Below are 63,306 nucleotides of genomic sequence, written 5' to 3' on the forward strand. Positions count from 1 at the left end.
CAGACGGCCCGCACTTTATGCAGCAGCTCTGACATGTCGGGGTAGTTGCGAATGAACTTCTGCACCACCAAATTCAGCACATGCGCCAGGCAAGGGATGTGCGTCAAACCGGCTACCCAGAGCTGCAACGAGATTTTGCCCATTATCGCACACCACCAGGCCGGGCTTGAGGCTCACCGGCAGCAACAGCTCGTCGGTCTGTTGTTCTATAGCCCGCCACAACTCCTGTGCGGTGTGGGGCCTGTCCCCCAAACATATGAGTTTCAGAACGGCCTGCTGACGTTTACCCCGGGCTGTGCTGAAGTTGGTGGTGAAGGTGTGTGGCTGACTGGATGAGCAGGTGGAAGAAGAGGAGGAGGAAGCTGAGGAGGAGGAGGAGACAGGAGGCAAAGAATGTTGCCCTGCGATCCTTGGCGGCGGAAGGACGTGAGCCTAACAGCTCTCCGCCTGGGGCCCAGCCGCCACTACATTTACCCAGTGTGCAGTTAGGGAGATATAGTGTCCCTGGCCGTGCATCGTCTTCCACCCAGTCTTGATCCCTGACCTTCTGTTCAGTCTGCACACTGCAGAAAGACGCAGCAGTTGGCACCTGTGTTTCGTCATCATCAGAGACATGCTGAGGTGGTATTCCCATGTCCTCATCATCAGGAAACATAAGTGGTTTTGCGTTAGTGCATTCTATCTCTTCCACCCCTGGGGAAGGGCTAGGTGGATGCCCTTGGGAAACCCTGGCAGCAGAGTCTTCAAACAGCATAAGAGACTGCTGCATAACTTGAGGCTCAGACAGTTTCCCTGATATGCATGGGGGTGATGTGACAGACTGATGGGCTTGGTTTTCATGCGCCATCTGTGCGCTTTCTGCAGAAGACTGGGTGGGAGATAATGTGAACGTGCTGGATGCACTGTCGGCCACCCAATTGACTAATGCCTGTACCTGCTCAGGCCTTACCATCCTTAGAACGGCATTGGGCCCCACCAAATATCCCTGTAAATTCTGGCGGCTACTGGTACCTGAGGTAGTTGGTACACTAGGACGTGTGGCTGTGGCAGAACGGCCACGTCCTCTCCCAGCACCAGAGGGTTCACTAACACCACCACGACCATGTCCACGTCCGCGTCCCTTACTAGTTGTTTTTCTCATTGTTACCGTTCACCACAATAAGAAAAATATTATTCGGGCCAATGTATTGAATTAAAATTCAGGCCTTTTTTTACAGACACCTAACACTGTCTGGCTATCTATTTAGGTACCGTATTACACTAATACAGGCACACAAGTAATGACAGATTTGGTTGAATATAAATGTCAGGCCTATTTTTTACGCGCTGTGTGACAGATATACCTTTAATCACAGAATTAGACTTGTATCTGCACTGTAGCGTGTGTGTTAAGTTTTTCAGAATGACACTATCAGCACCTTGAATCTAAGATATCCTTTTTGGGATAGATTTAAAGTAGAAATTTATATGAAAGAAGTAGGAGTGGTGATTTGAGTTAAAACTTAACTTTTAATTATTTAGGGTAGAATATGTCCCTACATGTGATGCTTCGATACAAGGAGAGTGTATGATAGCACAAGGGATACAAAATATATACTTGGTGCACGGCGGCACTTTTACATTCACAGTAAATAAGTGCACGGCGGCACCCAGAGTAACCGGTGGTCTTACCCTTTCAGCCACGGACCTCTGGTCTTAGGTGATGTCCAGCGCAAGCAGGTATGCTGTGGAAAAAAGAGAGCGAATGGGGGGCCGGAGGGGATGAGATTGGGTTGAAAGGTGCCTAGACAGCCCTAAGATATAAGTAATATCACGGCCCTAGCGTCCCATTTACGGAGCACCCGTTCTGATAAGAACGACCCCGTCCGGAACCTGGCCCTTTCGCTACTTGGCCCTATTGTGCCCTAGTGTAGCTAGTCCCTACACGCATGTTTCGTTTTTCGGAACTCATCAGGGGAATTTAGGCACACACAGGGGGGCAATATGATATGGGGACGTAACGTGTTGATATCTTTAGTTAGTCAACACATACATCACTATAGTTATGATAATGACACAATTGATACTTCAAAGTGGCAGCCTACTATCGGGGCTCCACTCCTGTATCAGGGCTGGGTACTTGCCTAATGATGTAGAGACAAGATGGAAGGGGTCGCTTGATGATGGCCCGATCCCTCGTGTGGAGCTCAGCGGCGTGTCCAGAGGCTGTGATGAAGCCTGCTCCCAGGGAATCGCCCGCTCCTATTTGAACATCTTGTGGTCTCAGAACGAGGCCTGAAGCGCAGCGCGATGACGTCAGTGCTGTGGGAAGGCACTGTTCTGCCTCAGAAGGAGGCTTGGAGCGCAGCGCGGTGGCGTCAGCGGGGCAGCCGATGCAACCGCGCATGCGCATATTCACACCGAAGATAGTCAGCGTGATGTTTAGTATAATGACGTAATCCAATGGGGAGGCGTCTTAACATAGGGCTGAAGGTTGTGTCGTTAGCCCGGGACATATATTGACCCACAGCCATTGTTTACTTTGTTGCCTAGTAACCGGGACTTAGTGTGGCAAACATATTAATGACACCGTCTATAGCAAATGCGGTGTGTATTAATGTGACATTTCATGCAGTAGGATAAAAGTAGGAGTATTCTGGTCGGTACTGGACAAACACGGATGCATAGAGAGCAACCCATAATGCATAGGAACTTTTGTCTGAAAGAATGCACTTATGTGAAGTTAGAATCCAGTAGTGGATTTAAGTGGAGCGTCTCACAACAAAGTTTATTCTGTATGATAAATCTCATGTGTATTAAGTTCCATCTTTTCCTGACAGAGGCCCTCCCTACATCCAGATTTAAAGTAGGCCTGATATAGCAGAAACTACTAATTTTGAGAATGGCAAATTTGGGAATAGTTTTTCAACCCAGAACAAAAACTGTGCTTTTACGGTCACTAAATATAACTTGACCAGCTAAAACTGTAATGATTTGGAGGAATAGAAATGTCAGGCCTATTTTTTAGGCGCTGGGTGACAGGCTCAACTTGCCCCTGATGTAGTATATGGCCAAAAAATAACCACACTATTGATGGTTAAATGCACTTGGGTGACACAGGCTCAGCCTGCACCTGATGTAGTATATGGCCAAAAAATAACCACACTATTGATGGTTAAATGCACTTGATGAAAGCTTGACCCTGATGTAGGATATAGCAAAAAATAACCACACTATTGATGGTTAAATGCACTTGGGTGACACAGGCTCAGCCTGCACCTGATGTAGTATATGGCCAAAAAATAACCACACTATTGATGGTTAAATGCACTTGGGTGACACAGGCTCAGCCTGCACCTGATGTAGGATATAGCAAAAAATAACCACACTATTGATGGTTAAATGCACTTGGTGGTAGCTTGTGCTGACGCACCACAAGCCACAAAATGGCCGCAGATCACCCCATAAAAAAGTGATATAAAAACGCTCTGGGCAGCCTAAAAAAAGTAAGCAATTTAATATCAGCACTTCAATGATCCACAGCTGGAGATCGATCACTGAATTAAGTCTTTTGGAGGAGTTAATCTGCCTAATCTCGCAGCAGCAACCTCTCCCTACGCTTGTATCAGCAGAGTGACGTGCAGCGCTACGTGACCCAAGCTTATATAGAGGCTGGGTCACATGCGGCACTGGCCAATCACAGCCATGCCAATAGTAGGCAAGGCTGTGATGGCCTCTTGGGGCAAGTAGTATGACGCTTGTTGATTGGCTGCTTTGCAGCCTTTCAAAAAGCGCCAAGAAAGCGCCGAACACCGAACTCGAACTTTTACGAAAATGTTCAGTTCGGGTTCGCTCATCCCTAATAGGCATCCTTTATCAGGTATGGTTGAGACTGTGGAGCGCTTGCCTGCCCAGATTGCAGCAGCATTTGTCCTTCCCAGGGTATCTGCTGCTTTCATGCCCTGCTCCATGTCCCGGAGCAGGTCTCATAAGTGGCCTCCCCTCATAGTCCAGTCTCATTTGTTCTCAACATCCTGGGTCCTTCCTAGAAGAGGGCTAACACTGGCAGAGACACCTCATCTCTGGTTCTTTCCACCTCTCCAGGGGACACCTCTCACTCCAATTCTTAATCAGGGCAGAGTGACAAGCTGTCTTCTGCCATACAGGAGCTCATCTGAGCGGTTAAGGACACCTTTCCACCGAGGGAAGTCTACACCTCTCCAAGTGATTATTGTTCCCTACAACAGCAATTTCAAATCTGCAAAGGTTATCTGGTTTGCTGACACTACACTGTGTTTGTTTATGCGGCTATTGCAAGCTGAATTTTTCCTTTGCTGTATTTCACATATGCTGGATCCAACAAACTTTACTGGTTCTAGTGTGGATCAGGCAATCGTATTACCCACTCAGTTGGGTAACTGCTGTAGCTGACAAAACCTTTCTCGTTTTAGTGTGCATCACACAACCATATTACCTCCTTTGGGTGGAGTATTTGTGCCATTGCTACTGTAGGCTTCTAGCCTTCACTTGGGCCCAGGTCTCTCATCCTTCAACTTGTATTTCATAGATTCCTCCCTTGCTTTGAAGGTCATCCTTCATTCCAAGTGATGTAGGATGGTTTCCCCATCTTTTCCTGCTCCTAGGGTGCTTGATCTTTATCTGTCTGGCTTGTGGAGGAGGGACTGTTTGCGCTCTTCCTGTGGTGAAAATTTGCTATTCTATATCTCAGTATGTCCAGGCCACCAGTGCTTCTTGATTGTCCCTTTGCCCTGATGTCTGCACCTGGGCCCCCACAACGGTGTTTACCAAGGTCATGACAATTCTTTAGTCGGGGACAGTTCAGGGTTTTCTTTGCCTGGTTGTCTTTCCAGTAAGGTCCCCTCCCATCTATGCTCTACGGCAGCGGTCCCCAACCGCCGGGCCGCGGAAGATTGTTAGCTGGGCCGTGGCGATCAGGGCCGCCTTTATCGCGGTACTAATGAAGCGCTTCCATTATGAAAGCGCTTCATTAGTACAGGAGGACCAGGAAGCGGTGAAGGATCTGTACTCACCGCTTCCCGGTCCTCGGCTCGGCTATCGGCTGTGCACAGCGTGAGGTCACTCTGTGCGCCGCGATACACAGCAGGAAGAAGAGGATCGCGATGGTGACCAGGAGCAGCAGAGGTAAGTGTTTTTTTTTATTTGCGCTGACATATGGGGCTCATGGCTGACATGGGGGGCATAAGGGCTGGGGGCTAACATATGCCTGATGGCTGACACAAGGGCTGGGGGCTGACATAAGGGGCTGACATGGGGGGCTAAAATATGGCTGACATAAGGGGCTGGGGGCTAACATATGGCTGACATAAGGGGCTTATGGCTGACATAAGGGCTGGGGGCTGACATAAGGGCTGGGGGCTGACATATGGCTGATGGCTGACATGGGGGGCTGATAGATGGCTAAAGGTTGGGGGTTGATCTGAGGCATTGGGGGTCTGATCTGAGGTCTGATTAACATTGGGGGTCTGATTGCTGGTCTGACCTGAGGTGTAATAAAAAATAATATTTTTTTCTTATTGTTCTACTCTAAAACCTAGGTGCATCGTATAGGGCGAAAAATACGGTACAGTGCAGCAGAGACCCTAGTCAGTTTATATAGTCGTTATATACACTGCTCAAAAAAATAAAGGGAACACTTAAACAACACAATGTAACTCCAAGTCAATCACACTTCTGTGAAATCAAACTGTCCACTTAGGAAGCAACACTGAGTGACAATCAATTTCACATGATGTTGTGCAAATGGTATAGACAACAGGTGGAAATTATAGGCAATTAGCAAGACACCCCCAATAAAGGAGTGGTTCTGCAGGTGGTGACCACAGACCACTTCTCAGTTCCTATGCTTCCTGGCTGATGTTTTGGTCACTTTTGAATGCTGGCGGCGCTTTCACTCTAGTGGTAGCATGAGACGGAGTCTACAACCCACACAAGTGGCTCAGGTAGTGCAGCTTATCCAGGATGGCACATCAATGCGAGCTGTGGCAAGAATGTTTGCTGTGTCTATCAGCGTAGTGTCCAGAGCATGGAGGCGCTACCAGGAGACAGGCCAGTACATCAGGAGACGTGGAGGAGGCTGTAGGAGGGCAACAACCCAGCAGCAGGACCGCTACCGCCGCCTTTGTGCAAGGAGGAACAGGAGGAGCACTGCCAGAGCCTTGCAAAATGACCTCCAGCAGGCCATAAATGTGCATGTGTCTGCTCAAACGGTCAGAAACAGACTCCATGAGGGTGATATGAGGGCCCGACGTCCACAGGTGGGGTTGTGCTTACAGCCCAACACTGTGCAGGACGTTTGGCATTTGCCAGAGAACACCAAGATTGGCAAATTCGCCACTGGCGCCCTGTGCTCTTCACAGATGAAAGCAGGTTCACACTGAGCACATGTGACAGACGTGACAGAGTCTTGAGGCGCAGTGGAGAACGTTCTGCTGACTGCAACATCCTCCAGCATGACCGGTTTGGCATTGGGTCAGTAATGGTGTGGGGTGGCATTTCTTTGGAGGGCTGCACAGCCCTCCATGTGCTCGTCAGAGGTAGCCTGATTGCCATTAGGTACCGAGATGAGATCCTCAGACCCCTTGTGAGACCATATGCTGGTGCGGTTGGCCCTGGGTTCCTCCTAATGCAAGACAATGCTAGACCTCATGTGGCTGGAGTGTGTCAGCAGTTCCTGCAAGACGAAGGCATTGATGCTATGGACTGGCCCGCCCGTTCCCCAGACCTGAATCCAATTGAGCACATCTGGGACATTATGTCTCGCTCTATCCAACGTCACGTTGCACCACTGTCCAGGAGTTGGCAGATGCTTTAGTCCAGGTCTGGGAGGAGATCCCTCAGGAGACCGTCCGCCAGCTCATCAGGAGCATGCACAGGCATTGTAGAGAGGTCATACAGGCACGTGGAGGCCACACACACTACTGAGCCTCATTTTGACTTGTTTTAAGGACATTACATCAAAGTTGGATCAGCCTGTAGTGTTTTTCCACTTTAATTTTGTGTGACTCCAAATCCAGACCTCCATGGGTTGAAAAATTTGATTTCCATTTTTTTATTTTTGTGTGATTTTGTTGTCAGAAAGTATTTCAGAAGAATATTTAATTAATTCAGATCTAGGATGTGTTATTTTTGTGTTCCCTTTATTTTTTTGAGCAGTGTATTTTAATAAGCACCTTGTGTTTTGTTATGCGCGTCAGTCAGTCAGCGCCGACTAGCACCCCCTAAGCCCCGCCCCTACCCCTGTTCCTGGGAAAATGGTCTTGCATGTAACTGGTCCTTGGTGCAAAAAAGGTTGGGGACCACTGCTCTACGGGATTGCCTTTTTGTTTTGGTGGTTATTCCTCAGGGTCTTCCCTTTGTCTTTTCTTCAGTGTGGTTGTTCCTTTTGTTTAGAACCACTCTTGCCCTTTTCTCTAGCATTCTCTCTTCTGATGGTTTCTATTTCTAGAACTAGACGTAGAGTGTCCAGTTCTTCATCATCCGCAGCCTGCAGAGCTGACAGTCATTTTCACTCCTGGGAGTCATCTATGGCGGTTCATCAGTGGATAACTCTTGGTAGTCCACTTGCCGTTTCCGCAATGGGGGACCCTGGTTCCTGCAGACACCCTTTCCCCTAGTTCTTCTGTGGGCACCTTTTATGTACCTTTTCTCCCTTCTGTACATATGCCTCTTCCCCGGGTTTACAGGTGGTTTAGGCAGAAGGCATTTCCTTTGTGACCATGCATCTGCCTAGTCCTGCCTTCCCATGGCTCATATCTGTCCTTCTTAGTCTCTGTTTTTGTGTCCCGTTTGTTTTATTAATTTTTTTTTTGTCCCCTCCCCCTTGCATATGATATTTTTCTTGTCCTCAGGATCTCCTAGTGTTCTCCCACCATTCTTTGGCTGCTACCTGGTTCTCGAGCCATTCGGTCCTCTTCTTAGTTTTTCCTGTCAATCATATCCATTCTATGGCCTGTGCTGAGGCTTGTTTGGGTCGTACGGTTCTGCTAGAAGCTGTACACTAACCTATTTGAATGGCTTTCCTTCCACCCTCTGGCACTGCTTTTTGACAACCTCTGGTGATGTCCCCCAATTGTATTAACAAGAAATTTGGATTTTTGCACAGCATTCCTGAACTTAGACTTTTCTCCTCCTATTTAAACTTGAATGAGTTGTGAAAAGAGCCCACCTTCACCATTTCTGCTCTCTTTCATAGACAAATTACTTCCATTGCGCCCTTATTCTAGACAGTGTCTGACATTACTACACACTAAGTACTGTAGGCATAAAGCAGCTTCGTTTCTCCCTTTCATACCAGTGTAATTGTTTTGCAGTTTACACAAGTTTGGTACACATTGAAAGGGTGGATTCACATATGCGTTGTATTTTCTGTTAGAATTTAAGGACAGAATGCAAAACGGAAGCCTTTAGAGGCATTCCGTTTTGATCAGTCTTAATAGAGTTCTATAGGCACAAATAACGGTTCCATCTTGTTCCGTTATTTATAAGAAGGAAAAAAAAGTCCTGTGAACAGGGCCACAGGACCTTTCACTCAAGTAGTTTCCTAACTTGGACTTTGACAAAGTTCCTTCAAAGACTGGAAATTCCAAATACCCTGATCTATAAACCACTTGGCCATCTTCACCTAAGGGCTGATTCACAAAGCCGTGCTTGGTCCGGGAATTTGTATGGGAATATAGCCGTATCAGGCTGCACCTGTCAGTATACTACACTGTACTGCATAAGCAGTACAGTGTATTAGAGAAGCAATCAAAAGATAGACTGTTAAAAAAGTTTTATTGAATAAAAAAAAATTCTCCCAAGTAAAAATAAATAAACTTTTCAATGGAATAAATTGCAATAAAATCCCCACCACACATTTGGTATTGCGGTACCTGTAATGACCTGCCTGCACTACACAATTATCAGGTAATTTACCCTGTACAGTGAACATCTTTAAAAGAAAAACAAGCCAAAATTGCTGTTTGCTTATTCACCACAAAAAAAATTGAATAAAAAGAGATCAAAAAGTTACGTGGGGCGTGGCTTGTGAGTGCATGGAGTAAGACGCACGTTTCACTGCTCCTGCTAAGATCCTGCTCATTTACAGTGAAAGCGCACTCAAACTGCCTGAAACTACTTTACCTAAGGAGAGGAAGGTGTCCGGTGATTGCGGTGACAAAATCGGAGCCTGAAAATGCCGAGGAAATCGTCCAAACTGGCGAAACAAGACCGCATGGAGAAAATCCAAGATGGCGCCGGAAGTGGAGAGGGGTCGGCGCGGCAGGAGTTGGTGAGCCAGAGTGCGGCTGCTAAACTTAGTAAATATGCCAGATTGGACGGTGGAGTGGGCGATTCGGCCAGTGATAAAGGGACTGATATACCTACCTCCTCTGACCAGGAGGACGGATCCATGGACGGTGATGACCCGGTTTTCTCCGGTCAGCCGGTGCCCAATTCTGCGGTCCCTGAAATAGTTCCAGCAGACCTGCGGGCTGATTCTATAAGGGAGCCCACACTGAAAGATATAATGGTGGCAGTGGCAAGCTGCAACAGTACCCTCAAAGTGCTTGCAGTACAAGTTGGCAGCCTGAGATCAGATGTGTCCATAATCAGGCATGACCTGCATAAGATTTCTGAGCGCACTTCAGATCTGGAAAAGAGGGTGTCCTCACTGGAAGATGTTATTCAGCCCCTGCAAATGGCGTCAAAAATGAATGGGAAAGATATAGCTGCCTTATACGCCAAAGCGGATGATTTAGAGAACAGATCGCGGAGGAATAATTTGCGAATTGTTGGAATGCCAGAAAAAACAGAAGGGACCAATGCTACAGAGTTTGTGGAGAAATGGCTGCACCAGTTATTCCATGAGAAGGGCCTATCTTCCCTGTACGCGGTTGAGCGGGCGCACAGAGTCCCGTCGCGGCCGCTCCCGCCAGGCAGGCCTCCTCGCCCCATACTGGCGAAGATTCTACACTTTAAAGATCGGGACACTATCCTACGCCAGTCAAGGGACAATGATGAGATGGTCATGAATGGGGTCAGAGTGTCCATTTATCCGGATTATTCCAATGAGGTACAGTGGAGGAGAAGCAGATTTATAGATATAAAGAAAAGGCTCAGAGTACTACAAGTTCCATACGCCATGTTGTTTCCGGCCAGATTGCGAGTGGTGGCATTGGGATCCACCAGATTTTTTGAGGACCCTGATGAAGCGACACAGTGGCTGGACGTCCACGAGAGGCAATTGAGAAGTGGGGCCCTGGACACTTGAAGGAAACAGTTTGCAGTTTGTGTTCACTTTATATGCATAGGACTGCACCCTAATGTCACTTTAACGTTATACCTGTTATAAAGTGTATTGAGTGTTGATACCACATGGTAGATCCTGATGCAGGAGTAGGAAGTTGGGATAAGAAATGTATTTCCCAGTTGTGGAGAGGATTCTCTACCTGAGGGAGAGTGTTGGAATCAGAAATGATTTTTGTTCAGCATTGGGCATGGTGCTTGCAGATTGCCCTGCGTTAGAGTTGGATGTTTGGGAGGGGGGGGGGGGTTGGGGTTACTGTTCAAAGTAGTCTGATCATTGGGGAGGGGGAGGGACGGGGGGGGAGGGGGACGGGTCAGAGATGGGTGAGGGGCGTGAATTATGCGAGAGTGACTTTAGTATGGAGTGTGAGATTCAAACATGATGTAATCTTTCATTATGACACAGGTGATTAAAGTGTTGAGCTGGAATGTGAGGGGAATGGCTGATGCACGAAAAAGACAATGTATATTTCAATATTTGAGTCGATTTCAGCCGGCTATCTGCTGCTTACAGGAAACGCATTTGTCCAATGATAATGTGCAGTGGCTGAACAAAAATTGGGTAGGACATGTGGTACATGCAATCCATTCCTCTCACTCCAGGGGCGTAAGTGTGATTGTGCATAAAAGTATAAGGTATGAACATTTGAAGCAATGTGTGGATGCTGAGGGCAGGTATGTGTGTGTAGTGTGCAAGATTGATGGGATCCAGGTGGTGTTGGTGTCAGTGTATGTGCCTCCACCTTTTGCTTCCCCTTTAATAAGGGATATTATGACCTTTGTGGCGGACTTCCCTGGACTGCCGTGGCTGTTAGTGGGGGACTACAATTGTACATTGAATGACTCCATAGATAGGTGTCGGGTAGAAGGTGCAAGTGGATCACCGGGGAGCGTGGCTCTAAAGAATATTATGAGGGAAACTGGCTTACTTGATGTTTGGAGGCTGCGCAACCCTGATAAGCGGGTGTTTTCATGTAGATCTGCTACGCATCATTCACTATCACGCATAGATCTAGCTTTGGTTAATGATGTTATGCTGCCATTGATAAGAGATGTTATTTATCACCCTCGGTCGTTGTCTGACCATTCCCTGGTGCAGGTTGATCTGTGCCTGGGCGTGCTTAGGCAGGGACCGAGGTTGTGGAAATGTAACCCGCATTGGCTGAATGTACTGGGTGATCTGTCTGAGATTACTAGGGAGATCAGGGAGTACTTTTCTATTAATGGAGGGACGGCTTCAATTCACGGAGTATGGGATGCCATGAAAGCGTTTCTGAGAGGGGTATTGATCAAAGAAATAAGTAAGCATAAATCTAAATCCAGAGAGGCGGATGTTAAAGCTCATGTACAAGTGACTGAGTCTGAAAGGGAGTTTGGTAGAATCCACACCATGGCTAATAGTGAGGCGCTGGAGGTAGCTCAGGAACAACTGAGGTGTCACCTACTACAGGCTGCGGATAGGAAGCGTAGTTTCTATCGCCAAAGATCCTTTGAGGAGGGAGAGAAAGTTGGGCATTTGCTCTCAGTGGTTTCTCAGGCACAGAGGGGTTCTTCTTGTATACAAGAGCTAATGGATGGTAATGGGAATAGTAGCCAGGATACAAAAGGGATATTAGATATTCTAAAAGGGTTTTATGTCTCTCTTTATGCTTCCAAGGAGTCTAGCTCTGAGGAGGCCTTGTCCGCATTTCTGGCTGAGGCTCAGCTATCAGTGTTATCTGAGGAGGATAGGGAGAGACTGGAAGAGCCGATCACGCTGGAGGAGTTGGAGGTAGCTCTTGGGGGGATGGCGAATGGTAAGGCGCCGGGGGCAGACGGTATACCAGTGGAGGTATATAAAAAATTGCAAGGGTTACTTCTCCCTGAATTACTTAAGGTTCTTGAATATTCTCTGGAGACGGGTTCGCTACCACATTCTATGCAGGAGGCTATCATAGTAGTTATTCCTAAGCCTGGGAAAGATCCCAAAGTTCCTGATTCCTATAGACCAATTTCGCTACTAACAGCAGATGTGAAGCTCCTGGCGAAGGTGTTGGCGAACAGGCTGTCCAGGGTAATACTTACTATAGTGCACCCGGATCAAACGGGCTTTATGCCTGGGAAATCGACTGCTATAAATATCCATAGAGTATATACTAGTCTGAATATTCCAGCAGATAATGGAGGAGATAGGGCCTTACTTGCGTTAGACGCCGCTAAGGCGTTTGACAGTGTTGAATGGAACTACCTATGGGAAACATTGAGAGTCATGGGCTTTGGTACTCGATTTATTCAGTGGGTGAAAGTGTTGTATTCAAGCCCAAAAGCACGGATCAGAGCTAATGGGGGGCTGTCAGATAGCTTCTCTTTGGCCAGGGGCACCAGACAGGGGTGCCCATTGTCACCCTTGTTGTTTGCGTTAGCAATTGAACCACTTGCAGCCCTTATCCGCCTGTCACCTCATATTGTGGGGTTTAGATATGGTGAGACGCAAAACAAAGTGGCAATGTATGCTGATGACACTATGCTATTTTTGGGTGACACTGGGGGCTCTCTGGATGCGGCCATGGCTTTGATAGATAAATTTGGTGGCTTCTCTGGACTTCGGATAAATTGGCAGAAGTCTGCCTTGATGCCGGTAGACGGACAGGCACTCTCTGGTGTGCGGGCAGATAGTTTGATTCCCTGGGTGGGCAAGTTTAAATATTTGGGGCTATATATAACACCTAGACTGCTAGATTTTGAAGAGCTTAATTTAACTCCTTTGCTAAATACCTTCAGGCTTAAGGCAAGGACATGGGGTAGACTCTTTTTGTCAGTAGTGGGCAGAGTGAATCTCCTAAAAATGGTAATGATGCCTCAGTTACTATATATATTGAATAATGCACCTGTATGGATCCCAGTGGAGAGATTTAGAAAAATACACTCGATATTTAGAGATCTCATCTGGAAATATGGTCAAGCTAGAATTAAGCTGGAGACGCTGCAATATCCCAAGGCTGAAGGTGGCTTAGCTGTCCCTAACGCCTGGATTTATTTCTTAGCCTCTCAGTGTCAACATTTCAAGGGTTGGATGGAATTTCAGCTACCAGATGTGACGGGGAAGATACTGCAACACTGGTTGGGTAGTAGGGATCTTATGGGTATTCTGGAAGGTGCAGGGATGCATGGGGGAAGAGAGAAAGCGACGCTTATAGAGCTTATGAAAAAAGTGTGGGCAAAGGTGAAATTGATCAGGGGAGTTGGTGGGGTAGGAGAGCTTTCCCCAATATGGAACAATAACCTGTTGCCAGAATTCACTTCTCTATCAGGAATCCGAAATTGGGAATCCCATGGAGTAATGAGGATAGGTCAATTGATTGAGACTAGTGTATTTAAATCATTTCAAGGTCTACAGCAGGAATTCAACATTCCCAAAGTGTGGTTCTATCAATATCTGCAACTGAGACACGCCTATGAGGTCACGATAAGGAAGGGATGCACTATTGCAAAAGTGGATGTGGTCCATAAACTGGTTCTCCCAGCTGGAGGAAATAGAGGTTTGATATCACAGGTGTATACTCTGCTTTTAGACAAATTTCTGGTAGAATTCCCCCTTACTAGGATGAGAAAATGGGAAAAGGATCTGGGGGACATCCCTAAGGAACAGTGGGAAAATATATTGGAGGCAATTCCGAGAGTGTCTGTAAGTGAACAGGGCAAGTTGTCACAACTATTTATCATCCACAGAGTTTACAAAACTCCAGTGTTTTTACGGAAAATTGGGATTAGAACTGATGATAATTGTCCAAAATGTATGGCGGAAGGTGCAGATCTATTTCATATGCTTTGGTCTTGTCCAGTGCTAAGTAGATATTGGGACGAGGTGTTGACTTTGATTAATCGTAACCTGGAGTTGAGGGTGCAGAAGGACCCTAAGATATGTGTGCTGGGATATGTGAAGGAGATTGGTGGGGGAGAGGCGGTCAAGGTGGCAGTTGGGAGACTACTGTATGTGGCCAGGAAATTGATTGCCTTTAGGTGGATCCAGGGGAGTCCGCCAACTGTGGATGAATTTGTGAGAAAGGTGCATGATATGTTAACATTAGAGAAGGGAGTGTTTGTTAGGAGGGGATGTCCATTGAAGTTTGAAAAGTTGTGGAATGAATGGTTGTCTCACACTCATGTTGTAATATAAAAGGTCTTGGAAACTCATGCTCTGATCTGGGGAAGGGGGGGGTTTGGCTGTTGGGGGAGGGGGGGGTGGGTGTTGTTGGGGTTATAACAGTCAAATGACTCTGTAAATGATTTGTCTTTATCTTGGTATATTCATTATGTATAATGATTGTAGAAGATGTAACAAATATATGGACATATGATAATGTTTTTATAATTGTGTATATTTGAGATGCGGAGGGGAGAAAACACCAAGAAAATTGTGATGCAAAATGTATTGTGATATACCAACTTTATTTGAACAATAAAAAACGATTTGATTGAAAAAAAGTGTTACATACCCTAAAATGATACCAATGAAAACTTGTCGTCCTGCAAGAATCCAGCTCCCATAGCTTTGTAGAATGAAAAAAAAGAAGTTATGTCTTGGGATGCAGCAATGTAAAACCTTTTTTTTTTTTTTTTTTTTAAGGGTTTTATTGGTATCGCTGTAATCGTACTGACCCACAGAATAAAGTTATGTTATTTATGGAAAAAATAAAAAGGAGACTTTTGTATTACTTACCAGTAAAGTCTCTTTCTCGCTCTTCCTTGGGGGACACAGGAAACCATGGGTATAGCTCTGCTCTCTAGGAGGCGTGACACTAAGTGAAAGCTGTAAGCCCCTCCTCCATCAGCTATACCCTTCAGCCTGGAGAAGAGACTGCCAGTTGCGTGTCCAAGTAGTGAAAGATAACCACCAACCGGAAAAAGAACTGTCGAGCCCCAACGGGGGCAACCAAGCCGGAACCACAACTGTAACCCAAATGAAGGGCGGGTGCTGTGTCCCCCAAGGAAGAGCGAGAAAGAGACTTTACTGGTAAGTAATACAAAAGTCTCCTTTTCTCGCCCATATTCCTTGGGGGACACAGGAAACCATGGGACGTTCCAGAGCAGTCCCAGAAGGGAGGGACCAGAACAAACTCAACCAACACCAGAGGCATCACTCAACTGCCGCCTGCAACACCAGACGGCCTAAAGCAGCGTCAGCCGACGCATGAGTATGCACCCTGTAGAACTTGGTGAAGGTGTGCAAGGAGGACCAAGTGGCCGCCTTGCAAATCTGCTCCGTAGAAGCCCGATTCCTCTGAGCCCAGGAAGCCCCGACCGCTCTAGTGGAGTGAGCGGTAACACCAAGGGGCGGAACCTTGCCCTTGGCGAGATAAGCCTCAGTAACAGCCATCTTGACAAAACGGGCGATAGCCACTTTGGATGCCGCCATCCCTCTGCGCGACCCTTCCGGGACCACAAAGAGCGAGTCAGTATGCCTGAAAGAGCTGGTTACTTCCAGGTAAATCTTGAGCGCCCTGACAACGTCCAGGCGATGAAGCTTCCTCTCCCGCGGGTGGGAAGGGGAAGGACACAAAGAGGGGAGAACGATGTCCTCGTTCAGATGAAAGGCGGAGACCACCTTAGGAAGGAAGGAAGGGACCGGACGAAGAACCACCTTGTCCTGGTGGAACACTAGGAAAGGTTCCAGACAGGAGAGTGCAGCCAATTCGGACACCCACCGAAGAGAGGTGACGGCTACAAGGAAAATAACCTTGCAGGACAGAAGTCGCAAGGAAACCGTCCGCAGAGGCTCGAAAGGGGAAGCCTGGAGCGCTGAGAGAACCAGGTTCAGGTCCCAGGGCGGTACCGGAGGACGGTACGGGGGAACCGCGTGAGCCACGCCCTGAAGGAAGGTCTTGACAGGACCAAGGGGGGCCAGTGGGCGCTGAAACAAAATGGACAGCGCAGACACCTGACCCTTCAAAGAACTAAGGCCCAGCCCTTGGGCCAGTCCGCTCTGCAGGAAGGACAAAACGGTGGGGAGAGAAAAGCGGAGCGGAGGAATCCCCAGATCGGCACAGAACCCCAAAAAGGTCCTCCAGGTCCTATAATAGATCCTAGAAGAGGACGGCTTACGGGCGCGGATCATGGTGCGGACGACGTCCGCAGAAAAACCCCTACGCGTCAGGACGGTGGTCTCAACAACCACGCCGTCAAACGTAGGGACCCTAAACGCGGGTGGAAGATCGGTCCCTGAGAGAGAAGATCTTCCCTGGCGGGCAGCGGCCAGGGCGCGTCTGCCAGGAGCAGCATGAGGTCGGCATACCAAGACCGGCGGGGCCAGTCCGGAGCGACCAGAATCACCGAGACGCCTTCCGCCGCTATCTTCCGAAGGACCTTGGGCAGGAGAGGGATGGGAGGGAATATGTATGGGCGCGCGAAGCCTCGCCAAGGAAGAACGAGGGCGTCGGCTCCGCAAGCTCCCGGATCCCTGGCCCTGGACAGATAGGCGGGGACCTTGTGATTGAATTTTGAGGCCATGAGGTCCACGTCCGGTATGCCCCAACGAAGGCAAATGGCCTCGAATACCTCCGGGTGAAGAGACCACTCGCCGGGGTCGACGGTGGTGCGACTGAGGAAGTCCGCCGCCCAATTGTCCACCCCTGGAATAAAAATTGCAGATAGGGCCGGGACGTGGGCTTCCGCCCAACGGAGAATGCTGGTGACCTCCCGCATTGCTGCAGCGCTGCGAGTGCCCCCCTGGTGGTTTATGTACGCCACAGCCGTGGCGTTGTCCGATTGTACACGAACAGGATGACCCTTCAGCAGATGAGTCCAGTGTCGTAGAGACAGAAGGGCCGCTCTCAGCTCCAGGACATTGATCGAGAGTTTGGACTCCGATGGAGACCAAATGCCCTGGACGGATCGGGGAGGAAACACGCCTCCCCAGCCCAAGAGACTGGCATCGGTTGTAACCACCAACCAGTTGAGTGGCAGAAAGGACCTGCCCAGAAGAGGGGACTGTAACCACCAGCGGAGAGATGACCGCACTGGAGGCGATAGACGGAAGGGATGATCCAGAGACTCCGGCGATTTGTCCCAGGAGGAGATGATCGCCCGTTGGAGAGGGCGGGAGTGAAACTGCGCAAATGGGATCGCCTCGAAGCAGGCAACCATCTGCCCCAAGACCCGCATGCAGAAGCGGAAGGACGGTCGACGGTGGAGAAGGAGACCCCGAACCGCCCCACGGAGGGTCAGACGTTTTTCCGAGGGAAGACGTACCTCCGCCGCTCCTGTGTCTAAAAGCATTCACAGGAAGACTAGCTGTCTGGAGGGGGGAAGGGAGGACTTGGGGAAGTTGATGACCCAACCGAACCTCGCCAGAGTCTCTAGAGTGAGATCCACGCTGGCAACCGCTTGAGAAAGGGACGGAGCCTTGATGAGGATATCGTCCAAGTACGGTAGCAGAAAAACACCCCTGGAACGGAGTAAGGCCAAAACCGGGGCCAGGACCTTGGTGAACACCCGGGGGGCAGTTGCCAGCCCAAAGGGAAGGGCGACAAACTGGAAGTGGAGGTCCCCCACGGCGAATCGGAGGAAGCGATGGTGACACCGGGCTACCGGAACATGGAGGTAGGCATCCTGTATATCGATGGAAAACATGAAATCTCCCTGCTCCAGGGAAGCCACCGCGGAACGGAGGGACTCCATCCGAAAGCGTCGAAGGAGGAGAAAACGGTTGAGCTTTTTGAGGTCCAAAATGGGCCGCACCGAACCTCCCTTCTTGGGAACTACAAAGAGGTTCGAGTAGAACCCTTGGAACCTTTCCTCTAGAGGAACGGGGGTAATCACCCCCCTGTCCAGTAAGGCTTGAACGGCCGCGGAGAACGCAGCCGCGCTTTTCGGGTCCCACGGCGGGCGGGAGCGAAAGAACCGATCTGGAGGGAAGGATGCAAATTCGATTTTGTATCCGGAGGACACAATTTCGAGGGCCCAGACGTCGGAGACGTGAGCCATCCAGACGTCCCTGAAAAGGAGGAGCCGGCCTCCCACCCGGGTGGGTGGGGGCGCGCCTTCAGGCAGAGGACTGCTTTGCTGCGGGTGTGCGGGCAGCCTGCGGCTTGCGCCAGGAGGGCTGCGCCCGAAAAAACGGCTTCCTACGCTTGTCCTGGGGAGGAGCCGAAGCGGCAGCTGTGGTGGGGGCCCCAGAGGCCCTGCGGGAGGACCGAAAACGAGACGCACCAGGGCGTCCGCGGGGGGCGCCCCTTGCTTGGGGTTGAGGAAGATGGGTGCTTTTACCACCCGTGGCCTCCGAAATAAGTTCGTCTAGGCGGACCCCGAAAAGGCGGGAACCCGCAAACGGTAGCCCCGCCAAGGAACGTTTGGAGGCAGCGTCCGCTTTCCAAACCTTCAGCCAGAGCTCCCTCCTGACGGAAACTGCCAGGGCGGAGGAGCGTGCAATAAGGGCTCCCGCATCAAGGGAGGCCTCACAAACAAAATTCCCGGCCCGAATAATAAGCTGGGCCAAGGAACGTAGGTCCTGGATGGGGACGTCCGAGTCCAACTCCTGTTCCAGCTGCGCACCCCAAGCAGAGATTGCTTTCCCTGCCCAAGCAGAGGCAAAAACCGGTCTGAGAGCAGAACCGGAGGCAGCAAAAATGCCCTTGGAAAGGGTCTCCATGCGACGGTCCTCCGCTGACTGAAGAGAGGACCCGTCGGGAACAGGGATGGCCGTGTTCTTTGACAGCCGGGCCACAGGGGGGTCCACCTTGGGTGGGGAAGACCATGTGGCCACGACATCGGCTGGAAAGGGATAGCAAATGTCCAGCTTCTTGGGGCTGACAAAACGGGCGTCCGGGCGAGCCCAAGCCTTAGACACCACAGAGGAGAAATCAGAGTGGATTGGAAAGACTTTTGAGGCCTGCCTGGGTCTGATAAAGGAGACGCTAGCTGCGTCAGAGCTAGGGGGATCATCCTGCACCTTAAAGGTGTCACGAATATCAGAGATGAGCTGACCCATTGCTGAGGCTAGCTTGGACGGCAGGGCCGAGTCCATTTCCAAATCTGAAACCGCCAATTCACCTTCAGAGAGCGAATCCTTTGGAGAGGAGAGGCTCGTCTGGGTGCGCACGCGTGGCGGGGAGAGTGAGGCCTCAGAGGAGGAGGCTCGCTCTACTCTAATACGCTTCTGAGAGTGCCTAGCTCGGGAGGGGTCACTAAGAGAGAGTGAACCCGCTGCAGCGGCAGAAGCAGTGGACCCGGAGGGCGCGACAGTCAGAGAGGCGTCCTGCGGGGTAGGTGGCCTGTCTATTAGGCGGCCCACGACATGAGTGAGGCTTTCCACGGCCTGGGACAGGGATCTAGCCCAGTCAGGCGGGTCAGAGGAAGCAGGGAGCGACACAGCGGGCGACTGAGGCTGCGGTGGAGCTCGGCATGCAGTACAGTGCGGATCAGACTGCCCCCGGGGAAAGGGTTCCCTACAAGCAGTACAGGCATGGTACCAAGGCTTGGCGGCTGCAGAAGGGTCTGACATGGTGGAAAAAAGATGTTGCACTTAAAGTGGGAGACCCCAAGAAAAGTGGTGGCACGGAGGGGGTTAACAGTCCTACCAGACCCGGATGATGCAAGTGGCAGCGGTAAGGGGAACAGACTGAGGAGGCTGTGGAGGAGAGGCAGCAGCACGGAGATGAATGGCTTCAGGATCGCACGGCAGAGAGGATTCCACGCAGCACTGAGAAGTGGAGCCCGATGAAACCGGAAGTAGCGGAGCGCATGTAGGAAGCTCCGCCCCCCCTCTGCCGCGCTGAAGAAGAAGCAGAGCCGCGCGCGCGCGGCAAAATGATTTTAACCCCCAAGGATGATGAAGTGCCGGCCTGAAATGGCGCCGTTCACGCCAAGTAAGCGGCCCCCGCCGCGCCTGGATGTGGCAGACGGCTTGCTTTTTTTTCCTGCAGCCGTCCCCTGAAGGCAGCGTCCCTGCCAAGGACTTGCCCAGATAAACTCCCCTGCCCGATGTAGCAGTGGCCATGTAGCAGTGGCCAAGGGGGATGTAGCAGTGGCCATGGGAGCCCAGGAGGCCTGTAGCAGCGGTGGGAGGGAGGAAGGGAAGGCTGGAGCAGCCACTCTCACAATACGCTGTCTTCGCCCTCAGTCCATCCAGCGGGGGTCGCCCCTTCAGCTCCTGGCACCGCAGTGGCAGGAAGCCGGGGGAGGGACTTGGCGTGCGGACGACCCTGAGCTGGCGGGACGCAGGGGAGCGAGGCTGCCCTGGTCCACCTTGTCTTCTGTGGGGGAGGCAGCAGTGCGGAATTACCGGCACTGGCGCAACTCAACCCCGGGAGAAACAGAGGGGTCTAATGCGCCTCTGTTGTCCCTGTAGGTAGAAAAAAATCGAATTCAAAACAACAAATAACGCAAAAATAAAAAATCATAGGAAAACAACCCTGCATAAGCAGGGGGTGTCTTGCCTCCTTGGACACTAAGCAAAAACTGGGAGTCTCTTCTCCAGGCTGAAGGGTATAGCTGATGGAGGAGGGGCTTACAGCTTTCACTTAGTGTCACGCCTCCTAGAGAGCAGAGCTATACCCATGGTTTCCTGTGTCCCCCAAGGAATATGGGCGAGAAAAATGAACGCCACAAAACTCAATCCAATCTCCAATCCTTGCCATTAAAAACCAACTTGTCCTGCAAAAAACAAGCCCTCATACGGCTATATCAGCAGAAAAACTTTATAGCTCTTGGAATGTGATGAAGAAACAAATTGCTTGATCACTAAAGGGGGATACAGTCAACACAAAGCTTATTTGTATCAGTTATGTGGATAGTTTAACTAGCAGAATAATGGAACACAATGACAAACCTGGTCTAGTCCAGTGGAATGCATGGACACCACTCACTATTACAGGTTAGGTGGAGCACACACCACCATCCTGTGAGTCAGGTGGGTGGTGATCCACTTTCAGTGTCAGTCACTGCTATGTAAACAGTTTACTTACTGGTCTTATGAGGTTGAAGAACTGGAAGGTCGCTTAGCCACCAGTTGGGTTTTTGCCACCAGACCATTGGCCATGAAATTCTATTTGTGGATGATACAGACTCCCTCCGTTAGCATTTGATGTCTCCATTTAGTGCACCAATTCTGGCTGACTAGAAAGAGGTAAGTGAGGCATCATTACACCCCTTCCCCCTCTGGAGTAAGTTTATATTATTTTTACCTTTTTATTTTATGGTGCTTTACCAGGAACGGTCAGTTCTCTAAACCCTTTGTCCCCTTTTACATGAGAGTGTATTCCATACGGGTGCAATGCGTGAATTGAACGCATTGCACCAGCACTGAATCCTGAATCCATTTCTATGGGTCTGTGTACCCGAGCGTTGTTTTTAGTTACATGAAAATCGCAGCATGTTCTATATTCTGTGTTTTTTACGCAGCCCTGGTCCCATAAAAGTGAATGGGGCTTTCGTGAAAAACGCATTGCATCTGGATGGTTTCTAGGAGATGTTGTTTGTAATTCTTCAGGTTTTCTTTTTCACACGCATAAAAAATGCATCAAAATTCATAGCATCCGCATGAAAAAAAACTGAACTTAAGGCTACATTCACACGTCCGTGTGTGTGGATCTGCAAAACACGGACATCGGCGATGTGCGTTCCGAATTTTGCGGTCCGCACATCGCCGGCACTTAATAGAAATTGCCTTTTCTTGTCTTCTCAATTGCGGACAAGAATAGGACATGTTCTATATTTTTCGGGATCGGAATTGCGGATCCGCAATTCCAGGTCCCATAGAAATGAATGGGTCCGCAATTCCGTTCCGCAAAATGCGGAACGAAATTGCGGACGTGTGAATGGACCCTAAATCGCAGACAAAACTTACTGCACTTGCGTGCAAAACCAATCGATTTTTTTTCCTGAACAGATCTAGACACGATCCATATCGGTCATGTGGAAGAGGCCTTTCTTCCTTTCCCAACCTTGGAATGCAGTCTACTATTTTGATGTGGTTATATAACCCTTCAGATCTGCTGCTGGTCTGATTGAGATGCAATCCAAGGCTACCATTATTTTGATAAATCAGAATGGCCATTTGGAAGGCGTAATGCGCAACAAACATAATTCTCCCTTTCCAACCCTCAGCTCATTCCACCAGGGCAGAGCAGTTTTACAGGTTTGAGGGTCCATTACTGGTCTTTTCTCCATACTCCAGTCCTGTACTGTGCGTACTTTTGAATCATTGGATGCTTTGCAGTCAGCAGTCATGCTATGTATTTGGCATCCCATGGTCTTCTGAGTCTCCCAATGACACATGTAAAATCCTTTTCTTGTTCACTGGTGGACACTGCTCCCACCCACATTTTTTTTCCTGCTTTTTAGACACATACCTTCCAATAGTTTTCTTTTAGGTATACTGTCTAAACAAATATTACAACAGCTAGCAGTTTTGTGTTTTTTTTTTATTACTGGTCCTCCAGGAACATCAGTTTATTATAAAAAATGTCCAACAAAATCCCAAAACACTGCATTACAAAGCTTTAGACTACGGCTACACTGCGTAGTTGGCAGTGACCTTGCACAAGGCCATAGACAGCAGGGTATTGTATCACAACTAATGAAAGTGAAGGCGTTACTTCGGATCTGCAGGATTTCTTGAGGCTGTCATCAACGTGAAAGGGGCCACATTCTGACCAGCAAGTTGCCACAATATTAGCGGTGACACAGGCAGCGCTACACTGCAATATGTGGGCATGCAACATGTGTAATAGCCAAAGTAGCAGTGTAGCCCTAGTCTTTGTCTGCATGTGCTACCCAGAAGGAATGATGTACAGATCCCCATAATATGTAAATCCAACAGGTTTATGTTCCATTTTCAGTGTCATTACACAGGCTTTCTGCCAGGTCGCTCAACTGAGCTTGATTCAAAGCAGCTATCAGATTTTCAACAGTTGCATGAGGTCCTTCTCTATCCTGCCAAGCAACCAGTAGCAGTTTAGCCCTCATCTTTACATCCTCACTGTCAGATTCAATGCCTAGAATGTCGGAGTATTTCATCTCTAAGTGAGGCGCCAACGTCTTCCACTGTTCTTGTAGCTTATTAGCAAGTGACTCGATTAGCTCACCAGTGACCATCTTCCGCTGCTGGACCTCTGGACCTGGAAGAGCATTTAAATGGAATAGTTTTTACTATGCAAATATCTGAAAAATGCAATTCTGATACATAAAGTGCTGGTCTATCTATAGGAAATTTGCAACCACAAGGGTGGTTTCTCACACAGCATTTTTGTAAAACACAGTTTCTGATGCAATCTTTTGAGCCAAAGCCAGGAGTGGATTAATATAGAAAGTGAACTATAAAGGAAGCGCTTCTACTATTTCTTCTTGCTGGATCAGGAACTTCAGTGGAGTTTTGTTTTTGTTTTTTCATAAAGTGCTGTGTGTGAAAAACCAGCCTAATAGGTGCTAGACATCTTAATCAAACTGTCTCAGCTGATAAACAAATGTGGTGCATATCACTGGCTTGAGAAATATGGCCTACAGTGCCCTAGCGCACACCCTTCACTGTATATTTTATGTTCACTCCTGGTCTTCATATTCTGAATATAACTTGGTCTGTGAATACTTACTTTCATTGTTTTCCTTTAACAAGGATTCATTATCTTCATCATCCTCATCTTCCCCAGTTTTTATTTCTTCTGAAGGGGGCTAAGAAAATGATATACTTTTACTATCATGCAGCTGACACAGATTATCAATGTTCTCTCCTCCAGTAAAGAAGAATCAGTCCGTGTGGTTTCTTAGAAGGAGTAAATGAGAAGATTGAGCAGCTCTCACCTGCTGCACCTGTAGTGAGCACGGTACCAGCCTGGACACGGCCGCAACAGCAAATAAACAAAAAGAGAAAATCCGGCTCTTGAACAACAGGAGACACTTTATTTAGCAGTAAAACTTCCAATCCTCATAGGCAAGGGTATAGTCAACGCGTTTCGGACCTTCGTGTATCAGTCCTTAACCACTTCCCGCCACGCTAACGCCGAAAGGCGTCATCGCGGCGGCTCACCCAGGTCACACTAACGCCGATTGGCGTCATCTCGCGTGAGCCGAGATTTCCTGTGAACGCGCGCACACAGGCGCGCGCGCTCACAGGATCGGAAGGTAAGCGAGTGGATCTTCAGCCTGCCAGCGGCGATCGTTCGCTGGCAGGCTGGAGATGCGATTTTTTTTAACCCCTAACAGGTATATTAGACGCTGTTTTGATAACAGCGTCTAATATACCTGCTACCTGGTCCTCTGGTGGTCCCCTTTGCTTGGATCGACCACCAGAGGACACAGGCAGCTCAGTAATATGTTGCACCAAGCACCACTACACTACACCCCCCCCTGTCACTTATTAACCCCTTATTCACCCCTGATCACCCCATATAGACTCCCTGATCACCCCCCTGTCATTGATCACCCCCTTGTAAGGCTCCATTCAGAAGTCCGTATGATTTTTACGGATCCACTGATACATGGATCGGATCCGCAAAACACATACGGACGTCTGAATGGAGCCTTACAGGGGGGTGATCACCCTATATAGACTCCCTGATCAGCCCCCTGTCATTGATCACGCCCCTGTCATTGATCACCCCCCTGTAAGGCTCCATTCAAACGTCCGTATGTTTTTTACGGATCCACTGATACATGGATCGGATCCGCAAAACACATACGGACGTCTGAATGGAGCCTTACAGGGGGGTGATCAATGACGGGGGTGATCACCCCATATAGACTCCCTGATCCCCCCCCCCCCCCCGTCATAGATCACCCCCCTGTCATAGATCACCCCCCTGTAAGGCTCCATTCAGATGTCCGTATGTGTTTTGCGGATCCGATCCATGTATCCGATCCATGTGACCCCATATAGACTCCCTGATCACCCCCCTGTCATTGATCACCCCCCTGTAAGGCTCCATTCAGACATTTTTTTGGCCCAAGTTAGCGGAAATTTTTTATATATTTTTTTTCTTACAAAGTCTCATATTCCACTAACTTGTGTCAAAAAAACGAGATTTTTGTATAACTTACCAGTAAAATCTCTTTCTCGCTCTTTCCTTGGGGGACACAGAAGACCTTGGGTATAGCTCATCTCCATAGGAGGCGTGACACTAAGTGAAAGCTGTTAAGCCCCTCCTCCACAGCTATACCCTCAGCCTGGAGAGAAAGGCAGCCAGTTGCGTGTCCAAGCAGTGAGAAAAGGCAAAGTCCAACAAGGAACCAACAAGCCAACTACCCAACGGGTAACACAAACTCGGAAACCGTGTAGAGAAAAACAACGAATGGGTGGGTGCTGTGTCCCCCAAGGAAAGAGCGAGAAAGAGATTTTACTGGTAAGTTATACAAAAATCTCGTTTTCTCGCCCAGTTTCCTTGGGGGACACAGAAGACCTTGGGACGTTCAAAAGCAGTCCAAAAGGGGAGGGACCACAGCTCCAAGGCGAAGCACCCGAAGGCATCAAGGAACCGCCGCCTGCAGACCCAGGCGGACCAAGGCAGCATACGCCGAAGCCAGAGTATGCACCCTGTAGAACTCTGTAAAGCGTGCAAGGAAGACCTGTGGCCGCCTTGCTCAAATGCATGGCCGAAGCCCAAAGCCTCCGGCCCAGGAGGCACCGACCGCTCTGGTGAAATGAACGGTGACAGTAAAGGCAGAATCCTGCCCTCGGTGCGGTAACCTCAGCAATAGCCAATCTGATAAAGCGGAGGAAAAACACCCTGGAGTCCGTCAACTCTAAGCGCGGACCTCCAGGAAACCCAAGAGACCGAACGTCGACAAGAGTCGGAGATCTCCAAGTAAAAACTGCAAGGCCCAAACAACGTCCAAATTGGTGAAGTGTTGAAGCGAAAGGCAAACACCACCTTCAGAAGGAAGGAACGGGATGTAGAACAGCCCTGTCCTGGGAAAAGACAGAAGGCTCAGAACAAAAAGGGGGCCATTCAGGCACCCGTCAGAGACACGACTGATACGGAAACACAACCGTACAGGACAGGAGGGGTAGAGAGAACTTCTGTAACGGCTCCAAGGACAAGATTGGAGCGCCGAGAACTCAGTATGTAGTTCCCAGGGCGGTACCGAAGGACAGTACAGAGGAACCAAAGAGCCATTTCGAGTAAGAAGGTCCTGACAGGCCCAGAGGGCTGGGGAACGCTGGAAGAGGAAGAACAGCGCTGACACTGATACCTCAAGTAAAGGAATCCCAGTCCCAGGTCCAGGCCGGACTGGAAAAAAGACAGAACCATGGGGAGAGAAAAGTCAGAGTGGGGAATGCACAGCTTCCCACAGAACCCCAGATAAAAAAAAAAACATAAGTCTTACGACAGATCCTGGACGAAATACAGCCAGGAGCGGGCAGTAGCGAACCCGCTGGAGTCGCCTGGCAAGCGGGCGAAAAACCAAATGTGATCAGGCGCAGACCAGTAACACGGGCAGAAGTTGGCAAACTGGTCCCGTCGGCCCCCGAGCAACATTGTCCCGTATCCACCCGAGTGGGGGAGCAGAAGGACAGACGGAAAGGAACCAAAAGGGTCCGCCCAGCATCCGCCAGATGCCAGGACAAGACAGGCTATAGTCCATGCTGATGTAGCCATGTTCTACAGTCCCGGTGTAGGAGATCAAAGGACAATCTGGACCGAAAGGTAGTCCCCCCAAGTTACCGAGAAGGTAAGTCTACAGCAGGACCATTGTCTTAGAATGGACCACACAATCTGCACTCAGCGGGAGGACAGAACGCGGTAGACTCGATAAATCGGCACAGCTAATACAGCCAGTGTGAACAAGGGAGACAGTACGAGGCCAAAAGGAACACCGGAACCATCCACATGACAACCATGCTCTCCCCAGAGGGGAGGACAGTGAAGGAACAACCTCTGAAGTCTGGCGGGACAGAAGCCACATCAGAGTGATCTGTACCGAGCGGGGGCCAAACAGAGCCAGCGAGATAAGGTAGTCGAGACAGGGGCCGGCATAACACCCTCCAACCGAACGGAGGAGTGGGCAACAGGGAAGCCATAGGACAGCTCAAAAGCAGAACCCTGCTACACTGTGAGATGCCCGGTTCACCGCCTCGCAGAAGGAGAATACCCTGAAGAACCCAAGGCGGAGGTCCTCCGGACCTGGGTAATCGAGCACCCAAGAGAATTTGGGTGACCTTCCCGAGAAAAGCGGCCCGCACCTGGTAGCAGATCAGACTGTAGCGTAGAGGCGCCAAGAGGAAGGACTCATACCACACTACATCCGAAGAGGAGGAAATTGCAGCAGGCAAGGGAACCGCAGTCCTGCCAGAGCCAACGAAGAATTCGAGGGGCGCTCCAGACAACCGCACTCTCGACCATGTGACCACTAGCGCAGGGAAGCAATACCGCGGAAGGACGAATGGGCACGCATCTAGGAACCACGAACATTCCCTGGGATGAAGGGCCAACTAAATGAATGAGTACCACCCAGCTCCGTGCAGCAGAGAGCAAGTAGAGCCCGTCCGGGTCAGGTGGACAGAATGAACTCCTTAGAGACGAGTGCAAGGTTTGTGGCAGGCATCGTATCCCAAGAAAACAAAAGTATGCCGCAGGAAGTAGATGAGGCATACGTACGAGCAGCCCGTAAGCAGTGAGAAGGCCAACCCACCTACAGGAGGAGAAGGCATACACGGCCCAAACAACGCACAAGAACGTCCGCTCACTGCAAAAGGTTAATTTAGCGAGAAAGGGGGGCTCGCCACAGAGTGCCACAGCATGTACGGAATTGCAAAGTGCAACCTGAAAGGGAGTTCTGCACAAGCCTAGTATAGCATGCGATGGAACGCAAGCAGTCCGCCCCGAAAAGGGGGGAAATTGTATCTGGCAAACTGCAGTCGGCAAGAGTGCAAAGGTAGGTCCCAAAAGGGAGTGATGCCTAAGGCCGTACCTACTTCAGAGAAGCAGGACATACCCTATAATCCAGCATGAACGCAGGAGGTCCACCTAGTGAAAGGGGAACATGCACAGGGTTATCCTAGCATTAAGTGAGTGTGCAATAATACACCCAACACTGATTTAGCGAGAGTACAACTACTCTGCCAATGAAGGGGGACATGTACAAGTCCAGCACAGTCATACAAGGACAGCCGTGAATCTCATGAGCGTGCCAAATTCTGCCCATGGAATGAGGGGTGGCCACGCACAAGGCCAGCACCGTATCCAATGGGAGTGCAAGCGTTCCACCCATGTTAGAGGGCAATGCTCATGGCCCGCAAGGTATCCGGAGAGAGTGTAGCATGCCGCCCAGAAAAAAAGGGGGGGGGTAATGCACATGGCCAGCATCTCATCCAGGGAGAGTGCGTGCACCCGCCATATATGGGAGTCATACACATGGCCAGCATCGTACTGGTGAGAGACAAACACAGTCAGTGAGAATGTGTGTATGTCACCTGAGGAAGGAAGGCATGCCCATGGCAGGCAGCGAATCCAGCGAGAGTGCGTACACCGCCCACGGAAGAGGGGTCATGCATATGGCCGACAGCGGATCCAGCGAGAGTGCAAGCACCCCGCCATGTATGGGGTACATGCACATGGCCAGCAACGTACCTGCGAGAAAACAACCACAGACGGAGGGATGTATGTATGCTGCCTGAGTCATGCCTATGGCCGGCAGCGAAACCAGAGTGTCTTGCCTCCTTGGACACTAAGCAAAAACTGGCTGCCTTTCTCTCCAGGCTGAGGGTATAGCTGTGGAGGAGGGGCTTAACAGCTTTCACTTAGTGTCACGCCTCCTATGGAGATGAGCTATACCCAAGGTCTTCTGTGTCCCCCAAGGAAACTGGGCGAGAAATAAAATCTCACATGAACTCACCATACCCCTCACGGAATCCAAATGCGTAAAATTTTTTAGACATTTATATTCCAGACTTCTTCTCACGCTTTAGGGCCCCTAAAATGCCAGGGCAGTATAAATACCCCACATGTGACCCCATTTCGGAAAGTAGACACCCCAAGGTATTCGCTGAGGGGCATATTGAGTCCATGAAAGATTGAAATTTTTGCCCCAAGTTAGCGGAAAGGGAGACTTTGTGAGAAAAAAAAAATAAATAAATAAATAAATAATATCAATTTCCGCTAACTTGTGGCAAAAAAAAAAAATTTCTATGAACTCGCCATGCCCCTCATTGAATACCTTGGGGTGTCTTCTTTCCAAAATGGGGTCACATGTGGGGTATTTATACTGCCCTGGCATTTTAGGGGCCCTAAAGCGTGAGAAGAAGTCTGGGATCCAAATGTCAAAAAATGACCTCCTAAAAGGAATGTGGGCCCCTTTGCGCATCTAGGCTGCAAAAAAGTGTCACACATCTGGTATCGCCGTACTCAGGAGAAGTTGGGGAATGTGTTTTGGGGTGTCATTTTACATATACCCATGCTGGGTGAGAGAAATATCTCGGTCAAATGCCAACTTTGTATAAAAAAAATGGGAAAAGTTGTCTTTTGCCGAGATATTTATCTCACCCAGCATGGGTATATGTAAAATGACACCCCAAAACACATTCCCCAACTTCTCCTGAATACGGAGATACCACGTGTGACACTTTTTTGCAGCCTAGGTGGGCAAAGGGGCCCACATTCCAAAGAGCACCTTTCGGATTTCACCGGCCATTTTTTTACAGATTTTGATTTCAAACTACTTCTCACGCACTCGGGCCCCTAAAATGCCAGGGCAGTATAACTACCCCACAAGTGACCCCATTTTGGAAAGAAGACACCCCCAGGTATTTCGTGATGGGCATAGTGAGTTCATGGAAGTTTTTATTTTTTGTCACAAGTTAGTGGAATATGAGACTTTGTAAGAAAAAAAATAAAAAAAATAAAAATCATGATTTTCCGCTAACTTGTGACAAAAAATAAAAAAATTCTAGGAACTCGCCATGCCCCTCACGGAATACCTTGGGGTGTCTTCTTTCCAAAATGGGGTCACTTGTGGGGTAGTTATACTGCCCTGGCATTCTAGGGGCCCTAATGTGTGGTAAGTAGTTTGAAATCAAAATGTGTAAAAAATTACCTGTGAAATCCTAAAGGTGCTCTTTGGAATGTGGGCCCCTTTGCCCACCTAGGCTGCAAAAAAGTGTCACACATGTGGCATTGCCGTACTCAGGAGAAGTTGGGCAATGTGTTTTGGGGTGTCATTTTACATATACCCATGCTGGGTGAGATAAATATCTTGGTCAAATGCCAACTTTGTATAAAAAAAAAAAATGGGAAAAGTTGTCTTTTGCCAAGATATTTATCTCACCCAGCATGGGTATATGTAAAATGACACCCCAAAACACATTGCCCAACTTCTCCTGAGTACGGCGATACCACATGTGTGACACTTTTTTGCAGCCTAGGTGGGCAAAGGGGCCCACATTCCAAAGAGCACCTTTCGGATTTCACCGGCCATTTTTTACAAATTTTGATTTCAAACTACTTACCACACATTAGGGCCCCTAGAATGCCAGGGCAGTATAACTACCCCACAAGTGACCCCATTTTGGAAAGACGACACCCCAAGGTATTTTGTGATGGGCATAGTGAGTTCATGGAAGTTTTTATTTTTTGTCACAAGTTAGTGGAATATGAGACTTTGTAAGAAAAAAAAAAAAAATCATCATTTTCCACTAACTTGTGACAAAAAATAAAAAGTTCTATGAACTCACTATGCCCATCAGCGAATACCTTAGGGTGTCTACTTTCCGAAATGGGGTCATTTGTGGGGCGTTTGTACTGTCTGGGCATTGTAGAACCTCAGGAAACATGACAGGTGCTCAGAAAGTCAGAGCTGCTTTAAAAAGCGGAAATTCACATTTTTGTACCATAGTTTCTAAACGCTATAACTTTTACCCAAACCATTTTTTTTTTACCCAAACATTTTTTTTTTATCAAAGACATGTAGAACAATAAATTTAGAGAAAAATGTATATATGGATGTCATTTTTTTTGCAAAATTTTACAACTGAAAGAGAAAAATTTCATTTTTTTTGCAAAAGAAAAAAAAAAAAAAAAAAAAAAAAAAAAAAAAAAATCGGTAAATTTCGATTAATAACAAAAAAAAAAGTAAAAATGTCAGCAGCAATGAAATACCACCAAATGAAAGCTCTATTAGTGAGAAGAAAAGGAGGTAAAATTCATTTGGGTGGCAAGTTGCATGACCGAGCAATAAACCGCTAAAGTTGTGGAGTGCCGATTTGTAAAAAAGGGCCTGGTCACTAAGGGGGTATAAACCTGTGGTCCTTAAGTGGTTAATCATGACATAAAAACCTCCACCAATCTACGGAGGTTGAGGCATCACATGGGCGTTTGTTTTAAATCCTACTAAACAGTTAATGTAAAAGCAGCTTGTACATATGTTACTAAAATCAAAGACGTGTAACAAGAAACCCACAACATTGGCTAATGTATTCCAACATAATCCCATTGACACTTAATTATACTGTAAAATTAAATCTGGTCTCTTATTTAATCCTGCTGGAATCCGTGTAATCAATTGGAACATCCAGAAAGTCTCTCTGTTGAGAAGCTTTCTGCGATGGTTAGTCTGCATTTTGCCTTGGAACATGGAGGCGATTCTTCAGCATTGAGTGTGGTTGGCATTGAAAGGGTTACAGTCCCATTACAGGGCAGGGACCATCGCAGAAAGCTTCTCAACAGAGACTTTGTGGATGTTCTGATTACAGTATAATTAGGTGTCTATGGGATTATGTTGGAATACATCAGGCAATGTTGTGGGTTTCTTGTTACTCGTCTTTGATTATAGTACAAGCTGCTTTTACATTATGTCTGTTTTAAATCCTACCAAACAGTTAAAGGCCCATGTGATGCCTCAACCTCTGTGGATTGGTGGAGGAGGGGTATATGGGTAACTGTTCAGTTTGGGGTTTTTATGTCATGATTAAGGACTGATACACGAAGGTCCGAAACGCGTTGACTATACCCTTGCCTATGAGGATTGCAAGTTTTACCGCTAAATAAAGTGTCTCCTGTTGTTCAAGAGCCGGATTTTCTCTTTTTGTTGATGTGGTTTCTTAGGATACTTTCACACTTGCGGCAGAGGATTACTTACTGGTAATTCTTTTGCTATTTTGATCACCATGTTCTCCAGGTATTCCGGTAAGCTTTTAAACTGTTGGTTGGTAGGCTGGAAAAAGTGGGGGCTTCTACGAGCCAATAATCTCAATGCTCTCCAGCCGTAGTTGGAGTTGTTTACCACCCTGGGAAAAAGACAATATATATATATTCATACTTCAGTGATAGTAGTAGAATAAAAGGGGTTGTCTCACTTCAGCAAATTTATCATGTAGAGGAAGTTAATACAAGGCAATTACTAATGTATTGTGATTGTCCATATTGCTTCCTTTGTTGGCTGGATTCAATTTTCCATCATATTATACACTGCTCGTTTCCAGGGGTTAGGACCACCCTGCAATCCATCAGCGGTGGCCGTGCCAGTAAACCCCTGGAAATGAGCAGTATATAATACGACTGAAAAATGAAGCCAGCCGGTAAAGGAAGCAATATGGACAATCAAAATACATTAGTAAGTGCCTGGTATTACATTTCTCAATACGATAAATGACATTTGCTGAAGTGAGACAACCCCTTTAAGTATCACTGTTACACTATATTACCAAATCACAATTGCCTACACTCTCCCTATTTTGTCCATGTATAAATGAAGAAGATTAATAAAATTTACTCAAATTGTGAGCAAACACATTTCAATAAACAACCATTTATTTACTTTCAGGAGCAACAAAATGGTCACAGCTACACCTTAGTTGTGTCCCCTGTCTCTGGTCACATATGTTGGTATGCACTCTGCCATTCTTCAGAAAACGGCAGAGTTGCCACTGACTGTGGCCGTGGCACTTCCCGCAATGCACGAACACCGTCCGCGGGGCAGCGGATCGCAGATCCATTCACTTTAATGGGTCCGCGATCCGGCCGTTCCGCAAAAAGATAGAACATGCCCTATCTTTTTGCTGAACGGAAGTACGGGACAAAACCCCACGGAAGCACTCCGTAGGGCTTCCGTTCTGCATCTACGGATTTGCGGACCTATTGAAGTGATGGGTCTGCATCCGTGATGCGGAATGCACACTGAACGGTGCCCGTGTATTGCGAATCCGCAATACGGCAACGGAACACCTACGGTCGGGTGCAGGAGGCCTAACTGTCTAAAGAAGGGTCAAAGGATGGGGACTGTAGAAAAAAACAGTCTACAATCAGGCAGGAAATAGTTGATGATACATAATATAAAGTAACAGGACGGCAAAGTAATTTTAGAAGACCGTTTTAAAAGGCATTTCAAATTTGGCAACTAAGGAAGCACAAGGGAAATACACCAGTTGTGAAAAAATACTGATAGATCATGTACCCACGCCTTTTACATCCGGCTGGCCATGGGCAAGGTCAGCAGTGACATGCTGCTTGTGGCCATATCACTGCTGAAGCCAGTCATTGGCTGGAGTGTTGCATGTGACCATGTCCATGGCCAGCCGGAGGTAAACAGCGTGGGGAAGATGGAGACAGTGGAGGACCACAGCAGCATGAAGCAGGTTAGTATGAATCATCTTTTTCAGGGGGAAAGCATTACATAAAGTATTATTATTACCAGAAAACCTCTTTAATAGTGCTCATATACTCTAATAGTGCATAAAGACTCGGGTTGTCAGTTGGCCTATCTGTAACCGTACACTATGTCAACATACTTGTATTCATTTTCAACCATGTTTTCAGGATCCGCTTGTTCCATTGCCTCTTCAAAGAACTGTTCCAAAGACGGCATAAACTCCCTAAGATATAAAAGCAATATGTAAGATAATTATTTTAAAAGGGCATCTGTCAGTGGATTTGTACCTATGACACTGGCTGACCTGTTACATGTGCACTTGGCAGCTGAAGGCATCTGGGTTGGTCCCATGTTCACATGTGTCCATATCGCTGAGGATAATGAAGTTTTAACATATGCAAATGAGCCTCTAGGAGAAACGGGGGCGTTGCCCCTTGCAGATGAGCAAGTGTCTTACTGCGGACTCGCAGCGCAGCTCCCGGCCTGAACTCCTTGCACTACTGGGGTAACATAGCATTATATTGATTTATGATGCTATGTAACCCTTACAGTTTTGGAATGTATTAGAGGACACTGACACAATGCTCTAAAGGGGCCTTAGAGGCTCAGCTTTCATTGCGACTGCTGCACCCTCTCCATTTTAGAAGTCAGAGCCAGGCCTGATCACATTTACACTGCCAGGCCCTGTCAGCCAAAGTGCAGAGGGTACAGCACTTGCAGAGCCTCTAGGAGTAACGACAACGCCCCCGTTCCTCCTGGAGACTCATTTGCAGATATTAAAACTTTATTTTTCTCAGCAATGAGGGCACATAAGAACATGGGACCAACACAGATGCCTTCAGCTGCCAATTGCACATGTAACAGGTCAGCCAGTGTCATAGGTACAAATATGTTGACAGATTCCTTTTAAAGGGTATCTTGTCTTCTAGATATTGGACCTTATCTATTCAGGTAGACCATGTGTGTGCAAACGTACATTTAAAAACACCAAGTTGCAAGTCTGCAGGATACCCTGCCGCATCTTGGCATACACTGGCTTCTAGGAATGCATATTTATTTTAATCCCTATAGATGGTGTAAACGTAGACCAGCACCAGATGTATCATAGTGGCCCATGTTGGATGATAAATTTGGTTCATGGAAAGACACTTCTATCTAACTTTATACCAACTATGGGTTGGCTCAATACATCACATCTTAGGCCAGGCTCCTTTTGGTAAGCCACACACCTTTATGGTCAAGGCACAGATAACGTCTCTAATCTAGATGTCCACAATTGGGACCACAATTTGGCTCAATTTACACCATAAGTTAGGTGTACTAACAATAGTAAAGTTGGATAACTAAAGACTGTAACAAGTGATGTCCAGCAAGGATCACTGCAATAAATATGACTATGCAAAGTAGCATAGTACCCACCTCCAAAACAGCCCCTGGCAGTGCTATAAACCACCCATCTGTGCCAGTCACCGGGCTCAATGCTAGGTGGAAGCGCGAAGCGGCGTGCAAAGGGGGAGCATCGGAGCAAGGAAATGTTCCAAAGCTCCACTCATATGTAGTAAATGAATAAAGAAGAGCTTATATCCAGGTTCAGCCCTGAACCCAGAGAACCCCTGGAGAGCCAGAGCAGATTTTGAGGAGCTTTCCACAGCATACAGCGTGAGTGTTGTCAGACTCCAAGTTGTACATGAGCTCATAACCTGCTGGTACAGCTTTTCCTCGGGCCGTACTGCAGATTTTTAATTCTTAGATGTATGGCACTGTCTTGCTAACTTCTCCCTTGCACATTTTCAGCCAGGGAAGCCAGCAGCAGCATATCTATGCATACGACAGATGGGTTCGTGTGCTGCCTCACCTGGTTTCTGACTTGCAGGCTTCTATGTTGTCAGGACACAGATTCCAGAGCCTCGTTAACTCTTCACTGGAAAGACAAATTCTAGTTATAAAACAGCAAGCTACCACTCATCCCTCCCCAAGCTTGCACATATAGCTTTCCAGTTTTTTGAAGAACAAGAAGTTTCAAGTTTTTGCACAAGAATCCTTTTACTGTGCAATTTTTTTTTTACCCCGCTTTTGCTAGTTTGAAGGGGGGGGGGGGGGGGGGGTTGCGGGCTTAACAGGGTATGGCACCCAGATGTCATAGCGGGTGCAGATTTGATTTTCTTGTGTACAGACTGCCATAAGATGTGCCAAATTTATTAAGAAGCCTGCATCTCTTAAGAAATTTAGCACATCTTACACCAGTGCATTTATTTTTAAATAATACATTTCCCTCATGTTTCCCAAATCCTACGAGGACAGTGGAAGAAAGCAAACCTTTTAAACAAATTTTTCATAAAGGGTCCTAAAGAAAATATATATATATCGGGTCTAACAGGTCGCTGAAAGGATAAAAAGGAAGGCATCCAGAAACAGACAATTTCTTAACAAACAGAAGGGAAGAAAAAAAAAAAAAAGACAGATTCTTACTTTCCCATTAGGATTTTTTTGTTTGAACCTTTGCCTATAAAGTCTTCAGGGGCTGGACGTTTCCTTGCCATTTTCACTGGTTTACTGTCAGGCGGTCTAATTTAAAACAGAACAACAAACACTAAATAAAAGTACATTACACAGAAATATATGAACAAAATAATTATACAAAGCCTATACCTTTCTTTCACAAAACTGGGGCAACCTTCATTCTTCCAGGAGTTCCAGTTTTCTTCTGTGCTGAGTATGTGCTGAAAAAGAGGTTTGAGATAGTAAAGGATTGTTCAGCGATTAAAATTTCTTTATTTTTTAAAGTTCCCAATAGTGCAAAATACCGTAAGTTAATTATTACCTTTCCAATCTCGTGCCACTCCCCGGTTCCCTGCTGGTACTTGCACCTTGGTGCCTCTCAGCACGCAGGAAATGCCCACACAGCAAATGAATAGATGAGGCGAGTACCCACTGCAGGCAGTGACAGCGGTAGGGGCATTTCCAGCATGTTGAGATGGACCAGAGCAGAGACTGGCAAGTGACTGAAATGTCGGAAAGGTAGTGGCGGGGACTGCTAAGATAAGTATTGACTTATGGTGTTATTTTACACCACTGGGGAAACCTTTAAAGAAACAAAAACTATATATTTAGTTATATCTATTTTCATTTATATAAACTGGTCAGACAACACCTGCCACCCTGCTCTGCTCTTGAATCAGCTATAGCTTACCTCGACCGTTTTAGAAAACTTGTCTCCAGCAGATGGGGTTTCACAGAGTAACTGGAATGAAGTAGAAAAGAGTAATTTGCTATTGTCTCACAGTTCTATTTTTAATAAGGCCCTTATATGGGGAAAAGGTGGTACCAAGTTATACAGCATCTCAAGGAATCAGCAATATACAATGCCAAAAAGTCTTACAAGTCAACTTTTAGCCCCCCCCCCCCCCCCCCCCATGGTCTCATACTTTTAAGAGCATCTGCCAGCATGATCAATCTTATTACTTTTTATATTTATGCAAATTACCTATTTTGAGCATTTGGAGCTGGCCTAGGCCCTTCGGAGCACCGTCCCTGTGCTTTGTGCACCCCCCCCCCCCCCCCCTTTCATTGACAGGGCTAGAATCTAGCCTAGCCCTGTGTTCTTGTGTCAGCACTTAGTCTGCTCAGTGACTCGGCGCTTGTGCAGTGGATCTGATGCTGCTTTCCAGACTCATCAGATCCACTGCGCAAGTGTCAGACTCACTGAGCCGACTTAGCGTTTACGCAAGATCACAGGGTTAGATGAGCGGTCTAGCACTGTTAAATCAAAGAGGGGGGACTGTACAAAGCACAGGGACGTTATGTTAGCAGTGCTCCAAGGGTCCCTTGCTGCTCGAAAAAGTTAATTTGCATAAATATACATAATGTATCTCAGTAGCAGTTCACCTTAGAGACAAAATAAAGGTATTAATTTACTCAGCATGTTCAACCCTACCAGGCAATGTCTGGTTTAATGGGGCTGATCATGCTGACAGGTGCTCTTTATTACAGCTTATTGGCATGTTTTAACATTTTAACGCCCAATGGCATACATGTATGTCATCGAGACGGTCTTTAAACATGGCGCGTGCCCGCAGCGGGCGCCAAGGCCGCCGGGTTTCTGCTATTTTAAATAGCAGAGACCAGCGGCACAAGTATGTGATCAGCCATAAGGCTGATCGCATACATTTTCCCCTTTAGATGCCGTGCTCAAATGTGACCACAGCATTTTCGCAGTCCAGAAGCGGAAGTTGCGCACTTCCACTCCGGTAACAGCGTTACGGGGAACCTGTTATTTCTATGAAATAGCCTGAAGCCTCAAGCAGGCTTCAGAGCTTATTTCAGGACTATACCAATACAGACCACTAGGTGGCAGCATTGTATTGGTATAGTGCAGGCATGCTCAACCTGAGGCCCTCTAGCTGTTGCAAAACTACAACTCCCAGCATGCCCGAACATCCTACAGCTATCAGCCTACAGCAGGGCATTGTGGGAGTTGTAGTTTTACAACAGCTGGAGGGCCGCAGATTGAGCATCCCTGGTATAGTGCAAATTAAGTCTTCAATGATGGCTATATAGCCATTAATAAACACAATGGGCAATCTAATGATTACCAGTTATTGTTGCCCAAGGTGACAAAAAAAAAAAAAAAAAAAAAGTTCAAATCACCCCCCTTTCCTTAAAGAGGACCTTTCATCAATTATTACACTGTGAACTAAGTATACATACATGTAGAGCGGCGCCCGGGGATCTCACTGCACTTACTATTATTCACGGGCGCCGCTCCGTTCTCCCGCTATGCCCTCCGGTATCTCCGCTCACTAAGTTATAGTAGGCGGAGATTTCAGTCACTAAGTTATGGTAGGCGGAGTCTGCCCTTGTTCTGCTCTAGCGCTGGCCAATCGCAGTGCAGAGCTCACAGCCTGGGAGGTTATTTTCTCCCAGGCTGTGAGCTCTGCAATGTGATTGGCCAGCGCTACAGAAGAACAAGGGCAGACTCCGCCTACCATAACTTTGTGACCGGAGATACCGGAGGGCATAGCGGGAGAACGGAGCGGAGTATAGTTAGTTCACAGTGTAATAATAGATCGGTGAAAGGTCCTCTTTAAATAACCAATAAAAAAATAAACATCATGGGCATCGCCGAGTGCGAAAATGCCCATACTATTAAAATATAACAATATTAAGGGCTTACGGCCAATGGCGTTACGGGGGGAAAAAAAATGCCAATTAGCCATTTTTTGTCACTTTTTTAATAAAAATTGATCAAAAAGTCGCACACACTTCAAATTGAAGTGGACAAATCGTCCCGCAAAAAATGAGCCCTCACACAGCCCCGTACACAACTACAAAAAAAGTTATAGGGGTCAGAATATGGTTATAAAACGTATTTTTTTTTCAGTATTAAAACGCAACAAAAAAATTATACAAGTGTGGTATCGTTGGAACCGTACTGACCTGGAGAATGAAGATAACAGGTCAATGTTACCGCATAGTGTACAGTAATAAAAACCTTTATCAAAAGTTTTTTCACAATTCTACCCCTTTTGGAATTTTACATGGTATGCAACCGTAAATGGCGCGATTAGAAAAGTACAAGTTGTCCCTCAAAAAATAAGCCCACATAAGGCTATGTGAACAGAAAAATAAAAAAGTTAAAAAGCATATGGGAATGCGGGAGTGAAAAACGAAAACGCAAAATGAAAAATGGCCCAGGCCTGAAAGGGTTAATAAACCATACATACCTGGCGAACAAGTTTAGTAGTTTCTTCAATCCAAGTAGACTGCTCATCCATCAAGACATAGTTTGAGCTGAAACATAAAACAGTTATGTTCTATTAGGTTTACAGAGGTAAGCAATTAGTCAGTACGCAGCATATGAAGTAGGGATCGACCGATTATCGGTTTTACCGATATTATCGGCAGATATTCAGGATTTTGACAGTTATCGGTATCTATTTTGCCGATATTCCGATAACGTATGGGGAACACAGATCGCGCTGCTGACAGCGCTCTCCGTGTTCCCTCAGCAGCACAGGGGAGAAGGAAGCAGTGTCTCCTCCCCCTGTGCTGCCGCCAATTAGAGGAGAGAGGACAAAAGAAGGGGAGGGGTGGTGGTCACCGCTCCACCAATGAAGATAAGTCTTTCATTAATTCATATATAGGAGGCGGGAGCTGGCTGCAGAATCACATAGCCGGCTCCCGACCTCTATGAGCGGTAGCTGCGATCTGCGGTAGTTAACCCCTCAGGTGCCGCGGATCGCAGCTACCACTCATAGAGGTCGGGAGCCGGCTATGTGATTCTGCAGCCAGCTCCCGCCTCCTATATATGAATTAATGAGAGATTTCTCTTCATTGGTGGCGCAGTGCGCCCCCCCAAGCCCCCAGTATTAATCATTGGTGGCGCAGTGCGCCCCCCCACGCCCATCCCAGTATTAAAAACGTTGGTGGCGCAGTGCGCCCCCCCCCCCACCCAAGCATTAATCATTGGTGGCAGTGGCAACAGGATCCCCTCTCCCCTGCTCCTCCGATCGGAGCCCTAGCTGTGTAATCCTGGGGCTCCAATCGGTTACCATGGCAGCCAGGACGCTATTGAAGCCCTGGCTGCCATGTTCAGCTCCATGCTGCTGTGTGCACAAAGCACAGAGCAGCAGGGACAGTGTGAGCTCCTATTCACCCTGATAGAGATCTATCAGGGTGAATAGGACAAGGGTTCTAGTCCCTAAAGGGGCTAAAAGTTAGAAAAAAAAAAAAAAAAAAAAAGTATAAATGAAAAAGAAAGATTTACAAAAAAAATAAAAATACACGTTAACAAACATATTAATTTTCAGCAGATTTGTGTAGGATTTTTTTTTTTTTTCAAAAATGAAAATTCCCAGAATATCGGTATAAATTATCGGCTATCGGCCTGAAAGTTCACAAATTATCGGTATCGGCCCTAAAAAATCTATATCGGTAGATCCCTAATATGAAGCTTTCTGCAGTGATGTGCATAGAGTCCTGAAATCAATTTACAAGACAGGGAATAATCCGTGCTCAAGGAACTGGTATAGATAAGTAACGGCCACTGCCTGGGGTCAATGTTCATTTTTTGTCACAAAACAGCATGTTTTTTTAGTGATTCCACATGTAATGGAAGGGGAGATAGATGACCGCCAATATCACACTCCCCTGGCAGTGGCTTATATCCCGAGAACAAAAGCATTGGGCAGTTAAAATCTAATGAGCCCATTCCTTATTGTCCCTAACCTCTGCAGTTGGGGGGGGGGGGGTTAGATCTTGTGTGTGTGGCCAGCTTTACAAATTATCTTCAACAGGAAAGTCTATGCAATGGTGCAACTGATCAGAAACTATTGGTAAACATGGGTAAGGCATTAGCCTAGGATAAAAGAGCACACAAACAAAAGAACACTATAGAGAGATTACCTTTTAAACTTCACTTGGCCTTTCAAGTACTGAAACAGTATGAGATACTGTACCAAAATATGTCGACGAAAGTTGCTGTCACTCAGCTGCAAGTCCATTAACTAAAAAGAAAAAGCACATCACGTCTTAAAAGTATAAAACAGCTGTTTCACACAAGGTGAACATTTGTTTTAAAAAAACATCACAGTATAAATGATATACTTATAGTAAATTAAAAAGGAAATCCCATTTCCTGTCTACATGTCCCTATGCAAAGTGATATTATGTAATTACACTTACTTTTCATTTCTCCAGTATTTCTGAGACATTCCTCCCCATTGTATACCATGTTTTTATTCTGTAGAAATAATCAGTCGGCACTCTGGAAGAAGGTGGTGGTGCTCGTATCTTGGGTTGCAGTCCCATACATCCAAGTAGAAGAAGTGGATCAGCACTCGGCCTTTGATGTTAATAAATCTTCACTATTGCCATAAACAGAATACAGGCAAATTTGACGCGTACAGCCTTTTTCAAACAAGTAAAAACTAGATTTTTGTACTTACCGGAAAATCTTTTTCTCTTCTGTTCATTGGGGGACACAGGCTTGACCATAGGTATAGCTGTTGCCGTTAGGAGGCGGACCCTAACTTAGAATACGTGTGCAAAGACGACCAGGTCGCTGCCTTGCATACCTGAAGGGCCAATGCCCCGCCCAAAAGGCCCCCACTACCCGAGCCGAATGAGCAGTCACCCGGAAGGGTGGGGCCCGGTCCTTAACCCAGTACGCTTCCACAATGGCCAAACAAACCCATCGGGAAATGGAAGTCTTCGACGCTGCCAGCCCTCGTCTCGGCCCTTCCGGAATCAAAGACCGGGAATCTGTCCGCCGAAAAGACGCAGTCTGCGACAGATAGACACGAACGTCCCGTACCAAATCCAGAGTGTGGAGTGACCTCTCCAGAGGATGAGCCGGGTCCAGACAAAATGAAGGGAGAATAATCTCATTTAGATGAAATGCCGACACCACTTTCGGAAGGAAGGCCTGAACTGGATGAAGGACTACTTTATCCTGATGGAGGACCAGAAAAGGCGACCGAAACCCTACGGATAGAGGTGATAACCACCAAAAATGCCACCTTGTAGGACAGGAAGCGAAGCGACACCTGCTGCAAGGGCTCAAACGGAGAAGACTGGAGAGCGTTGAGCACTATATTAAAGATCCCAAGGATCCAACAGAGGACGGAAAGGGGGAGCAGCAGGCCACCCCCTGCAGAAAAGTCCACTGAAAAAGAATATAGAGAGAGAGCTGAAACTTGCCCTTTGAGGTAGCTGAGAGCCAGAACCAAGTCCATGCCCGCCTGCTGAAAGGACAGGAGACGCGGCAATGAGAACTGAACGTGAGACAGCTGATGCCACTCGCACCAACTAAAGTAGGACTTCCAAGTCCGGTGGTAGATCCGGGAAGACGACGGCTTCCTGGCCCGAATCATGGTCTGGACCACCGCCTCCGAGAAACCCTGACCCTTTAGTACGGCGGCTTCAACAGCCATGCCGTTAGGTGTAGCGACCCTAAATTCGGGTGGAAGACCTGCGACAGGAGGTCCTCCCGAAGAGGAAGATGCCAGGGTTTGTCGGTGAGAAGAGTGACTAGAGACGCGTGCCACGAGAATGTCGGTCAGACCTTCGGACCTGATCTTCCGGAGGAGACGCGGAATGAGAGGAAGCGGCGGGAACACGTAAGGAAACGTGAACTGACTCCACGGAATCACCAGCGCATCGCACGCCAGGGCCCTGGGGTCCCTGGACCGTGCGACGAAGTCCTTGACCTTGTTGTCGAAGCGGGAGGCCATGGCCGGTCGACCTAACCTCTCGCAGATCACTCGAAAGATCTGTAGGTGAAGAGCCCACTCGCCGGGATCGGGACGCTCCTGGCTGAGGAAGTCTACAATCCAGTTGTTGAAGTCGGGAATGTGAACTGTCAACAGCGCTGGAACATGTTTCTCCGCCCAGCTGATAATCAGTGCCGTCTCCGCCATGGCTGCCAGGCTCCGGGTGCTGCCCTGGTGATTGAGGTACGCCACCACAGTGAAGTTGTCGGACTGAATATGAACCGGACTACCCTTGAGATGATCAACCCAATGTCGCAGAGAGAGACGAATCGCCCTCAACTCAAGAACAATGATTGGAAGGAAGAGTTTCTCGCGTGACCATACTCCTTGAACAGAGATATTCTCCAACACTTCCCCTGAGGCTTGCATCCGTTGTTAACACTGTCCACCGGAGAGGAAGGAACGAGCAGCCTGATGTCAACATTGGAGAGACCAACCCAATTCTATATACACTGCTCAAAAAAATAAAGGGAACACTTAAACAACACAATGTAACTCCAAGTCAATCACACTTCTGTGAAATCAAACTGTCCACTTAGGAAGCAACACTGAGTGACAATCAATTTCACATGCAGTTGTGCAAATGGGATAGACAACAGGTGGAAATTATAGGCAATTAGCAAGACACCCCCAATAAAGGAGTGGTTCTGCTGGTAGTGACCACAGGCCACTTCTCATTTCCTATGCTTCCTGGCTGATGTTTTGGTGACTTTTGAATGCTGGCGGTGCTTTCACTCTAGTGGTAGCATGAGACGGAGTCTACAACCCACACAAGTGGCTCAGGTAATGCAGCTTATCCAAGATGGCACATCAATGCGAGCTGTGGCAAGAAGGTTTGCTGTGTCTGTCAGCGTAGTGTCCAGAGCATGGAGGCGCTACCAGGAGACAGGCCAGTACATCAGGAGACGTGGAGGAGGCCGTAGGAGGGCAACAACCCAGCAGCAGGACCGCTACCTCCGCCTTTGTGCAAGGAGGAACAGGAGGAGCACTGCCAGAGCCCTGCAAAATGACCTCCAGCAGGCCACAAATGTGCATGTGTCTGCTCAAACGGTCAGAAACAGACTCCATGAGGGTGATATGAGGGCCCGACGTCCACAGGTGGGGGTTGTGCTTACAGCCCAACACCGTGCAGGACGTTTGGCATTTGCCAGAGAACACCAAGATTGGCAAATTCGCCACTGACGCCCTGTGCTCTTCACAGATGAAAGCAGGTTCACACTGAGCACATGTGACAGACGTGACAGAGTCTTGAGATGCCGTGGAGAACGTTCTGCTGCCTGCAACATCCTCCAGCATGACCGGTTTGGCATTGGGTCTGTAATGGTGTGGGGTGGCATTTCTTTGTGTGCTTGCCAGAGGTAGCCTGACTGCCATTAGGTACCGGGATGAGATCCTCAGACCCCTTGTGAGACCATATGCTGGTGCGGTTGGCCCTGGGTTCCTCCTAATGCAAGACAATGCTTGACCTCATGTGGCTGGAGTGTGTCAGAAGTTCCTGCAAGACGAAGGCATTGATGCTATGGACTGGCCCGCCCGTTCCCCAGACCTGAATCCAATTGAGCACATCTGGGACATCATGTCTCGCTCTATCCACCAACGTCACGTTGCACCACAGACTGTCCAGGAGTTGGCAGATGCTTTAGTCCAGGTCTGGGAGGAGATCCCTCAGGAGACCGTCCGCCACCTCATCAGGAGCATGCACAGGCGTTGTAGGGAGGTCATACAGGCACGTGGAGGCCAAACACACTACTGAGCCTCATTTTGACTTGTTTTAAGGACATTACATCAAAGTTGGATCAGCCTGTAGTGTGTTTTTCCACTTTAATTTTGAGTGTGACTCCAAATCCAGACCTCCATGGGTTAAAAAATTTGATTTCCATTTTTTTATTTTTGTGTGATTTTGTTCAGATCCAAACGGTAGTGTTTAAAGAAGGTGCAGGGAGACGACCAGGTGGCGGCTCTGCAAATATCCTCTATAGGGACCGAGGATCTTTCTGCCCAGAAGATAGCCACCGCCCTGGTAGAGTGTGCCTTCAGCCCCGCAGGAGGGGAAACACCAGAGGAAAGATAAGACAGAGAGATAGCAGAGACAATCCATCTAGCAATAGAGTTTTTGGAGGCCGCGCCACCCTTATTCACTCCTTGAAAGAGAACAAAGAGCGAAGAAGTTCTGCGCCAATCTTTTGTGCAAGATAAATAGTTAATTAACGCCCTCCTGACGTCCAGGCAAAGAAGCGATCTTTCTTCTTCTGACCTAGGATCTTTAAAAAGAGTCGGAAGAATAATCTCCTGAGATCTATGGAATTTGGTAGATGGAAAGATCTAAAGTCCACTCCCCCTGAGAGGTGAGGATGACCATTTCTTAGTCAAATCCTCCGGAAACGGATAAAGGACGTTTAAGAGTTTTGGCAAAACAAAACGTCTATCAGGAAAATTCCACTCCTTGCCCAGAGAGGATTCAAACTCCTGGTGGTTGGGGAAACACTTATGCGAGCGACGGGACCTTCTAAAGGAAAAACCTGAGCTGGCCGATGAAGGTGCAGGGTCCTCAACCTGCAACGTCTCAATAAGATTGTCCACCATGGAGGACAGTTTGGACGACTGCCCCTCAGGCGAGACCACATCCTCATCTGACCCTCTCTCCTCAGAACATGCCTCTTCCACTGAGGACACGTCGGAGTGAGACTCTCTAGTAAGAGGAGGAGAGGCCGAGGAAACGGGAGACACAGACACCCTTTTGGGGGAGGATGTTCTGGCACGTTTTGCGAGACGGCCGCGAGGGGCATGAGTCCCTTGATCCCCAGAATCGGACCGGTCAGATGACAAACGCCCCATTACCTCCACAATGGCTTTGTTGGAATTGGAGACCTCCTGTACCACCCTGGACAGGGAACATGCCCACTCGGGCAGCAGGGACCATTGGGTCCGGGGCCGAGCCATTTGATGGCAGTGCTGCATATGCAAAACAGAGCGAGTCTGACGGCGGGGATGGAAATTTTGCGCAACACGATGAACAAACAAAATGACGCAAGGAAGGTACTGCATGCTTCGGGGCCTGGGGTCTGGGCTCGGACATACTGACAAGCCTGCCGCCCGTAAGGAGGAAGAGGGGGAAGGATAGACCCTGCAAGAAGGAGAACAGCTCTTACCAAGCCTGTGTCCCTCCGTGCATGATCCGATTAGCGTCCCACCGCAGGAGCCTTTAAAACGCAGAAGTGGGTGAAGCCAGCAATCCTCCTTCAAACCACACACAGCCGCCACCGTGGGAGCGGAGAGAACTGAAGCCCCGCCCCCAAAATGACAGCGCTCCTTCAGGCGGGCCCTAGCCGACTCTGACCACGTCCCCCGGCCGAACTAAGACGCTTGCCGGGGAATAAGAAGCTGCGGGGGCGACCCTCAAATAAGCCAGGGCCTCAATTATAAGTGGACCCGGCGGTGCCCCTGCCAAATCCGACGCTGTAGAAACAGAAAGAGAGGAACTAAACCAGCACTAGTCCCAAGATTCTAATGGAAATCAGCCGATTACAGAGCATTTGGAAAACAGACGCTCCCTTGCGACGACGAGCCGGGGCCAAGCCTGTGTCTCCCAATTAAATGGATGAAAAAGGAATGCGTCACATTTGCCTGTATTCTGTTTAAAGCAATAAAGTTAAGATTTATTAGCATCAAAGGGAGAGTGCTGATCCACTTCTTCTGCATGCTTTTATTTTGTGCATGTAGCATTTGCACTTGTTATGACCCTTGGTCCTGAGCAGATGCACATGTGTTGGCTATTTGCAGCAGAAGTGAATAGGAAGGCTTCCAGGCAGGCACAATAGCCCGAGAACTGTCCTATTCAGCTGCAATTGGAACTTGGCCATAGATTTCAGTACAGTGGACCCCTTATCAGGGCTGTCAATATGTGTTCTATATTTCAGTGCAGATATTCATCAGTAGCATGCATACAGAATAAAGCAGCCACGGTGTATATTATCACAGGGTTCAGTCCTGCCCACAGCAATAAGTATTTCAGCTACAATGAGCTGGGCAACCAGGCCAGAAGGGCCTTGAAAAGTGGTAAAAAGTGATAACTTTACACCAGGCAAGCTTCTTGTGCCCCTACTAGACAATTTAGATTTAGATAGAAGTAAGAAGGCAGGAATAGCCATTTAAAGTCAATTCTGTATAACAATGGAAGTACGTAAGACACAATATTAAGCTCCAGTGGACTAGTTTGGCGTTACCTTCTCACTTGTAAGGAACTTGGCAAAGTAAACATGTTCACCTCCAGATTTTAGTTCTTCTATTTTTTTCCGTAAGGCTTGGGTGTCGTCCAGCTTGTAACTCTTAAACACTTGCAGAACCTCTTCTGAGAACTATGAAAATGAAAAAATAAATGTAGTAAGATGTGCTGTGGCGTACAGACAGAAGATCACTAGTGTGACGTGTCATATGACTGGAAACCTGTAACTCCATTTAGCTTAACAATACAAAAACATGTTTACCTTAAGGAACGTTTTCCAAGAATTTTTGTCATAGCACTGAACGGGATTTCTGAAAAAGTCCTGCAGAGACCAGAACTTCCTATACAGATTGTAATCTATGGGAATAGAACTGGAGAAAAATAAAACAAACTTTAAAAGTACTTACCAACAAATCAAAAGGAAACACAAGTAGAGCAGCACACATTTTAAAGCGGTTGTCTGATCTCAGACTGGGAACCAATGTGCATGGTGGAAATTACTGCTTCAGGAAGTGACATCTACATTACACTCACCTAAAGAATTATTAGGAACACCATACTAATACGGTGTTGGACCTTAATTCTACGTGGCATTGATTCAACAAGGTGCTGATAGCATTCTTTAGAAATGTTGGCCCATATTGATAGGATAGCATCTTGCAGTTGATGGAGATTTGAGGGATGCACATCCAGGGCACGAAGCTCCCGTTCCACCACATCCCAAAGATGCTCTATTGGGTTGAGATCTGGTGACTGTGGGGGCCATTTTACTACAGTGAACTCATTGTCATGTTCAAGAAACCAATTTGAAATGATTCGAGCTTTGTGACATGGTGCATTATCCTGCTGGAAGTAGCCATCAGAGGATGGATACATGTTCTCATTCTGTTTACGCTAAATTCGGACTCTACCATTTGAATGTCTCAACAGAAATCGAGACTCATCAGACCAGGCAACATTTTTACAGTCTTCAACAGTCCAATTTTGGTGAGCTTGTGCAAATTGTAGCCTCTTTTTCCTATTTGTAGTGGAGATGAGTGGTACCCGGCGGGGTCTTCTGCTGTAGGAGCCCATCCGCCTAAAGGTTGTGCGTGTTGTGGCTTCACAAATGCTTTGCTGCATACCTCGGTTGTAACGAGTGGTTATTTCAGTCAACATTGCTCTTCTATCAGCTTGAATCAGTCGGCCCATTCTCCTCTGACCTCTAGCATCCACAAGGCATTTTTGCCCACAGGACTGCCGCATACTGGATGTTTTTCCCTTTTCACACCATTCTTTATAAACCCTAGAAATGGTTGTGCGTGAAAATCCCAGTAACTGAGCAGATTGTGAAATACTCAGACCGGCCCGTCTGGCACCAACAACCATGCCACGCTCAAAATTGCTTAAATCACCTTTCTTTCCCATTCTGACATTCAGTTTGGAGTTCAGGAGATTGTCTTGACCAGGACCACCCCCCTAAATGCATTGAAGCAACTGCCATGTGATTGGTTGACTAGATAATTGCATTAATGAGAAATAAAACAGGTGTTCCTAATAATTCTTTAGGTGAGTGTATATGTCTCTGCTTCCAACCAATCAGTGTCAGCAGAGAGGAAAATTCAAGTCTCAAAAGCCAAGTGATAAAATACAAAATATTTTAGGAAATGACATCGGGTTTCGGGGTGGTGCCAAAGAGCTTTTTTGATGCATTTTTGATGCAGTGGTGCATACAGAAGAAGTATACGTCCTTCCTTCCAACCCATATCTGGCTTTGGCTCAAAAACTGCAACAAAAAGCTGTGCGAGACAACACCCTAAGGCTACCTGCCCAAGTTTAGGACTTTGTGTGGTTTTTCACAACGGATTCTCGTGCAGAAAAACCGCAGCGTAGCACAGTACCAGCAAAGCGTATTATTAGATTAGACAAATCTCATTTACACTTAGCTTTTTTTATTCCTTTCAGAAATTGACTTGCCATGTGGATTTAGAAATCCACGGCATGTCAATTATGCACCAAAAATCGCAAACCAAGAAAAGGAAGAGATCTGTGGCAAAACTGCATTAAAAACAGTAACAAATCTGGCTTTGTATGTAGATTTGGTGCAGAAATGCATAGGAATCCGCAAAGAAATTCGTGCAGTTCTTCTGCATGTTTTCCACACCCGTGTGCAGGTACCCAAATACGTAATCATGCACGCAGCATCTTTTGCTTAAAACATCAGTGCAGTTTTTGAGCCAAAGCTAAACATGGATTGACCAGGACAGAGCAGTGCAAGTACTTTCTTTTGAATACACTCATGGCTTTCAAAAAATCACGGAAAATAATGCACTAACACAATAGATGCAAACATAATATATGGACTAAGCCCTCACTCTAATAATAAAATCTGAGACTCTTAGCCAATATATTTTGAACAAAACACATCTGTGCCCGCCTACCCACACCACGGTGGTCTCAGTCAGGCAGACCACCGTGGCACGGGTAGGTGGGCACAAATGTGTTTTGATCAAAATACACTGCTCAAAAAAAATAAAGGGAACACAAAAATAACACATCCTAGATCAGAGTTAATTAAATATTCTTCTGAAATACTTTGTTCTTTACATAGTTGAATGTGCTGACAACAAAATCACACAAAAATAAAAAAATGGAAATCAAATTTTTTAACCCATGGAGGTCTGGATTTGGAGTCACACTCAAAATTAAAGTGGAAAAACACACTACAGGCTGATCCAACTTTGATGTAATGTCCTTAAAACAAGTCAAAATGAGGCTCAGTAGTGTGTGTTGCCTCCACGTGCCTGTATGACCTCCCTACAACGCCTGTGCATGCTCCTGATGAGGTGGCGGACGGTCTCCTGAGGGATCTCCTCCCAGACCTGGACTAAAGCATCTGCCAACTCCTGGACAGTCTGTGGTGCAACGTGACGTTGGTGGATAGAGCGAGACATGATGTCCCAGATGTGCTCAATTGGATTCAGGTCTGGGGAACGGGCGGGCCAGTCCATAGCATCAATGCCTTCGTCTTGCAGGAACTGCTGACACACTCCAGCCACATGAGGTCTAGCATTGTCTTGCACTAGGAGGAACCCAGGGCCAACCGCACGAGCATATGGTCTCACAAGGGGTCTGAGGATCTCATCTCGGTACCTAATGGCAGTCAGGCTACCTCTGGCGAGCACATAGAGGGCTGTGCGGCCCTCCAAAGAAATGCCACCCCACACCATTACTGACCCAATGCCAAACCGGTCATGCTGGAGGATGTTGCAGGCAGCAGAACGTTCTCCACGGCGTCTCAAGACTCTGTCACATGTGTTCAGTGTGAACCTGCTTTCATCTGTGAAGAGCACAGGGTGACAGTGGCGAATTTGCCAATCTTGGTGTTCTCTGGCAAATGCCAAACGTCCTGCACGGTGTTGGGCTGTAAGCACAACCCCCACCTGTGGACGTCGGGCCCTCATATCACCCTCATGGAGTCTGTTTCTGACCGTTTGAGCAGACACATGCACTTGTGGCCTGCTGGAGGTCATTTTGCAGGGCTTTTGCAGTGCTCCTCCTGTTCCTCCTTGCACAAAGGCGGAGGTAGCGGTCCTGCTGCTGGGTTGTTGCCCTCCTACGGCCTCCTCCACGTCTCCTGATGTACTGGCCTGTCTCCTGGTAGCGCCTCCATGATCTGGACACTACGCTGACAGACACAGCAAACCTTCTTGCCACAGCTCGCACTGATGTGCCATCCGGGATAAGCTGCACTACCTGAGCCACTTGTGTGGGTTGTATACTGTCTCATGCTACCACTAGAGTGAAAGCACCGCCAGCATTCAAAAGTGACCAAAACATCAGCCAGAAAGCATAGGAACTGAGAAGTGGTCTGTGGTCACCACCTGCAGAACCACTCCTTTATTGGGGGTGTCTTGCCAATTGCCTATAATTTCCACCTGTTGTCTATCCCATTTGCACAACAGCATGTGAAATTGATTGTCACTCAATGTTGCTTCCTAAGTGGACAGTTTGATTTCACAGAAGTGTGATTGACTTGGAGTTACATTGTGTTGTTGAAGTGTTCCCTTTATTTTTTTGAGCAGTGTATATTGGCTAAGAGTCTCAGATTTTATCATTAGAGTGAGGGCTTAGTCCATATATTATGTTTGCATTTATTGTTTTAGTGCATTATTTTCCGTGACTTTATAAATGTAGCCATGCACATCCGTATATTTACTATCATATCGTGCAGGATGTTTTATATCTTTTTTCAGTGATTTTTTTCACTCCTGGCTTTGGCTCAAAAAAAGCTGCATGTGTAATTCCAGCCTAATAGCAACTTTTACATTAGATACTGTTATTGAAGATTGCAATGAAAAACTTCAACACAGCGCACAAGGCCACTTGCAGTCTATGTTAAAACTGAGGTCTATGGAGGTCAAAAAAAAAAATAAAAAAAATTCTCATTTACCACCTAAATACTTTAAAACAGAAAAATAATTAGAAGAAATTTCAGAAAAACTTGACTAATCTGTGAATGGGCACTACAGTAATTTACTACAACAGCCACATCAACTGTTGCAGTCAACATGAATTTTAAAAATCCCATTCACATAATGGATTAATAAATGATACGGTTATGAGGCCAAGCTACATTTTTCCCTCATACTTAGTGGGAAATTCTGTCTCTAGATCTCCTGTCCTGGATAAAATCATACTTACGAACTGTTAGGTGCCTCCTCGTCTCCCATTTCACCTTCCTCAATCTCCATCCCATCTTCTCTATCTTCCACTTGCTGTAAATTAAAAAGAAGCTATTATATATTATGTCCAGAATAGAGCAGTAAAAGCTTTAAGGGTCAAGGACGTTAGCACTTACTTTTTGCCCCAGAGTGCTCTCCTGTTCATTGACATTATACACGGTGACATTCTCCAAGTTGAACTGGCTTTGCAAATTCAAACCTTAAAAGAAAAAAAAAGAAAACTGCTATATATGTAGCTTATGATGAGAAAACGGAACGGATACGGAAGACATACGGATGCATTTCCGTATGTGTTCCGTTTTTTTTTGCGGACCCATTGACTTGAATGGAGCCACGGAACGTGATTTGCGGCCAAATATAGGACATGTTCTATCTTTCAACGGAACGGAAGAACGGAAATATGGAAACGGAATGCATACGGAACACATTCCGTTTTTTTTGCGGAACCATTGAAATGAATGGTTCCGTATACGGACCGTATATGGAACGCAAAAAACGGCCCGCAAAACGGAAAAAAAAAAACGGTAGTGTGAAAGAGGCCTTAATGTGATAAACATAATGATAAACTCACCAGATTTTTCAGAGAGAGGAAACAAGCGTGCAAGAAACAGCTGAATTCTTCCGCAGAAAACAGTATTTTGAGATTTAGAAAGTCTCCTTAAAAGGTCTGAAAAAAAATGCAAGACAGTTTTTATAAAAAAAATAAAAAAATCACCATCATTATTAATTTAGGAGCATTTCTAACACATTTCCAATAATTACAAGTCTTACCATTACACATCCTCAGCAAGTAGTTCTTTCCAGCAGAATAAAACGTGTTCTAAAACCAGAAGACACAAAGTATGCTTTACTATAATAGAAATTATAATATCTAAAAACACTGGGTTTGCACAATTATACATTATATATATATATATATATATATATATATATATATATATATATATATATATATATACACACACACACACTTCAGATGTCTTATATAAGTGATAACTAATAAAATTAGTACAGGTGATAAAAGTCTGGATTGGTGGGGTCTGGCTGCTGGGACCCCCACCAATGACATGTCTCTCTGTAGGCCCAGTCGTCTTTATGGGGCTGACAAAGAAAAGCAGAGCCCAGTGCTCAGCAATCCCCGGCAGGCCCCAGAGATGAATGGAGTGACAGTGAGCGGGAGTGACTGTCTAATCTAATGACACTATCTAATCAGTGATATGTAGGGACACATGCTTTTGACAAGGAAAGTTGTAATAACCATTTGTCAATTTCTAGAAGTAACAGACGAAGAGCTGAACAGAGTTGTAAGAAAAGATGCTTCAGAACAGGTACTGTATATTATAGGGAATACAAGGATTTACTTAAACAAGCACATTAGGAGGGGTGACAGGTCCTCATGAGGCGTAACATTCATGTTTGGCAGACATTTTTTTTTGACTCTGGTCTTAATAACCCTTTAGCATCGGCCTCTACATAACTTCGGCGTATCCACCGCCTGTGTAAATCTATGTTAGCTCTCTTGCTGGCATAGATTTAGACCATTTTCTACACCTAAAACAGGCGTAAAAAATAAAAAGATAAACGAGATATGCCTCCCGGCCAGCCCCCTTTTTTAGAACTGGTGTGAGCGGGGAGAAGTCGCACACTGATACGCCACAAAGTAGCGTATACCGGTTAGTAAGGTTTGGCTCTGTGCACACCACGTCTGACATATATACATGAGAAAGCTTGTAGGCAGGGTGCACCGGGCCTTACTCATGCAGCATGAACTACATGGAATTACAGACTTACAGATTTCCAGGTTCCAACATTTTTCTCCACAAATGTGAATATTGTATCGCAGTGATCCAGGGGGAGGCAATCGAGGACATCTCCCAGCAGCACAAATGGTGTGGTAGCGGTGCATATACCTAACGTGCAGAAATAAAGCATTCAAATGTCAGATTTCAAATTTGCAAAATACACCTACTAATTGCAATTCTAAAAACTAGAAGGACGGTTCAGTCCTCCTCTTTTTCAGGGAGATGGAATAAGTACCACTGAGTAGGTGACTACCATACAAGGACTAGAACTCTCCACTGGTAAATTGATCTAAGAGTATAAAGGTACCAGGGAGTAGCATCTGTATCAAGCAGCGAGGAATGGGCCAGGTGAAGTTTTGTCATAGGGCACCCTGTATTAGCCTCCTCAATGTTGAGCCAGGAGGAGTCAATACATAGGAGGATGGACAGCTGGGAGTCACCCACCATCTAATATCCACAGCAGATGGTGAGTACAGCAGCCAAAGAGGAGGGGACAACAAAGTTAGTCTTGACAGTAGAAAACTTAAGAAAGTACACCAAGTAGAAGGAAAAAAAGGCACCAACTTAAAGCTGCTGAAAGTACTATCTGGGGTTGGGGAGAGCAGGGCAAACATGCTTTTAGAGACTCCTTTATTATGTGCAGCAGTGTGAAATAATCTTTTATTTTGCCAGGGGCCACGCACACAAGTGCCCCAAAGACAGTGCTTCACGGTTAATTGCTCTGCATTGAGCTGCATCACAGCGCCTCCCGCCTGCTGGTAGGGACAGTTGTAGCGGTCTCGTAGTTGGATGCTACAGCTGTCACTCAGATAAGAGGGGAGAGGCTGGAAAGCAGATCAATGCACAGAGCACTTCACAGTGAAGATCATTTCTGCTTCATATAATAAAGGAATCTATAAAAGTATGTTTGACCTGCTCTCCCTGGTCCCACCGAGCACGGTCCGCAGTTCTCATAGTCAAAACTGCTGACTTCTGATTATAGGATACCCATAAATTGGCTCTCAGCTCTGGTTAACGGAGGGTGCGACTAGACTAGGCATATGAGAAGTAATTGTCCAGTTGAGACAATCATTTTAAACAGCAGGCTATATATGAGCCAATTACTGGTCTAATACTACAACCATGCAGAAATGTCAGACTGCAGTTATCATGCATGCCACAAAATGTAAACCCCATAACAGTTTTGCTTGAACTCTGTTCGGGCTTTGAGAAAAGGACTTTAAAGGGGATGGCCCGTCTTATAAATTGATGCAGGTCCCACTTCTGGGACCCACATCAAACCTCTATAATGGAGCCCGCAAAGTAAAGGAGAGCGGACCACACTTGTGCGGCTGAGTTCCATTCATTTTTATGGGACTGGCGAAAATAGCTGGGCGCTAGCTCAGTTATATCTGCCAGCCCCACAGAAGTGAATGGAGCAGTGGCCACGCTAAAGCCGTGCGCTTCCCATTCATTTCTATGTGATTTCCGAAAATAGTCAAGCATGCCGCTCTGCTATTTTCGGCACTCCCATAGAATTGAATGGAGGGCGGCGCGCCGTTCTAGATATAGGTGCGCATCCCACCTCCTAGCGATATTCCCCAATGTATGAGATTGGCCAACCCCTTTAACTTGGGCAACATGGTCAGAGAGGGAGGGATGCTTTAACCCCTCATATCTCGGGATCAGTTGCAGCTACAGATATGGGTTCGGTCTTGTTTGATGCTGACTGTCTAAGCTTTAGGCTACCTGCACACAGTGCAGATTGCGCATGGTTTTTATGCACGGATTTTCATGCGAAAAACCCCCAACGTAAACAGCACCAGATAGGTGTACTAGATTTCAAAAATTTCATGCACACTTTGCTTTTTTTTTTTCGTGCAGAAATTAACCTGCTGTGCAGATTTTGACATTGGAAGCAGGTCTGGTCACAGTACAGTGCAGTTATTGTCCGGCCGCCTCTCGGCTTGCTTGCCGTGCTGCGGCCGGACCTCCAGCCCGCCCCCATTATAGCGAGTGGGGCGGGAGCAGACTTCCGGCAGCACGGTGGGCTAGCGTTAGCATGGATCTGGCAGGCTGTTCCCCCGCTGGAACAGCCTGCCGGACCCTGCTGCCCAAGTGTGAAAGTAGCTTAAAGTTATCATGTTATTTATAATACAACGTGAACACAGAGGGGGAAAGATATTACTGGAACTAAAGGCTAAAATCAGTCGTCACTAAGATTAAAAAATGCAGTTGTGTCCTCCGAGTTATGTCCCAACTACATTTACTTCAGACAAATTCAAAAATCTACAATTAAAAAGTGGCATTATCTTTTTCAATTTTAATATGACTTCCAGGGTTAAAGAGGTTTTTAAATCCCACAAATGATGCCAAATTACTAGGATATGCCATCACTTTACGACTCTGACCTCCAGAACCCCCGCTGATCCTAAGAATAAATAGGGGTTGATGCTCGCAGTCTTTTCCTGTACACCGACTGTGCAGGGAACGGCATCAGAATAACCTTTAAATGAATGGGACCAGTTGCAGTTCGCTTCATATCTGGGTGGCTGGGAGCTGTTCAGGGAAAAAACTGCATTGAGGCCCCCTTCAAAATCAGGAAACGTTGGGCTGAGTGATCAGACCCTCAAAGGTCATAAAGTGATGGCATACCCTAGGGATAGAAAACCATGATTGTAATTGCTAAACTGATAAGAGGAAAATCATGACTGCCAGATTCTCCCTGTACACAGCTGTATCCAGGGAGAGCTTCCATCTTGTCTTGCTGCCCCTGAACCATCGCTATACACAACCTTCCAATTCTGTTCACACTTTTCTATAAGGCCTAGTTATTCTTCTCACCTTCTGTAACTCCACTGATGGCAAGAGAAATAATAGCAAGACAGTTGTCACATGAAGCTTGATTTATCTGCAGAAAAAAAAGTGCCAGTTACAAGAAAACGCAGAAATGGAACAAAACTTGGAACCGAATCTACTGCATCCATGTTTGAGCATTTTTGATAATTGCATCCTACTCAAGTTGGGCTAAAAAAAATATGATTTTCAATTGGTTTTAATTAAACATGTTACAGTTTTTCCCTCTATAGTGTTCACTTTCACTGAATCTGCAGACTGTTGCTTTCTACTTCACAGTGAATCCATCAGAGAGCTGCTCTGACGGCTTGATCAGTAGCCCATATGTCTGAACTCCTCAGAGCTCATAAACACCCATTTAAAGGGGTTCTGCAGTTTGTTTAAACTGATGATCTATCCTCAGCATCTGATCAGCTGTTTGAGAAGGCAGCGGCCCGGCCTTCTCACTGTTTACCGCAAGCCCAGTGATGTCACGACTAGTATCACTGGCCTGGGCGGGGCTAAGCTCTATTCAAGTGAACAGAGCTTAGCCGCGCCCAGGCCAGTTGATACAAGTCGTGACGTCACTGGGCCTGCGGTAAATAGTGAGAAGGCCGCGGTGCTGCTGGAGCTGGATGATAAATGTGGTGCAGGGATACACATTTTTCTCTGACTCTATACCAACTATTGGTTGGTTTACATTGAGATAGATTTTTCACGCCAGAATGGCATCTTAAGCCCCATCGTTCCCCATGAAGCTCACCCCTTGCCAAGCACGTCAGAAGAATGGTGTAGAAACCCTAGATGTGCCAAACTGCTTCAGTTCTTTAGACAGATTTGTGGCACGGACACATTAGTAAATCTGGGCTAAATGCCACCAATAGTGACGATAAAACCCCCACTGACGTTATACTGCACATCTGTGTGCTATTTCTATCCATGCAGCACATTTATTAAAGGGGTTCTCCGGCCTGTAGATACTGATAACCTATCCTCAAGACGATCATCAATACCAGATCGGTGGGGGTCCGACCGATCAGCTGTTTTTGGCAGCGACTGGCACTGAAAACAAAACTGTGGACAGATCCAGAAGCAGAAAGCTCTGCCCACTAGTAGCCTTGCCAGGTTACTCCATTCACTTGAATGGGAGCGGAGTGGTAGTAACCGACCACATCCGCTACAGCTGGAAGCAGGTGTTTCTAGTGCCAACCGCTGATCAGTGGGGGGCCGAGTGTCTGACCCCCTCCGAACTGATGACCTATCCTAACCATAGGTCATCAACATCTACAGGATGGAGAACCCCTAACGAGGGATGTGCGAACGTGTGTTTTCAAGGTTCCGGTTATCTAAGAATTCCGTTATGGATTCCACTACCACGGACCATCAGGTATATGCACGAATCCATAACGGAATTCTTAGATCACCGGAACCTTGAAAAAGCAAGTCGGCGCATCCCTAACCCCAGTAAGCGTCATCCTGCTAGTCACCTCAGCTCCAATGGATCACTTACAATTTCTTCCTCCAAAACCACTCGGAAGACCTGGTCCAGGGTCGGCTTCTTCTCGTTCTCGCTGTAAAACAGGACATGCTGTCAGTGAATGGCCACACACACAGAGAAGACATGGCGGAGTCAGGACGTACCTGCCAGGGACCTGACTGAACACATGGCACAACTGCTTGACGTTCTTGCTGGGCACGGCTTCTCTGGTCGCACTCTGATAAAGGACAAGGCATTACGAAAACAGCTGGGGAACAAACAGTCACGGCACAACCCAATTATCATGACGCCCCGGTGACGGGTAACACAGACGTCTCTTACCGTAAGCTTACTCCGCGCCTCCGGAAGACTAAACAACGGCGGAGACATATTGGACGTCTCGGAGTCTGCGGCGCATCCCGATGACGTAAGAGACACGACCAGCACCATAGAAAGGAGCCTGAGAGAACTTCCGGTGAGGCAGGGACCTTCTAGCCGCGCTGTGCAGCACTCTATTCCCCCCGGCGGTAAGTGTAGAGTTGGGGGACTGTTTGGGTTGTAGATGGTTGTGACTAATCCCATACTGTTACCAGTTCTACCGCTGCTGTGCATGTCCCATCTCTCAGAGGGACATCTGTCACCACTCCTGGCCTGTCTGTGGCAGTGAATAATTGTATTCCATTGTACATGCCTCCCAAGTGTCCCTCTTTTTGACCCAAGTCCCTCTTTGATCCTTAAATGTCCCTCTTATTGACCTGGGGAATTAAATTCATAAATGTGCATTTATAGATTGCTCCTTACTAAACCACCTGTATGGTTTCTACCTGTGTATTAGACCATAATGTCATTATTTGGTGCAATTTGGACCTTAAAATATCTATAATCTGATGATTTATGTGCTAATATTTAAAGGGATATTGAAGTGGGGCTCCAGGGGCTGTAAAAAACATAAAAGGAACTTCTACTCGCCTATCTGATCTGATGGAGTCATTAATTCTGCTTATGAGTTAGAGGCAAGGCCTAGTTTGAAATAAAAAAGTGCCGTCCTGCGCGCCGCACATATTGTCCCTCTTTGCCATTTTCTAAAGTTGGGAGGTATGCATTATATGAGATTACAGTTGTGGAACATTTCTTCTTATAACACTGTTCTGCTATTGTTTAATTCTTGCTAGAAGTTAAAGGGTTTCTGTTATCAAAAAGCTCGGTATCAAGCTGGCTGACTTTAGCGATGTGCTAATGTCAGCTGAACATAACTGTATGACTTACCTCTCTGCGTGCCTCGAGGAGGGGGGGGGGGGGGCATTGCTCCTGCTCCTGCTCCTAGAGGATCCGTTCTCTCACCACTTGACACGCCCTGGTAAACTTGATTGACATCCTTGGTCTCCTCCAGCCCCGCAAATACCGCGCCTGCGCCGTCTTGTTTAGTATTCGGCGCAGTGAGTGAAGGACGCCCCGATACTGGAGTGTGTCCCTGCACAGCCTAGCATTGACCAATCATTCATACACTTGGCAACCAGATTGACATATGCAGAAAATATTTATTAAATCCCCATAAAATACAAGTAATAAAATTTATAAGAACAATGTAGCAATAATATACAACATTACAGTCACATATATTGTGGTAGATATGATCGACACTATATTCATATGACTCAATAGTGTCGATAAATTCAATAATATATATCACACCAAAAAACTTCAAGTATATGCTGTTATTTGGGAAAGAGGGGGTATTATCTTCTAGCGCTCTATCCCAATTTGGGAAACTGAATGTCACTGAAAATGTTGTAGGTGTATTCACTGGGAGCGCAATATGTTCATAAAGTGTCCACAGGAATCCTGATAATGTGAAAAGTCTCTTATAGCATATCCTTTTAAGCTCGATATGAGCTTTGGATTGGAGAAAACTTTAAATCGATGTTTGGCTTACCGTCCAGCGTCTGCTGTCTCCCTATTGCTTCAATGGAGCTTTAAATATTTGCCGGCAGACACTTGACCACTGAGGAAGGGAGAGTGAATCTACCCGAAACGCGTATGGAGAAACAAGTGATGTACCTGCATTGAAAAGCCTCCGATAATACTGTATGGCCATACAGAGGAAAATCTCTACAGTAAAGGATTAACTATTCTTATCGTCGAAAGCTGCACCAAAGGAAATTGCGGAACAGAGTGGCAACTCCCGCGATCTTTGGAACTCCCGCGAAATTTAAACCAGCTTGCTGTATGGAGTGACTGAATAAGCCGGCAAATATTTAAAGCTCCATTGAAGCAATAGGGAGACAGCAGACGCTGGACGGTAAGCCAAACATCGATTTAAAGTTTTCTCCAATCCAAAGCTCATATCGAGCTTAAAAGGATATGCTATAAGAGACTTTTCACATTATCAGGATTCCTGTGGACACTTTATGAACATGTTGCGCTCCCAGTGAATACACCTACAACATTTTCAGTGATATTCAGTTTCCCAAATTGGGATAGAGCGCTAGAAGATAATACCCCCTCTTTCCCAAATAACAGCATATACTTGAAGTTTTTTGGTGAGATACATATTATTGAATTTATGGACACTATTGAGTCATATGAATATAGTGTCGATCATATCTACCACAATATATGTGACTGTAATGTTGTATATTATTGCTACATTGTTCTTATAAATTTTATTACTTGTATTTTATGGGGATTTAATAAATATTTTCTGCACATGTCAATCTGGTTGCCAAGTGTATGAGTGCTCGCTCATTACTCTATTACTACATTTGCCTTTAAGAGAGGGTGGGGTGATTCCCTCTATATGAGCTTGCAGCACCATACCTTAAAGGGTTTCTGTCACCCCACAAAAGTCTTTTTTTTTTTTTTGGATAGTTACATTCCTTATAGGGCGATATAGGAGAATATAATCTTTTCACTTACTTTCATGCGGCCGTTTCTTTAGAAAACTAAGTTTTATAATATGTAAATCCGGTCTCTACCAGCAAGTAGGGCGTCTACTTGCTGGTAGCCGCAGCAGAAAACCGCCCCCTCGCCGTGTTGATTGACAGGGCCAGCCGTGATCTCCTCCTCCGGCCGGCCCTGTCAGTATTTCAAAAATCGCGCGCCTCTGTTCATTCGGCGCAGGCGCTCTGAGATGAGGAGGCTCGTCTCCTCAGAACTCCCTCAGTGCGCCTGCGCCGATGACATCACCGAAAGAGAAGACGTCATCGGCGCAGGCGCACTGAGGGAGTGCTGAGGAGACGAGCCTCCTCATCTCAGAGCGCCTGCGTCGAATGAACAGAGGCGCGCGATTTTTGAAATACTGACAGGGCCGGCCGGAGGAGGAGATCACGGCTGGCCCTGTCAATCAACACGGCGAGGGGGCGGTTTTCTGCTGCGGCTACCAGCAAGTAGACGCCCTACTTGCTGGTAGAGACCGGATTTACATATTATAAAACTTCGTTTTCTAAAGAAACGGCCGCATGAAAGTAAGTGAAAAGATTATATTCTCCTATATCGCGCTATAAGGAATGTAACTATCCAAAAAAAAAAATATGAGTTTTGTGGGGTGACAGAAGCCCTTTAACTACTTGCTAGTGAGCCACCACAACCTACCACTATTATTGACCAATCATTGCCGGCAGTGACAGACGGTGCAGTTACATAGTTAATACGGTTGAAAAAAAAAAAAAGACATAAGTTCAACCAAGGGATAGGTGGGGATGCGAATCCCAGAAGGAAGTGAGACTCAGATACAGTGACAACCTCCCAACCCATCTGTATCCATAAACTTCTAGAAGGAATAATAGAGGAATGGCACATTATAGAGTCCTAAGAATAGATGCTCCAGGATTGGTATCTCATGGGGAATGATAGTAGTCACTAAACCAGGGCAGTAGAGGGGGCAGCTCCTCTTTTGAAGTGTTCACACCCTGAATAGAAATAGCGTTTAGCAGGCTCACGGTGATTTGACTAACTCCCCTCAGGAACGGTTCTCAGCAATGATGGGAGTCAGTTTTGACATCATTTGTAGGGACCATTTTGGACCCCTATTGGCCTGGGTCTGAATTATGATCATGAATAGCTGTTTTAGGGTACGTTCACACATGGTGGATTCGCTTTCCTCCGCAGAACCTCATGTAGTAGTGTCGGCGCAGTGCAATACTAGAAGGCATGGGGTGAAGTCTGCCTCACATCCGTCTCATGTGTCTGTACCTTTAGGATAAAGGGGGATTCTGGTTGTGACACGTTATCTGCTGTCCACAGGATAGGAGATAACTGTTAGGCCTCTTTCACACGAGCGTTACGATGGTTTTGCACGCAAGTTCAGTCAGTGTTGTCTGCGATTGCGTTCAGTGTTTTCTGCATGGGTGCAATCAGTTTTTCACACTGATGAATTACAAACCACATCTCCTAGCAACCACCAGTGAAAAACGCTTTGTATCCAGATGCAATGCGTTTTTTCACAGAAGCCCCATTCACTTCTATAGAGACAGGGCTGCGTGAAAAACGCAGAATATAAAACATGCTGCGATTTTCACGTAACACTGATTTGATATGTGAAAAAACGTCACGTACACAGACCCATAGAAATGAATGGGTCAGGATTCAGTACGGGCGCAATGTGTTCAATTCACGCATCGCACCCATTCAGTAAACTCGCTCATGTGAAAGGGGCCTTAGACCGTGTGGAGTCCTATCCCTGGGACCCCCACCGATCATGAGAACAGGGATCCTGTACCCTGAAATGAACAGAGCGGCATGTGCTTTCATCAGGAATAGCCAAGCGCTGTACTTGGCTGTCTCTGGTACTCCCATAGACATAAATGGAGTGCACATGCTTAACCTTGTTCCCCGTTCATTTCGGGGTCCCTGTGGGTTACGGGGTTCCTGTTCTTGTGAATGTCATGTTGTTTTAAAGTCGATAGCCCATTGGGTGAGATGCAAGGCTATCGACTTTGTTAAAACAATGTAACATTCAAGCCAAAGTGACTGCTTAGACCTGTGATTGGCTGCAGCGGTCACGGGACCCAGCTCCTTCCTGGACCCAAGGGGACCATAAGTGTCAGACCGCGGTAAGGTGAGTCTGATTTATTATGTTCAGGGGCACAGGTCCGGACCATAGGGGTTGTACTAATGCGTCTAGTGACATGTGCATGGAAAG

The 63,306-nt window shown here is 46.9% G+C and overlaps 1 protein-coding gene across 1 annotated transcript; it reads right to left on the bottom strand.

The window, feature by feature from the left end:
* Window positions 1–22,159: 22,159 nt before the first annotated feature.
* Window positions 22,160–58,610, bottom strand: THOC1 (THO complex 1). Its single transcript, XM_040431789.1, has 21 exons — window positions 58,509–58,610; window positions 58,331–58,404; window positions 58,200–58,260; window positions 56,699–56,765; window positions 53,865–53,983; window positions 52,845–52,893; window positions 52,645–52,740; window positions 52,190–52,272; window positions 52,033–52,106; window positions 47,612–47,720; window positions 47,351–47,482; window positions 41,260–41,360; window positions 39,579–39,645; window positions 37,046–37,096; window positions 36,505–36,575; window positions 36,325–36,420; window positions 35,711–35,776; window positions 33,995–34,078; window positions 32,347–32,494; window positions 23,871–23,949; window positions 22,160–23,399 (listed from the first exon to the last, which is right to left on the bottom strand). Exons 1-21 carry the CDS (start codon window positions 58,554–58,556, stop codon window positions 23,104–23,106), a joined length of 1,971 nt encoding a protein of 656 aa, XP_040287723.1. The 5' UTR covers window positions 58,557–58,610; the 3' UTR covers window positions 22,160–23,103.
* Between the last annotated feature and the right edge of the window lie 4,696 nt (window positions 58,611–63,306).

The sequence above is a fragment of the Bufo bufo genome, chromosome 5, assembly GCF_905171765.1.
Source record: "Bufo bufo chromosome 5, aBufBuf1.1, whole genome shotgun sequence".
Classification (NCBI taxonomy): domain Eukaryota; kingdom Metazoa; phylum Chordata; class Amphibia; order Anura; family Bufonidae; genus Bufo; species Bufo bufo.

Coding starts and splice junctions, on each gene's coding strand:
- THOC1 (XM_040431789.1), bottom strand. CDS start 58,556: ATGTCTCCGCCGTTGTTTAGTCTTCCGGAGGCGCGGAGTAAGCTTACG. Junction 35,777..36,324: donor AAAAAAATCCTAATGGGAAA/GTAAGAATCTGT, acceptor TTGTCTTTCCAG/TGAAGAGTTAACGAGGCTCT. Junction 23,950..32,346: donor AAATAGCAAAAGAATTACCA/GTAAGTAATCCT, acceptor TCATTTTCTTAG/CCCCCTTCAGAAGAAATAAA.